This window comes from Ruditapes philippinarum, unplaced genomic scaffold (assembly GCF_026571515.1).
Source record: "Ruditapes philippinarum isolate M1 unplaced genomic scaffold, ASM2657151v2 ctg2197_1_1_1_1, whole genome shotgun sequence".
In the NCBI taxonomy this organism is placed as follows: domain Eukaryota; kingdom Metazoa; phylum Mollusca; class Bivalvia; order Venerida; family Veneridae; genus Ruditapes; species Ruditapes philippinarum.
Genome location: NW_026860196.1, coordinates 40,882 through 103,050, shown reverse-complemented (window position 1 = coordinate 103,050; position 62,169 = coordinate 40,882). Strand labels below are relative to the sequence as shown.

General features: G+C 32.6%; 2 protein-coding genes and 1 long non-coding RNA gene across 3 annotated transcripts; all 3 read left to right on the top strand.

Moving 5' to 3' along the window:
* Positions 1-1,569: 1,569 nt before the first annotated feature.
* On the top strand, positions 1,570-31,097 carry LOC132759198 (endoribonuclease LACTB2-like). The gene is made up of 9 exons (XM_060750922.1): positions 1,570-1,736; positions 7,089-7,252; positions 10,139-10,200; positions 11,611-11,615; positions 24,056-24,158; positions 25,093-25,168; positions 26,597-26,745; positions 27,952-28,033; positions 29,988-31,097. The coding sequence occupies exons 1-9, from the start codon at positions 1,597-1,599 to the stop codon at positions 30,047-30,049; spliced, it is 843 nt and encodes a 280-aa protein (XP_060606905.1). The 5' UTR covers positions 1,570-1,596; the 3' UTR covers positions 30,050-31,097.
* Positions 21,026-23,541, top strand: LOC132759197 (uncharacterized). The gene is made up of 2 exons (XR_009629678.1): positions 21,026-21,920; positions 22,535-23,541. It is a non-coding gene; the product is annotated as an uncharacterized LOC132759197 (long non-coding RNA).
* Positions 31,098-34,933: 3,836 nt separating the features above from the next.
* Positions 34,934-56,337, top strand: LOC132759196 (tumor susceptibility gene 101 protein-like). Its single transcript, XM_060750921.1, has 11 exons — positions 34,934-35,074; positions 36,643-36,727; positions 37,394-37,459; positions 39,030-39,190; positions 39,743-39,836; positions 40,657-40,694; positions 50,589-50,673; positions 52,362-52,427; positions 53,179-53,345; positions 53,591-53,714; positions 54,270-56,337. The coding sequence occupies exons 1-11, from the start codon at positions 35,036-35,038 to the stop codon at positions 54,443-54,445; spliced, it is 1,101 nt and encodes a 366-aa protein (XP_060606904.1). The 5' UTR covers positions 34,934-35,035; the 3' UTR covers positions 54,446-56,337.
* Positions 56,338-62,169: the final 5,832 nt, after the last annotated feature.

Sequence of the window (62,169 nt, the reverse complement as noted above, 5' to 3'; positions counted from 1 at the left end):
TTAACTTTTATTTTATGACTAGGGTTTTGTCACTCTGATTTTAATTTAGTTGTTAACAAATCAATTATAGCAAGTTGAATAGCTAGTCTGAAGGGCCTGCTTGCAAAGAGAGCTTTATGGTAATGCGAGTACCAGCTAGATAGTGATGGTTTTGAAAACTTTCGTCACAAGTGGAAAATTGACACATATCAACTTTTCAAATTACAACTGATAATGACAAAAGCTGAGGAATTCTGATTGAAAACGGATGCGTAGACTGGTCTCCTGCACACTTCTATGGGAATCATAATAAAAAATAAATGGAAGCAGTGTATAAAATAGCGAATGAGAGTTTTAATCTAAAACGGAAAACCAAATGTAAAATAAAAATGAACAATTATTTTATACTATTTCACAGTAAAAGTAAATCAAGCTCGCTTTGAGGCTTTGCCTTTTTCATATTATTTACTGTCTTCAGACTTGGATAGATCAGATACATAGATCCAATCGCACACTATGTCTTTTAAATTAATAGTCTTGTATAACTTTTATTCTTTTAACTTTGCATGTAAATAATTTCTTTTATTAACAGTTTCCTGATAATGTGCCTGCTAGTCAAAATCAGAATTGATTGTTAAGCAGATATCATAAAGTATATAGATCTAGACTATAAGAGTTTGAAAGTTAAAATGTGAGGTAAATAAATTTTGTCCTTAACAAGGAAAATGCTTCGCATTTTGCTAGCCTAAAGCTACAGTACCACGCAGTACGGCAAGCAATCTCCTAATCTTATTGTATAAAAGTTCTACACCATACTGCTTTAAAATCGTTTACGATCACTCTAAGCAGGTATACATTGTATACATTTTTAAGAGACAGTTATGAGATACAAGGGAATCCGGGAACCAGCCCCTAGCTCTTATTGAATAGACCCCTTGGTTCTTTTACATGCCCAGTGTATAGCACTGATACATGCGAGGATTACCTGGATTTCTTACCAGTACACCTCTAGTTAGGTGGGAAACACTGAAAGTGTCTCTGAAAAATCCCAAGGTTATAACCCAGGATCGAACCCGGGACCTCAGGAGTGATAATCAGTGGTCTAACCAACTGAGCTATCGCGCCACCTTAAAATACATAAATTAATCTGTTGATCAAAATGTTAACATGAAAAAGAATCAAGACCCCAAGACGTGACGTTCTGAAAGAATGAAGATTTGTCAAGAAAGTTTTTTCTATTGATGTAATAATCAAGGGAAAATATACCTTTGATTTGACATAATTTTGACTTTTGTTCTTCATTTATTAAACAGAATAAGAAGCTTAAGTGCAGCAGAAACACTAAGAAATCAAACGGTAATTTTTCTTTATTTCTTCATTTCTCTTCTCTAAACAACCGGAAATGTATTTTATATAAATCTCAAATACAAAATGTAAAATTACAACTGAAGTAATTGTCTGCTTTTATTCTTATTTTCTAATTTAGATAGCTTAAACAAATATTGAGTTAGGAAAAATTTCATGTATAAAGAAATATCTCATTATTAGATTATTAAGATAATAAAGCCTCTAATCCCAAAACTCAAAAATCACGTGACTGTCACGTGATCAAACAAAATGGCTTCAAGCGTACAGAAATTGACTCCGTTAGCAGCTGTTGAAAAACTGTCAGAGCGAATAATACGAATATTAGGATGCAATCCAGGGCTTCACACTCTGCAAGGGACTAATACATATCTTATTGGAAGCGGCAAACGGTATGACAATATTAAGATATGTTATGTTTTATTAGTAAATATTGGGGGGCAAAAAGTAGGTCTCACGTACCTATTTAAATAGACGAATGTCAGACGTTTCACTCCCAAGACGTTTCACTCCCAAGACGGTTCACTCCTAGACGTTTCACTCCCATTTTGTCAATTGTATGGACGTTTCACTCCCAATTTTTAGAGATGTTTACAAGGAAAGTTAACAAATTTTAATTTCATTAATATCAAACGGTATAAAAATAAATTCATTTTAATGTTTCATTTTATTGATTTCAATGGTATTGTTTATACAAATTATTAGAAGATTACTCATTTAATTATGAGTTTAGTGATAAGAGGTGTATATGAAAGACAAATTTCTGAAATATCACTTTTATTAGAAGTGTAACAACATATATGAGAAAATTTTATTTATAGTAAATTAAAAAAAATAACATAGAAAGAACAACAAAGACATAAGTATCAATTTAAATATTGAAATCACTACCAGTACAGTAAAGTAATTAATATTATTCAAATAATAAAAAAAATATCAATATATTAAATTTATTGACTATATAATGATTACTTTTTGTAAGTCTTAAACAATGAAATGTGAAATATGTGTATAAAATAAATTATTTTTTAAAATTATTTTCTTTATCAATTTATTAAACAGTAGCAATTAAACAAACTTAAGTAACTGTGGTGTTATCTCATCGCCTAATTAGTTGTATAAACACTGAGACAATCAACTAACAGTTTAACACCACCATTAAATCAGTTGTATAAACACTGCACTTAAGCATTACAGTTTACTAATCAATTGTTTATTGGACCATTAAAATATTTTTTGACAACAGCCAATTTAAACACAGAAACTTCTCCATAAGTTTTGTTTATATAATAATGAATTTTAGTTAAAAAAAATGATTATACATGACAAATATTGAAAAAGTCCAAATGCTTCTAATTTAATTTAAAGATATTTCTGATTTCAATGGCCATTAAAATTTTTGACATATATCCCAAAAACACTATACTAGCATTAAATAATTTAACAATTTTTTTATCCCATTGTTAAAATTAACAAAAAAAACACGTAATTCAAAGTAAATTGTTGTCACAAGATTGATATGCTTTAATAAATTAAAATTGCCAATTGAGTCCAGGTTTACAAAAGATTAAATAAGTAGTTATATGAAAGTGTTATTTTAATCAAAAATATTTTTTTCTTTAAGTGAAATAATGTGATAATTGCACATATTGATTAAAGAATAGTAAAACACCCTAATTCAAAACAACAATAAAGAAGATAAGATAACTGAAATGATAGAACTTAAAGTACTGAGTTTTAAGTCATTGACAAAAATGTGAATTCCCCCTTTTTAATTTATTTTTATTAAATTTAAGGTCTATTTTAGTTCAATTCAATATTTTAGGTCTATTTTAGTATATCATAAGTATCAAAATAATTTTGGTATAATAAGGTCCAAAAAAGTATTTAACCTAGAGTCATGAAACTTAAGAGGAATGTTGTCAGCATGTGTAGTTGTGCACATGGGATCTTGCTTGTGGATTTATCAAGTATTTTTAAGAGTTATTGCCCTTGACTTAGTAAAAACTGTTCCATTGTGTTGTGTTATGTGTCTATGAGTGCTTGAGTTAGAATAAACCAACTTTACAGGAATAATGATCAACGTCACTGCGAAGCTATGCATCTAAGGTTTTGCATGTGGATTTTTTCAGTTTTGTTGAGTTATTGCCCTTGACTTAGTATAAATTTTCAATTTTCAACTTGTCATGCATAGCGCAAAAAACTATTTGACCTGTAGCAGAATGTTGGTCAGCACATGTACTTATGCACCTTGGGGTTTGCTTGTGGATTAAATTTATTTAGTATTTGTAAAGTTCTTGCCCTTTACTTAGTAAAAGATTTTTAGTTTTCAACTTGGGGCACATTTAGCCAAAAAAATATTTGACTTAGAGTCATAAGATTGACAAAACAGTGGAGTGTGGGGGCATCTGTGTCCTATGGACACATTTCATAAGTTCTTATGGGAATGTTTTAAAAAAAAAAATCTTTATGATTAAGACAGATGCCCCACTTTAAAGGTTTTTATTGACTGTTTACAAGGGCATTTCAAGCTAGGAATAGGGTCTACCCCCATTGTCTGTTTGCTGATAGTGAACTTTAACATACATGTGAACTTTTTTGATGATCAAGTGGGAGATATTTCTTCAAAAAGAGGGAGATTTTAGAATTTTCAATAAACAAAGAAGAAAGTTTTGACATTAAAAAGAGGGAGAGTTTTTTAAATAGGAAAATACCCAATTATTTTAAGGAAAATCTTTGAAAGTATGGCCCAAGAAAGTGGGATCTCCCGCTTAAAGTGGGAGTGTTCACATGTACAGCTTTTGTGACCCCTCTCTGCCTGTCAACCGTTGTTTGGCGCCCGTCAATAGTTTATATACAACATCTCTGATACCATTCACAGGAACGATTCATGTTTGTCTCCTATCAAAGTCTGTAATCTTTGATGTGTGGTATATAAAATCATCTAGAGAATCCTACTAAAGTGGTTCAAATTAGTTTTTGTTTTAAGGTTTAATTTGACTTCCTATAAGGTATATAATATATAGTAAAAATAACCTTAAGTCTTAAAGACCAAAAGACAATAGCTTAGATATTTGGCATGAAACATCATTGACATTAAGTGGACAAAATCCTACAGGGTAGCTGAAATTGTGACCCTGGGGTCAACATTGTCCCTCTCTCAGTTAGGTCATGGGTTTTCCATAAAGATATGTTTATAGTAAAAACTAGGGCCGTCATCGGAAATCGCGATATCGATGTATCATCGATTCTCAAGGGTTGATTTGATATCGATGCAAAATTTTGAATATCCATTCAATCATTCAGATAAAAGTGTCAAATAGCAATGAAGAAAATATACAAACATTTCAAATTTAAATCCTTACAAGTTTTTCATTTGCAACTGAAATTTTAATCTTCGACCTAAAGCAAAACAGCAGCCATTAATGTTTACATTGTTAGCGTGTGCGAGAATCTAATGACATCAGGTCAAAAATTACCAAATCTAGAAATTGAAAATTCTGGCAATAAACACTTAATTCGTGGTGCGGTATGTTTACATTTGTATCTTCCGAAATTTAGTTTGCTTTAATCTGTAGACAACAATGGTAATAAATAATTAGCAGGCTTTATAATTTGCACAGCAACATGGTGGATACACCAGAAATTGCCAAGTTCGTTTCAAAAAGGTTAAAATAAAAAGAAGAGCAATGTATGGGAATAATTTTGAGTCGAAAGTAGTTTGTAAAGTTTACCATATTATTATGCCATACAGAGGCAATACCACAAATAAATTATAAGGTCACAAATTGACCGAAAGTATTGATCCGTGTCTGTGGTGAGTTCAGTTCCCGTGAGTTATAAATAATTCTTCATCATAAATTTTTTTTCAGGATTAAAAATAACAAGAGAACTCAGTTTCATCTGGTTTTGTTGTATATTTTATTTAAATATTGAGTTATAACAAAATTTTAATAAAAAGAGACATTTTGAATCATTTATTCAAGTGTGTTTGGACTGTTTGCATATCTAAAATAAAGTTTCGATATATCAATGTATCGTCGATATTAACCCTTCGATACATCGATACAAAAATTTCTATCAATGACAGCTCTAGTAAAAACTTGCGAAATTATTGTTTCTGGAACCCTATGTGCTAGAGCTGAGATATTCAGCATGAAACAAAATTAATGGATCTCAACCAAACATTTAAAATTATAATCTTGGGCTCAAAATTGGCTCTGCCCCAGGAGTCATGGGATTTACTTTATATGTATAATTTACATGTAGTAAACCTTGGAAATTGTTCTTCTCTGAAAGCCAAAAGGCTAGAGCCTAAATATTTGGCATGATTATCATCTAAAAAAACTTCCTAAAAATATGTTAAAATTATGGCCATGGGGTCAACATTAGCCTGCTCTGGGGCCATTGTTTTTCTGTAACTTTATAATTAAAGTTAAAACTTCAAAAACCTTAATATTTTCTTTTCTTGAACCCCAATTTTTATAGCTTGGATATTTAAGTATGGAACATCCAGTGAAATTTCACCAAAATAATTGTAGAACTTAAGGTGGGATGCCAGTTAAAATTCCATTGGTATTCCAGAATCTGATGACCATATTTTTATGAATTATGAATATGCAACAAAATGATTTGATAGACGGTGAAAATAGAAAATTAACACACTGGGACTGGTATTTACTATTAAATGCATTTTACTAATGATTGTTTGTAGCTGAAACAAATGAACTATTTATTTGGATATACAGCTTGTAACATCTTGATTTATGGCTAATATTATATCTGGCTAATACATATGTAATAGAAAGAGCATCGAAACATGAGGCTATCTGATTTGTACAGGTATTAATCAGATTGCCGAGTGTTTTGATGTTCTTTCTTTTTTGTATCATAGTCAAACATAAAAACATGTTCCTTGTTGTCTCAATATGATACCGCAGAAAAAAGTAACCAATGAACGAGCATCTGAATATAATATTTCTGTCGCTTTCCCTTTCTCTGCCGTCACAATAAGTAAACCCCAGCAAAAGTGAGCCAATCAATGGGCATGCTCTGGATCGGGGTAACTAAATACCTGCACTCCAGTTAATGCACTGTGGATGTATATGTATATGTATACGATTTAACTCTGACACATTTTCAACAGAAAGGTCCACAACTATGATACAGTTGTCCATTTAAGATTTGATGTGATTTTGTTGTTGGTAAGGTATTGAGATAGTGTTACATAATTTTAATATATTAAGAAAAGGATTTAAATAATTACATATTATATCACCTTCATCCTTGATGGAAATTAAACATGCACTGTGTATTATGAACAAAAATAAAACAAGCAGATCTGTATGCATCTGAACAGAAATTAAACAGGCACTTTTTACATGGACAGAAAATTTATAAAGCATGCACATTGAACTTGCACATTACAATGTGTTTTTCTAAATGTCAATTTCAAACTTTCCCAGAATAAATTTCAAACTTTCCCAGAATCATTGACACCAAGTACTCTATTTAACATTATCACCATTTTATGTATTTTTTTTCTTCAGAATTATGGCCCTTGTTGTTTTCGATATTTGTAATATTGTCAGGCAAACCTGGTTTTGTGTCGATTTTCAGTCTTCTATTTGTTTTTAAAATAACTACCGGGTAGTTAAACATGAATAATCAATTATCAATATTGTCTTATATCAAATTTGAGCATAGTATATCTTTAAAAAAATTTATTTTATTTTATATTACAGGAGAATTCTTGTAGACACAGGGAGTCCTGGTAATTCTGAGTATATTAAAGGATTACAGAAAGCTCTCACAGACAGTAGCTCTTCAATACAGGAGATAGTTTTAACACACTGGCATCACGACCATATCGGAGGTGTCAAACAAATCTTCTCCGATGTACTCAATGGTATAAACTTGTATCATTCTTTTATGTTAACATTCTGTGAAGAAAATGTGATAAACCTATGTTAACATTATGTTAGAATTATGTTAGAATTATGTGAAAAGTGCAATAAGCTTATGTTAAAATATTAAGTTAATAAAGTATTCAGATTATGCTCATTTAGTGAGTAACACATACATAAAATGTTTTAGGAAAAACATACCGTTAATCAGAATTTTTTAAAAGGAATGTGAAACCACATATTTGAACAAACAGATATCACAGGATTGGATTTCACTGTACACAGCGTTTTTAACCAGGTTTTCAGCGAAAACCGGGTTATTGTAATGCCCAAGTCGGCGGCGGGCGGGCGGGCGTCAACTTTTGGTTTCCGCTCAATAACTTTAGTTTGCTTTGGCCTATTGACACCAAACTTGGTGTGTAGGTAGCTTATATCAAGAGGCAGCTTGGGATTGCTACCCAGGTGTCTGTGATCAAGGTCAAGGTCACTGTTACTAAAAATAGAAATTCAGTTTCCGCTCAATAACTTAAGTTTGCTTTGGCCTATTGACACCAAACTTTCGTGTATGTATAGCTTATATCAAGAGGCAGCTTGGGATTGCTACCCAGGTGTCTGTAATCAAGGTCAAGGTCACTGTTACTAAAAATAGAAATTCAGTTTCTGCTCAATAACTTGAGTTGGCTTTGACCTATTGACACCAAACTTGGTGTATGGATAGCTTATATCAAGATGCAGCTTGGGATTGCTACCCAGGTGTCTGTGATCAAGGTCAAGGTCACTGTTACTAAAAATAGAAATTCAGTTTCTGCGCTCAATAACTTGAGTTGGCTTTGACCTATTGACACCAAACTTGGTGTATGGATAGCTTATATCAAGATGCAGCTTGGGATTGCTACCCAGGTGTCTGTGATTAAGGTCAAGGTCACTGTTACTAAAAATAGAAATTCAGTTTCTGCTCAATAACTTAAGTTTGCTTTGGCCTATTGACACCAAACTTGGTGTATGGATAGCTTATATCAAGAGGCAGCTTGGGATTGCTACCCAGGTGACTGTTGATCAAGGTCAAGGTCACTGTTACTAAAAATAGAAATTCAGTTTACGCTCAATAACTTGAGTTTGCTTTGACCTATTGACACAAACTTGGTGTATGGATAGCTTATATCAAGAGGCAGCTTGGGATTGCTACCCATATGTCTGTGATCAAGGTCACTGTTACTAAAAATAGAAATTCAGTTTACGCTGAATAACTTGAGTTTGCTTTGGCCTATTGACACCAAACTTGGTGTATGGATAGCTTATATCAAAGAGGCAGCTTGGGTTTGCTACCAAGGTGTCTGTGATCAAGGTCAAGGTCCACTGTTTACTAAAATATAGAAATTCAGTTGCTGCTCTATAACTTAAGTTTTGCTTTGGCTTATTGACACCAAACTTGGTGTATGGATAGCTTATATCAAGAGGCAGCTTGGGGATTGCTATCCAGGTGTCCCTGTTATCAAGGTCAAGGTCACTGTTACTAAAATAGAAATTCAGTTTCCCGCTCAATAACTTGAGTTTGCTTTGGCCTATTGACATCCTAACTTGGTGTAATGGATAGCTTTATCAAGAGGCAGCTTGGGATTGCTACCCAGGTGTCTGTTATCAAGGTCACAGGTCACTGTTTCTGCTCCGTAACTTGAGTTTGCTTTGGCCTATTGACACCAAACTTGGTGAATTGGATAGGTTATATCAAGAGGCAGCTTGGGATTGCTATCCCAGGTGTCTGTGATCAAGGTCAAGGTCACTGTTACTAAAATAGAAAATTCAGTTTACGCTCAATAAACTTGAGTTTGCTTTGGCCTAATGACACCAAACTTGATGAATGGGTAGCTTATATCAAGATGCAGCTTGGGATTGCTACCAGGTGTCTGTGATCAAGGTTAATGTACATGTATTTAGTTTTTCATGTTATCACTTCAGTTTGCTTTGAACCTTTTGACACACAAACTTGCCGAGTGGCAGCTTTGGATTGCCACCAGATATCTGGGAGCAAGTTCAAGGTCATTTGCTTATAATAGAATTTTCAGTTTCTACTCAATAACTTCAGTGCTTTTTGACCTATTGATTGCTGTCACATCAAAACTTTGTCGTTGAAAACCTGGTTTTCGTCGCATTGTGACGCATCTTGTTTTTTTTCTGGTTTGGGAATGGTGCCTGTACCAGACTGATAAGGGGAAAAATGCGTTATTTTGACTTGAATTGGGAATTTTATTATACATTTTTTCAGGTACAATTAAGATTAGCCATCATACATAAAGACAGCTTACAGCTTCCACTGTCCAGTGATAACTATTGAGTGGTGATTTAAATGAATTTGTTGGATTTAAATGATTTCAGAGCTCTTGGCTTTGCATGAATTTTGAACAGCCATTTTGGGAATTTAAACATTGGAAATTGGGAATTTTAATGTCTTTTTTCTATTTGGAACAGTGCTTTTTTAGGGTAGTAGTTATATAAAAAACAAACATTTGGTACAAAACAAAATATTTTTCCCCCTAGGAATCATTCTATGTAAGTAATAAATTGTGTTCCTCACTACTATTATTATTAGTGGGCTCTACATTTTATCCCATAAAAATAAATGAAATATTTAAAAAGTTATGGCAGAAAACAAAATCTTGACCATCTTTTGTATTATTATTTTTTTGCCCCATGCCGATCACAAAAAGTCACATTGTGTAGGCACCATTATTACACATTTAAATGTTTTTCTTTATTTTTGGATATGGCATAATAGTTGTGCTACTTCTTAACAGAGCAAACACAGGGGATATACATGATTTACAATTAAACGCAAAATGTACATGTCATTACTAATTTTGTAAAAAACATTTTTTTTAACAATACCACAGATGAAGTTGATGTGTTCCAAAGTTCAAGAGACCTATCTCAACCTGACGAGGATATAAGTCCAGCAAAAATATAACCGTTTGTTGAAGATAAACATGTGTTCAAACGGAGGGTGCTAACCCTAAGGTAACTTGGTCTATATTAGTAACATTTTTTACCTAGGTGTAACCATTTATTACCTTAATGTAGTTTTTGGTAATAAATTTATATTGCTTTATTTAACTGTTCCCATCCAATAATGCCCAGGTGAATACAATTTTTTTTTAAAAATTCAAAAACCTGGGTTATTGCTGTAAACAAAACCTACCCTGTGTGGTGGAACTTTGTTGGGACATGTCAGACGCAGTAATCTTTAGAGGGGGTTGATGTCTGTGTGGGTTCAAAACCCTGTCAGGGGCAATACACTCATTTGGTTTTGGCATTGACTGGATCACAGGAATTGATTTAAAGTTTTTATTGTATTCGCTGCCGTTAGCAGTGAATACAGTTCTAAACACAATTTGCGTTTTATTTCAATATAAGGGAACGGGTACCTAACAACGCAAAGTAGTTTCTACACAGATTTTCTTTGTCACACACAAGTGATAAGATTTTGGAATTGTCCAGTAGTTCAATTTTTGATTGTGTTATTTCTATCGTATATTATTTGCATGTTTTCAGGATATAATCAGTAAAAAATATCATTAGTAATTCATTCGCAGTTAAATTTGAGTAAGGAAGTAGTTCGTACCAAAACAAAAGTTTTCGACGCTATTTTTTGTATGTGAAAGCTGATCTCATCATTTTCTAAAAGTAGGTACAGAAAACTTACCATATTATTTGAACTTAAATGTAATCTGTTTTGGAATTCTTATTTGGATTTCATGATGTGTAACAGTGTTGATAATTCAGGTGTCCTTGATATATTTTTTGTTGTTTGAGTTGTTTCCCTTGGTTTTCCCGCAATATTGATCAGTAGTTTTGCCCTATGTTTAAGCGGCTTTTGTTTTTGTAAAAAGTTTCGAAGTGTTCCTAATTTATTGGAAATATGGATTATTGATAGTTGGTCAGTATTATTTTGAGTTGCATTTGTTTTAGAGAGTGTATGTCATAGATGATTTTTTAATTAAGTAATGAGTGTGGTCTGATTTGAAATGTCATCAGTTTTCGTGATTTGGAACCTTTGAGAATGTTTTCAGAAAATCCGTTAATCTATAAGCTCTCTGTTTACTTAATCTCACATTTTATTCATATCACTTTGGCACACTGTGTTTATTATATTTTGCAGAAGTTACAGCAGAGAGAGAGAGTTTGACAGTAATGCGTGTTTTGAAGAAGATAATGCTATTATTGGTACAATTCAATTTCCACGAACTGGTGAGTTTAGAATTTATTTATGATTATGATGTATTTATAATAACTTCATTTAATGAACTTATGATTGTGGCGGCCAATAGAAAGCATATAGCTATATTATATGTTAATATACCTACAGGTTAAGTAAGCTGTTCAGTGTGTTGTAAATATTTAATACACCGATAAACACTTTCAGAACTAGCAGACGAGAGGCTTTTCTTAATCAGTAGTTTTAGGAATAAAGATAACTGGTTGTTTTCTCACTGTATAAATCGTAATGTAAAATGGTCTGACATGTGGTAGGTTTAACTGTTCATTTGAATACTTTGTGGAGTCAAAAGATGTGTTGAAGAATATACTGTGACAAAGCTAAGATCCAACGTTTGCTAATTGGTGTAATACATTTTAAAAATTGGACATTTAATCAGAACAAACTAGCAGTTTTGTTTATAAGCATAAGAGATATCAATTTTACTCAAAGATAAGGGAAGCAACTCGTATTTTTTTCACTTTGAATATACCTCTGTTATTTACGTAGATCATATAGAAGTGTTAATGGGTTAATTGTAATTGACCATAAATTTGGAGGTTTTTTTATTTAAATGATAATTATGCATTTTCAGACATAGGAAATTGATTTAAAATCTAATTTTTATGTTGATGTAATTTGTTTAATTTCAAGAGTGTTTGAGATTTCCTCGATTTCATTGACTCGATGATTCATTCTCTGAATTGATGATTGTTGATTGAATGTTCTAATGATCATCAACTTATTGATTTTTACTGATTGATTGGACATGTCCATGGAGCTTATATAGATGGAGAAGTAACTTAGACGTCATACAGTTAAATTCAGTATTATTGGGGTTGTTCTAACGCAAGTTTTCATGTGTTTTCGGGATTTTCCAAAGATTTGATGCATCCTGGGTAATAGTAGCCAAAATACCGCCATATTTGAATTCCAAGAGGAACATTGACAAAAAAAGACGAAGCATTTTTTCTACTTACATAAGAAGCAAAGTTATTTTAATATGTTAAAACGTACCATACACACTTTTCCACACAGATATTTCTCAAAAAAAAAAATAAAGCAATGTCGGCAGTAGTTCATGGATATAGCCGAAGTTTAAACGAGAGTGCGAGAATCGGGGGACTAGTGGGAAAACCCTCTTATGCACCGAAACGCACTGTGGATCTGAATCTGACTATCAACTACTTTCTGAGCTTCCTAACTCCATTGTATATATATCTGTGGACATGTAAGACCGAATATATGTGAACTGTAAGATGTTGAAAATGTGGCAAAGTTGTTTTGTTTAGAAGAGAAATACACAAGTTTTTTTTTTAATTTTTGGAGAAACTTTTTGTTTGAATGATCAAGGTATAAAACACTTTTTGTAAATGAACATCAAGGCTAACCATTTTCATAGTAATGGCAGGGCTTCCATTAATGGAAGTTTTGGGAGTCATTTCACTCCTTGAATTTGGCTTATGACTTCCAAAAATGTAATGCTTTTTTTCTTCTTTACCAATATTTTTGTGACTTCCAATGTCAAGACATTTTGCAGTCTTTGACTTCCAAATTTTTTTGGATCTTAATGGAAGCCCCTGAATGCCAATGGACCTACATGTTTTCACCTAAATTGTATTGGAAATATGTGAAAAACTTCCTTTTAAAAAGTTTCTAGCTGAAGTTAAGCAGAAGAAACAGAATATTGCTATGTTGTTAAAAAATTTCCAAGCCTTATGGTCACATATTCATGGAAAAATTCGAAGAAAAGGAAAATAGATTGTCCGGGTGTATAGATTTCCAGTCTGCTTATCATTTACTATACAATCTGGAAAACTTCAGTAGTGTAACTGGGGGTCAAAATTAATCCTGTCTAATGGTAATGTTGTAAAAAGTTTAATGTAATATATGTATTATAATAGAAATTAGATATATGTATGGATATTTTGTGTTAAACCAACACGTGAAACCCTGGGAACATCATTGCTAAAGCAATATTTGTTAGGTTACAATACCATACATTTAAATAGGCAAGAAAGTAAGGTAAAAATATCATTTACTATAGATTTAGAATGCAAGAAAAGATAAAATAACATTCCTCGCTTCTTAGTACAAAAAGTGCCATATCACTTTTTTATATTTATATTAATGTTTACTGCATAAAAACACTTTCTTATTTTTGTGTCGCCTTGAAAAAAGGTGACATTATAGGGGTTACTTTTTGTCGGCGGCGTCTGTGTCGGCGGGCGTCCGTTGTCGGCGTCCCCCTAAAGCTTGTCCGGAGCAATAACTCAGTCACTATAAGTCTGATTGACTTCAAACTTGGTATGCATGCTTCTTTCAATAACCCGAAGTGCCCAGTGCACAAGGACCCGGTAACTCCTGCAGTTCTTATTTTTAGCTCGACTATTCGATAAGAATAAGTAGAGCTATTGGGCAGTCACCCGAGGCGTCGGCGTGGGGCGTCGGCGTAACCACTTATGTTAAAGTTTTTGTAATAGTTTCAAAATATTTTTCAAAGTCCATTGACATATGGCTTTGAAACTTTGGCACACTTGTTCACCATCATGACCCCAACCTGTAGAACAGGAGGAGGTAACTCTATCAAGCATTTTGACAAAATTATGCCCCTTTTTTCGAACTTAAAATTTACGTTAAAGTTTTTTGTAATAGTTTCAAATATTTTCAAAGTCCATTGACATATGGTTTTGAAACTTTGCACACTTGTTCACCATCAGCATAACCCCAACCTGTAGACAGGAGGAGGTAACTCTATCAAGTATTTTGACAGAATTATGCCCCTTTTTCGACTTAGAATTTTACGTTAAAGTTTTTTTTGTAATAGTTCAAATATTTTCAAAAAAGTCCATTGACATATGGGGGGCTTTGAAAAAACTTTGCACACCTTGTTCCACATCATGACCCCAACCTGTAGACAGGAGGAAGGTAACTCTATCAAGCATTTTGACAGAATTATGCCCTTTTTTTCGACTTAGAATTTACGTTAAAGTTTTTGTAATAGTTCAAATATTTTCAAAGTCCATAGACATATGGCTTTGAAAAACTTTGCACACTTGTTCAACATCATGACCTCAACCTGTAGACAGCAGGAGGTAACTCTATTAAGCATTTTGACAGAATTATGCCCCTTTTTTCGACTTAGAATTTACGTTAAAGTTTTTGTAATAGTTCAAATATTTTCAAAGTCCATTGACATATGGCTTTGAAACTTTGCACACTTGTTCAACATCATGACCCCAACCTGTAAACAGGAGGAGGTAACTCTATCAAGCATTTTGACAGAATTATGCCCCTTTTTCGACTTAGAATTTACGTTAAAGTTTTTGTAATAGTTCAAATATTTTCAAAGTCCATTGACATATGGCTTTTGAAACTTTGCACACTTGTTCACCATCATGACCCCAAACCTGTAAACAGGAGGAGGTAACTGTATCAGGCATTTTTTTACTATCAAGCACTTAAGAATAGTCCGAGCATGCTGTCCTACCGACAGCTCTTGTTTGAGTTATTGCCCTTTGTTAATTTTCATACTTTAATTTTGTCCGGGCCATTTCTCTTCAACTAAAAAAGCTATGGACTTGAAACTTCATAGGATGATAGATCTCATTAAGAAGAAGTGCAGTGCACAAGAACCGGTACTCTGCAACTTACCTCATTTTTGAGTTATTGCCCTTTGTTAATTTTCATACTTTATTTTTGTCCGGGCCATTTCTCCTAATGTATCAAAGCCATGGACTTGAAACTTCATAGGATGATAGGTCTCATTAAGAAAAAGTGCAGTGCATAAGAACTGATACTCTGCATTTCTTATTTCTTGAGTTATTGCCCTTTGTTTATTTTCATACTCTAATTTTGTCCGGGTCATTTCTCTTTAAGTATAAAAGCTATGGACTTGAAACTTCATAGGATGATAGATCTCATTAAGAAGAAGTGCAGTGCATAAGAATCGGTACTCTGCATTTCTTAATTTTTGAGTTATGGCCCTTTGTTAATTTTCATACTTAATTTTTGTCCAGGCCATTTCTCCGAAAGTATAAAAGTTATGGACTTGAAACTTCATAGGATGATAGATCTCATTAAGAAAAAGTGCAGTGCATAAGAACTGATACTCTGCATTTCTTATTTTTTGAGTTATTGCCCTTTGTTGACTTTCTTACTTTATTTTTGTCCTGGTCATTTCTCCTCAAGTATGAAAGCTATGGACTTGAAACATCATAGAATGATAGATCTTATTGATAAGAAGTGCAGTGCACAGAAACTGCTGCTCTGCACTTATTATTTTTTCAGTTATTGCCCTTTGTTATTTTTCATATTTCATTTTTTGTCCTGGCCATTTCTCCTAAACTACATTGTTCACAAGGCGACACATCCGACTCGCGGAGTTCTAGTTCATTTTTAGCTAGACTATACAAAGTATATGGAGAGCCGTCCTTCTTGCCCCGGCGTCCGCGTCCTTATTTAGATTAAAGTTTTGGTTTTCCATATCATCAACCACATCTTATGTGACAAGGTTCATAACTCTAGCACCACTATTTTCAGATTTATCTCCCCCTTGAACTTAGAATTTTCCTTAAAAAATATTATTTTCTATCATTACTTCCATATTTCTTAAGGGATCAACTTCATACTTCAAATATATGTTCCTTATCATCAACCACATCTTATGTGACAAGGTTCATTACTCTAGCACCAATATTTTTCAAGTTTATCTCCTCTTGAAGATAGAATTTTCCTAAAAAAAGTTATTTTTAGCTCGACTATTCGATAAATAAGTAGAGCTATTGTAGTCACCAGTGCGTCAGTGTTGGTGTCGCGCGTCTGTGTCAGTGTAGGTGTAATAACTTATGTAAAAGTTTTTGTAATATCTCGAATATCAAAGTCCATTGACATATGGCTTTGAAACTTTGCACACTTGTTCACCATCATTACCCCCAACATGTAGACAGGAGGAGATAACTGGATCAAGCATTTTGACAGAATTATGCCCTTTTTCAACTTAGAATTTACGTTAAGTTTTTGTAATACCTCAAATATTTTTAGACTTAGATTTTATGTTATTTAATTAAAGTTTGCATACCACCTCAGATATTTTCATATACTATTGACATCTGGCTAGGAACAAGTTGAAATTTATATACTCTTCTTTGAGAGCATAATAGGACTCTCTTCAAGGCCTATAACAGTAACATGGATTGAAAGGAAAATTTGGCCCTATAACAGTAACATGGATTTAAAGGAAAATGTGGCCCTTTTGTTAACATTTTACATTATCAAGGCTCTTTTTCTATCAAGCACTTAGAATGGTAGAGCGTTGCTGTCCTACCGACAGCTATTATTTACTGTTACTTTATTTATTTCTTAAGGGATCAACTTCATATTTCAAATATATTATCCTTATCATTAACCAAATGTTATGTGACAAGGTTGTTTAGTTTTACGCTAGCACCAATATTGCAAGAATTACCTCCCCATGAACTTAGATTTTTTTTACTTGAAAAATATTATTTTTTACTATGACTTCTTTAGTTTCAAAGGCATCTACCTCTTGCTTCTTCAGTTACATCTTATGTGACTAGGTTCATAACTCTTAAAGCAATATTTTCAGGTTAATATCCATTTGAACTTAGGATTTTTTTAAAGAAATATTATAAGTAATTTAATTTACTTTTTAGCTCACCTGAGCAATGCTCAGGGTGAGCTATTGTGATGGCCCTGTGTCCGTCGTCCGTCGTGCGTCGTCAACTTTTAACATTTTTAACATAAACAACATCTCCTCTGAAACCAATAACTGCACATCAACCAAACTTTACAGAAATGATCCTTGGGTGGTCCCTTTCAAAGTTGTTCAAATGGTTCCGGTCTGTTGCATATGTAGGTCATAGGGCCAGAAAAAGGATTTCAAAAAACACAAAATCAAAAAATCTACTTGTCTGAAAGTACATGGGCCAGAGCTTTGATTTTTGGTATATGGTATCATCTATGGGTCCTCTACCAAAGTGGTTCAAATTTTGTCCCTAGTGTCAAAATTGGCCCCGCCCCGGGGGTCATAGGTTTTTCTTTATATGTATATAGTAAAATCTAAAAAAAATCTTCTTCTCTGATTTGGCAAAGGCTACAGAGTAGATATTTGGCATGAAACATTGTGTAGTAGACCTCTATCAAGATTGTTCAAATAATGGCCCTAGGGTCAAAATTGGCCCCACCCCGGGGGGTCATTGATTTTCATTACATACATATAGTGAAAACTTGAAAAATCTTCTGGTCTGAAAGTAAATGGCCTAGAGCTTTGATATTTGGTCTATGGTATCATCTGAAGGTCCAATACCAAATGTGCACAAATTTTGTCCTTAGTGTCAAAATTGGCCCGGCCCGGGGGTCATAGGTTTTTCTAATATGTATATAGTAAAAATAAAAAAATTTCTTCTCTGAATTGGCAAAGGCTACAGGTAAGATATTTGCCATGAAACATTGTATGGTAGACCTCTACCAAGATTGAGCTTTGATATTTGGTCTATGGTATCATCTATAGGTCCAAAACCAAACTTGTTCAAATTTTGTTCCTAGAATTAAAATCGGCCCCGCCCTGGGGGGTCATTGATTTTCCCTATATGTATATAGTTAAAACTTAAAAAATCTTTTAAAGAACCCAAAGAGCTAGAGTTAAGATATTTAGCATGAAACATCTTCTAATGGGTGTCTACCAAGTTTATTCAAATAAAAGCCCTGGGGTCAAAATTGGCCCCGCCCCAGGGGGTCATTGATTTTCCCTATATGCATATAGTAAAAACTTTAAAAAAAATTCTTTTAAAAAATGCAAAGAGCTAGAGCTAAGATAATTAGCATGAAACATGTTCTAATGGATGTCTACCAAGTTCGTTCAAATAAGAGCCCTGGGGTCAAAATTGGCCCCGCCCCGGGGGGCATTCATTTTCCTTATATGCATATAACAAAAACTTAAAAGATCTTTTTAGAAAAAAAAACAAACAAATAGCTAGAGTTAAGATACTAAGCATGAAACATCTTCTAGTGAGTGTCTTCCAAGTTTGTTCAAATAAAAGCCCTGGGGTCAAAATTGGCCCCGCCCCAGGGGTCATTCATTTTCCTTATATGTGTATAGCAAAAAACTTAAAAATCTTCTTCGAAAAAACCTGAATAGCTAGAGTTCAGATATTAAAGCATGAAACATTGTCTAGTAAGTGTCTACAAAGATTGTTCAAATAAAAGCCCTGGGATCAAAACTGGTCCTGCCCCAGGTGTGTCATTGTTTTTAACTACATGTATATGTGTAAAGAAAAAAAACTTGGAAAAATCTTCTTTTAAAAAACCCAACAAGCTAGACCTTAGATGTTTAGCATGAAACATCTTCTAATGGGTGTTAACCAAGTTTGTTCAAATAAAAGCCCTGGGGTTTAAACTGGCTCCGCTCTTGGGGGGGGGGGGGGGGGGGCTAAATACAGGTGAGCGACTTTGGGCCATCATGGCCCTCTTGTTTATATTTCTTATCATTACACATATGTTGTGTGACAAGCATGACTATTTCCAGAATTACTCCCCCCCCCCCCCCCCCTTAAACTTATTTATGGAATTTATGTAAACAAATGTTCATAGTTTCATAGTTTTGTCTTCCATACCAACTTATCTCAGCCCCTTGATATTTGGTATACAGTATTGACGTGGTCCCATACCGTCGGATTTGATTTCAGGTCTGTCGCTCACCACGCCCTGTTTACCGTTAAATTTTCAACATCAATGGTCAATGGTGTGAAATTTTTGTAACAGTTTTTTTTAGCAACTACTTATCACAGGCTCTTGATATTTGACATGGTCTCATACTGTGGGATTCGATTTCAAGTCTTTCACTCATCCACTTCCTGTTAACTGACTTAGTTAAATTTTCCACATTAATGGTCAGTGGTTAATTTTTTTCAAAACATTACAGCATCATGATATTTGGTATAGAAATGCAACCCGGCCTTTTCTGTCTTTGACCCATTTTTTTTTTTTTTTTTTTTTTAAATTTTGAAATCATTCATTTACTATTGTTGAAATCTACTTATAATACCTTTAAATTACCATGTTCCCCAGTACTTTTTATTTACATGCTTAAGATGTTCTTAACATACGCAAAACAAACTTGTACATTCCTTTATTAGAAATTCTCTTTTTTTATATAACCAGGCACAAGTGACAAGATAATATTTATTTATATGCTATTATCATTGTGGACACAAACTGTAAACAAAGGTATCATTTTTGATTCTAGTCAAAGTAAAAACAAACAGTGATTGCACTAGAGTTATATCAGAAAGTTTGTTCGAGCTTTACATGCTCATAATATTTCTATCTTTGTCAGAGAAATATTTGATTTCTGAGAACTATTTTGACTTCAATTTCTAAAGAAACATGAAACTACACCCCAAATTTAAATGCATAATAACTATACATTTGTTTGACTTAACTGTTTCTTATGGTCAATAGTGTAACATGTATATAATTTTTTATGTTCATTTACATTTGCTTGTCTTTCTATCATTTCAATCCATAATGTCTTAATCATTTATATAACTTGATTATCCTTAATTATGTAGCATTGTTTTTAGATTTACATTGTATTTGCAATTTTGTGAACATTTATCAGTAAGTAATATTCTTAATAAAAGAAATATCACAATTGATATGAAGTACCAAGCCATTTATAGAGTGTGTTTCCGATTTATGAAAATGTTTTTAACAAATGACTTAAAATTGAGCAATCACCATACTTTCCTAGCATAAGAAAACTTAAAATAAAATTTACTTAAAATTGCAAGCAAGTTGCAATTTTATTCATGAGATAAACTAATCGTGACCCAAATTGTTAGCAAGTTCTTGTTTAATATGCCTTTAAATTAGAAAAAGAACACCTGATTATGTATGAAAGTAACTGAAAATATTGAAAGCTTTATAATAGAATGTTTGTCATGCAAGCATTAAATTGTGTAAGAAATTCAGACTATTAGATAAGGCGATTTTCTTATTAAGCTGCTGTTATAAAATTACATTATTATTATTGCGAGTAAAAAGGTTCTGGGGATATTTCTTCTATCATGTTTTTAACCAGGGGTATAGATAATTTACATTGTTTACTTTTTTTATATGCCCGAAAAGGGCATATTATGTTATACCCCTGGCGTCTGTCCGTCCGTCCGTCCGTCTGTTAGCAATTTGGTTCCGGAGCATAACTTTAGTTCATTTGACCCACAATGTTCAAACTTCATAGGATGATTGTCCATATTGGGTAGAAGACCCTTTTTGATTTTGGAGTCAAAAGGTCAAAGGTCACTTTTACCTTGATACTGAAAACAGTTTCTGTCCGTTAGCAATTTGTCCGTTAGCAATTTGGTTTCCGGAGCATAACTTAAGTTCCATTTGGCCCACAATGTTCGAAACTTCATAGGAAGATTGTCCATATTGGGTAGAAGACCCTCATATTATTTTGGGGTCCAAAAGGTCAAAGGTCAAGGTCACTATTACCTTAAAAACTGAAAACATTTTCGGAGCATAACTTAAGTTTCATTTAACCCACAATGTTCAAACTTCATAGGATGATTGTCCATATTGGGTAGAAGACCCCTATTGATTTTGGGTCAAAAGGTCAAAGGTCAAGGTCACTATTTCCTTAATACTTAAAACAGTTTCCGTCCGTTAGCAATTTGTCCATTAGCAATTTGGTTTCCGGAGCATAACTTAAGTTCCATTTGGTCCTAAATGTTCAAACTTCATAGGATGATTGTCCATATTGGGTAGAAGACCGCTATTGATTTTGGGGTCAAAAGGTCAAAGGTCACTATTACCTTGATACTGCAAACAGTTTCCGTCCGTTAGCAATTTGTCCGTTAACAATTTGGTTTCCGGATAACTTAAGTTCCATTTGGCCCACAATGTTCAAACTTCATAGGATGATTGTACATTTTGGGTAGAAGACCCCTATTGATTTTTTGGTCAAAACGTCAAAGGTCAAGGTCACTATTACCTTAAAACTAAAAACAGTTTCCGAAACATAACTTAAGTTCCATTTGACCCACAATGTTCAAACTTCATAGGATGATTGTCCATATTGGGTAGAAGACCCCTATTGATTTTGGGGTCAAAAGTTCAAAGGTCAAGGGCACTATTACCTTGATACTGAAAACAGTTTCCGTCCGTAAGCAATTTGTCCGTTAGCAATTTGGTTTCCGGAGCATAACTTAAGTTCCATTTGGCCCACAATGTTCAAACTTCATAGGAAGATTGTCCATATTGGGTAGAAGATCCCTATTGATTTTGGGGTCCAAAGGTCAAGGTCACTATTACTTAAAACTGAAAACATTTTCGGAGCATAACTTAAGTTTCATTTAACCCACAATGTTCAAACTTCATAGGATGATTGTCCATATTGGGTAGAAGACCCCTATTGATTTTGGAGTCAAAAGGTCAAAGGTCAAGGTCACTATTTCCTTAATACTTAAAACAGTTTCCGTCCGTTAGCAATTTGTCCATTAGCAATTTGGTTTCCGGAGCATAACTTAAGTTCCATTTGGTCCTAAATGTTCAAACTTCATAGGATGATTGTCCATATTGGGTAGAAGACCGCTATTGATTTTGGGGTCAAAAGGTCAAAGGTCACTATTACCTTGATACTGCAAACAGTTTCCGTCCGTTAGCAATTTGTCCGTTAACCATTTGGTTTCAGGAGCATAACTTAAGTTCCATTTGGCCTACAAAACATAGGATGATTGTACATTTTGGGTAGAAGACCCCTATGTCAAAGGTCAATGTCACTTTTACCTTGATACTGAAAACAGTTTCCGGAGCATAACTTAAGTTCCATTTGGCCCACAATATTCAAACTTCAGAGGATGGTTGTCCATATTGGGTAGAAGACCCCTATTAATTTTGGGGTCAAAGGTCAAGGTCACTTTTACCTTAAAATTTAAAACAGTTTCCGGAGCATAACTAAAGTTCCATTTGGCCCACAATATTCAAACTCCTTAGGATAATTGTCCATAATAAGGTAGAAGACCCCTATTGATTTTAGGGTCACAAGGTCAAAGGTTAAGGTCATTATTAATAACTTAAGTATTAATCAACGTACATCTGTAAAATTTTATAGGATGAACAGCTAATTCCCATGTCTTACAAATGCTTCATCCTTACTAAAAAAAAAAACACTTTCGGGCATATAATGCTCCGGCTAGCGATGCTCTTGTTTATCAATATGGCAATTGGTTTTAAAGATTTGTTTTCTTAAATATGGATATTATTGAATCATCCTTGACATCAGTATTCTCATTTTTTTAGCTCACATTAGCAAAAGGTCAGCTATTACAGACAGTCAAAGATTCCTGGTCTGTCCGTCATCCATATTTCAATAATGTCATATTAAACTACTCAGTTTTGAAAACGTCAAAAATTCTCATTTACTGTGTGCAAGAACGCTTTAAATTGATTTGGTCTTTTGCATGATAAGGTCACAGTAGGTAACAAAAGATTAGATATTACAACCATCCTTTTCTCTTATTGTCCCATTTGCTTGTTTTGCATTATTAAAGCCATTTCCTCATGCTCCCATTGCATTTGTAATGTTTCTTTGCAAAAAAGTAAATAACAGAATTTGAAAAATTTATTTTTGACTGTTACAGGCTTATTAAAAATATAATACGCAAACTATTAAAAGTACTTTATTTTGTATTTTTTTAATCTCAGAAATTTTTTAAATTAAAGTATTTTACAAAAATACCTATATTTTCTTCTTAAATTTCATGAAATAAACATGTTCCAAGTTTCACTTTTCATCATGTGAAAAACTGAAATGCTTTAGCTAGGTAATCTGTCTGTCATTACATTTGAAGCTTATGTAGCAATATAGTATTCTAGGTATTGTTACTGTATGTATATTCATTATCACATAATTCTCTCATCATGTTAAGGATCTAGTCATGAATGTACTGCATGCATTCATATTTTGGATGTATATTTTATTGTACCACTTAGATAATGTAATAAAGTTGTTCTCATTTAGTTTATTCTTACTTCTTTCCCTCTTTCAATGTAATATTCAACAACCAGTGTTAATGTCTCTATCAGATTAATAATCTGTAATTCCGTGGCCGATATTCCGTTATTCTTTACAATTGCAACGTTTTAGTGAGACACATAATTATGCATTTATAATGCGCAGCGAATACATCAGTGCTTTCAGCGCTTTGATTAATCTAAATATAGACATAAAATAAATTAGCTTCCTACACAATTAAACTAAGATAAATTCTGTATAAACTGAAACAAAAATATCACTTGCATAATTATAGAAAGCTTTAAACCCAGACAGTAACTTGCTGGAACAGTGAATTTTTTGTGCCATTAGTTGGATTGCCTTTACACCCATGTAGCCTGACAAGGCACTTACTATCCTGTTGGCATCTTTATTTTAGGATTCTGATGCTCATTCGTTTTGTGGGCCTATTATCACCTTTCGGCCCAAGTCTGGTGCTGTGTATTAATCACTATATATTTTATTGGTGTTATAATTTAGAGCTATACATACCCCTGGTCACACGGAAGAACATATGATACTATATTTAGAAGAGGAGAATGCTGTGTTAGCTGGGGATACCATACTGGGAGAGTCTACGGCAGTATGTCATACACTTACTCTTTCTTAAATTAACATTTCCATTATAGTTTGAAATATTCAGAGTAAGACCTATTTATTACATGCTTTTCGGTGGTTTATAGAAAAATATAAGTGAAATATAAAACTGATATTTCACTGTTTGAAACTGAAATTATCAATTTGATATTTTTCACTGTTTTGGATTTAAGCCTGTAACGTTGTTTCAGTGAAATTCCAGCGTGCATAATACTGGAAGGATTTAACTCAATACAGGATTGGAGAAGTACCTAGACACTTGCAGAAATCATGATCACAAAATAGACAAATATCGTTTTTTTTCCGCAGATTTTTACATTTTTCATTCATTATCATACATAAATCGGTATGAAAAGATGAATTAGACCTGTTAAAGTTCATTCCGCTGGGTAAAAAGGCAAGATTTTAGCATTTTATCATTCAAGCGCCTTGTACGGTATGTACTGGAATACGGTATTTAGCGTTGTTAATGATATGACGTCGTAAATGACGTCGCATTGTATTATTATTTGGCGCGATTTTCATTTAGTATTAGGATAAAATGTCTTTTTAATAAAATGTTTCTATGCATAATTATAAGGAAAAGAAAACTTGTTTATTTGAGTGTAAGATCAAAATACATTTCACCTCTTGAACACCAAAAGTTCATATTTACCTTTTGGTTTTTACTTGGTGAAATATATTCCGATCTTACACTGAACTAACTATATCTCACACTTAAGCATAGTTGAAAGGAAGGGCAATTGGTGTTATACAGTTGTATCTCATATGGCATAAAAAAAAGAGTTACAACTGTTTGTACATTGTTTCAGTATTGAAATGTCAACTTTTGATAATTATGTCAATGATGAAGTACTTTTATGTTAAACACATTTTTTTTCAGAATTATTAAACTTTGATCATCTTTTGTTTTTTTACAGGTATTTGAAGACCTTCATTCGTATATGCAGTCATTACAGAAGATATTAGACTTAAAGCCAAGTATTCTGTATCCAGGTAATATTATAACTAACTCATATCTCAGGTCTCAAGAGGTGCGCTAATATCCATTTTCAGTTTAATAATTAGTTCATTTCTTTATTATAATTTACAAATATTTCTGTTTTAAGTGCCCTTAAGTTGATTAATATAAATTTTTATTTTTATAGACTTTTTTTTTACATCCAGAGAGTTCTTTTAATTAACATCAGATAAAATTTTTCCACACTTCTAGCATTTTCTGACATGATGTAAATTATCTCTTGTTAAAATCTTTTTTGAAATTGGTGTTATATAATATTTTTGTTTACATACATAAAACAACTACTCCCCCATCAGAATGTCTGATTACTTTGCTCATTTCAATATTTTTTATCAATGATATATATTTTGAATAATGACACCTTCAAAATGGAGGTCGTTGACTACAAACCACTTGCCCCTCACCGCTGTGGGTTCGAATCCCGACAGGGACTTTTGATTCTTTCATGTGAGGAGGCTATCCAGCTAGCTTATGGAACGTCGGTGGTTCTACTCAGGTGTCCGTTTGTACCTGAAATATTGAATAGAAGGGCATCAGAGTACTTCCTCCACCAGTAAAGCTGGAACGTCACCGTATGATCAATACAGTGTCAGTGTGTCATAAAACCCTAACAAACCTTCAAAATGGCTGCCACATTTGTGAAGGGAGATAAATATTGTCAACATTTGGAACTATCTATACTGCTGGCAGATTAAATTGAAAAGCTCTACTTTATTATCCCCAAAACTTCTAAAATATAGTAGCTCAGCCTCAGAAAATCTGTTTTAACAATTCAGCAGAAAAATGGACAAGTGTGCATGTTATAATATACAACAAAAACCCTGTGATATGTAATGAAGTAAGTCAGTGCACAGGAACTTGAAATTCTATCAAATAACCAATATTAATGATAATATCCAAATATACCCCCTATATACTATAAATTATTTATAGTATATAGGGGGTATATTTGGATATTATCATTAATATTGGTCATTTGATAGAATTTCAAGTTCCTGTGGTCAGTGGGTGCTTGCTTGTGCCTGAAATATTGCACTGAGGAGCACCTGATTTCTTTCTCCCCCAGTAAAGTTGCCATTTGATCTTTACAATTTTGATGTAGCTTAAACAACAACAAGGAAAATAATATTAATAATTTATCATTGATATACACTTAAAACATAAATTATATATAATAAAAATCATATATTAGTTACAGAGACAATATTGGATGGTGCCCTTAGGTTCTATGGTACTGAATAAATCGGTTAATTCCATTTTAGTGGAATTAACTGTTGCATAATTACTTTTTAATGATATTTTTGATGTATTTTTATTGTACATGTATAAATAATGTGTATTTTTATTGTATAAATAATGTATCTTGAGAAATTCATTATAACATGTGTTTTGTTTTATGTCAGGGCATGGTATTGTAATAAAGAACCCTTTAGAACATGTAACATATTATATTAACCATAGAAACGAAAGAGAAAATCAGATATTAGATGTCCTACAGAAGCAGGCGGGAACCAATCTCTCCACTCTAGATATTGTCAAAGTTGTTTATAAGGTAATGTACTCCCATTCTTATGTAATTTTTTATAGTTAAAGCTGCATGCCTCCAGATGAGCCAAAGTACTAGAAGAAAATCAAACTAGAGAACATAAAAGTTAAAAGGTTCAAGTAATAATTTACATGTTATAATAATTATGTTATTGATGACTGATTTTTCAAAATTTCTCACAATATTTCTACTGCAATACTAGAGCAGTAAGGGCTTTTTTGCATATTTTTACTTTTTTTTGTAATTTATGTGGATTGTAAGTGTTGTTTGCAATGTTTAAATTACTTTATTTGTTCACTTCACAATATTGAACTTGTCAAAATGTTTATGAAAATGAGCATGAGTCTGGAGGCATGCTGCTTTAAAGTCTGATTGGCTGAAGGGCTTCTGTGGCTGAGTTGTTAAAGTGGCTGACCTCTAATCACTTGCCTCTTACTACTGTAGGTTCAAATTCAAATCCTTGCAGCGATTTGGATTCTTTCGTCATGACTATGTGAGAAAACTATTCAGCTTATATATAGGTTAGTGTTTCTACTTGGGTGTCCCCTTGCTCAATAAGTATTGCAGGAAAGAGATTTCCATCGTCTTCCACCAGGAAAGCTGTGAAATGACCTTTAATCACCCCCCCCCCCCCCCACACACACACACACACATCCCTTAAAAGAAAAAAAATGTAGAAATCTTTGAAGTTTTTGAGCTATCACTGGACCAAGCAAGGACTTAGTGATTTCATGGCATCGTAAATGATATCATTTTGTAAGTAGGGCTAAGATCAATATTCATCCTAGTAGTTTACACTGGTTTATCATATTTATCCTAGTAGTTTACACTGGTTTATCATATTTATCCTAGTAGTTTATCAACATAATAATTTATTATTTCTATATAATATGAGTAAAAATCAAGAAAGTAATGTCAGTGAATTGTTTTTAATTGTGAATAGCCTTTTACCAATTAAAACCTTGTTCTACTAGATATTTGTACAAAGGGCCTATCTTAGCCAATGGTTGGTAAAGCAGCCCTTTGTCATCTGGAAGAAAATAAAAATCAAATAATATCATAATAGAAACAGTGTTGTAACTTTGTGAGGGGTAAAAAGATTATGACTTGGAACTATTTTGATGATTTTAACTCAACTGTATTACATTTTCTTTATTGCCAATATTTCCATTGGTTGTGCTAATGTATTATCATGAATGTCATTTATTTCAGGGCTTAAATCCGAGTCTAATCCCGTCAGCTTGTGGAAATGCTCGACATCACCTGAAAAAACTTGTAAAAGATGATAAAGTTGGTAAGAAATTCATGTTTTATGTCCTGTTTGGTTTTTGAATTTAGGCAATAGATATCAATTTTGAGTGCATTGTTGCACAGTTTGAGTTAAAATGCACAGGCATGAGTAATTAATTACAAAGCATTTGAGCAATAAAACATGAATTATTATGCTATAGTGCAAGAAAAATTAATATACATTTCCATTCTTACATGTTAAGATAAAAAAAAAAAAGAATTGATAAAAAAATATGTTGAACTACATTGAGTGTAGAAGTAATTTTGTTGACATCATTTAGTTTATTGACATCATATATGACATATGTTAGCATTTGTTTTGTATGCTGTATGCTTATTGGTAATAATGCACTTGATCTCTCTATCTGTTTGATAAGGGAATAATGTGAAGCATGTTAGAATGTATAAGTTAAACTTTGGTGTTCTAACAATTCCTTCTTTTAATGCTGCCTAATAAAATAATGGAAGTTTTGTAGTTATTTACACCTTGGTTTTGGCCTGTGACTTCCAAAATGTAATGCTTTTCCTTCTTTACCTATATAATGTGACTTCCAGTGTGAGACATTTTGAAGTCTCTGACTTCCAAATTTTGGATCTAAATGGAAGCCCTGATCCATGGAGCATTATATGTACTTGCTTCTTTATCCTTCTTTAGTTCTGTGTACTGTCACCTTTCCTCATGATAATGTCAACTAGCAACTTCATTAATTGAAAAGTATCTTCCATATCTTAGGACGTAGGTAAATTTGATGACCCTCTAAATTTTGGAAGAGTATGGGGTCACTGAGGTCAAGGTCATCAATGCTGAAAATAGATTTTCACACTTTCCTCTTACAGTCATCATTCTTTTACTCAGTTGCCTTTTATATTTGGTAAGTATAAACTTTAGGTGGGGCTTTAACTTTTGGTGAGTGAGGTTTCACTTGGCTCAAAACGTAACTTCAGCTTTATGTCCTGTATTGTCATGTTTGACTCATTTTTAAATCCATTACATATTAAATGCTGTCCTGTACTTCCTATCCACAGTATATAAGCCCCATAATAGCCACACAGTAAACTGATTAACTGACTTAGATAAGTAACAGTAAACCAAATACCAAATAATACTTAGTATTTTATGAGTAACAGCCCTTGGTACAATGTATGAAAAAAGGTCAATGTTACCATGTGAGCTTCCTTAATTCATCAGTTTACTTATGAGTAACAGCCCTTTGTACAATGTATGAAAAAAGGTCAATGTTACCTTGTGAGCTTCCTTAATTCATCAGTTTACTTAGTTCTGGTAGAGTTATTGCTCTTGTTTTTTTATACAAATCGTTGGGGTAGAAATCAATATCACATTTCTTTACTATAATAATGTTTCTCAAACAAATGTCTTGAGAGACAATGGAAGATGGCATTGCAGAGTTATGATACTTTGAACAACTGTGATGATTAGCAGTAATCATTTTAGTTTAATTTTTTAGAGTTATTGCCCTTGATTCATAATAAAGTTGATGTAATAGCCAATATTATTATAGTATGCCTATGGAGATGTTTAGAATATTAGAATATTTTTAATCATAGCTTCTACAAGAAAAGAGGATGCCTTGTAGTTAAGGTGTCTGCTTCTGTAGCTAGCTTATGGAAGGATAGTGCTACCTGCTTGTGCCTGGATTAATGCACATACAGGTACCTTGAAGTCCAGTAAAGCTCGAAGAACACAATCATTATGGGAGTCGGTGACCTTAACAGTACTGGTGTTATTTGGTAAAACTAATCCTCTCTCTTAGTAGGTCTAGCAAAAAACAAACAAAAACAATAAAAAAAAACAATAAATTTAAATTTCTGAATTGTATTTATGGAGTGGAAATGTGCAGAGTTGGAAATTATAATTGCATTTGTATATGTCATTTGTATGCATTGTGTAAACATTTTATTTATATCGTTAAGAATGAGATTAATTATGTGTATTTCAGAACATATAGTTGAAGAAGATGAAGAAAGATGGTGTATTGTGACATCAAAGTCTAATATATGACAAATTGAACAAGTAGAACATCTAATTGGATTTTAATTGCCAATGGGTGGGATATTTTGCCGTGTGGTTGGGATCTCTTGTCAAATATGCAGGATCTCTTAACTGTGAGAGAATTTTTATCCTATTGTTATTTTTTTATCCAACTAAATAAGCAGGGCTTTCATTTTGATAGGCAGGTTTTGTTGTAAATTTGTGATAAAGAACAAAGTCATATAGATAGTTATTGTTTTTATCAATTCATCAATCTGAAAGATTTCTCATATATTGACCATGCTGTTAATGAATCTAATACTATTAAATTACTATACAGTGTTGAGTACAATTTTGAATTCTAATGGATGTGTACACAGCTGTTTCACCAATTAAGGTTCAATAGAAGTATGGTTCTCAGAAATTGTTTGTAGAATATTTATGATGAAAGATTGTTGAATTTGGAATTGTTATAATAATTTTTTATCTACATTTCATTCAGAGATGAGCTTGATAAACTTTTATTATACATGTCACTCATACTATGCATTACATTGTATTATATAAATCAGATATGAATATCTATGTAAAGTATTGCTATCAAACAAACTAATGTAACTTTTATATATCTGGAGCTTTAATTGTGTCGAAGTTAGATAATATATTATATTTGTATTTTATACATAAAATGTGTGTGCTATTATTAACTAGTAGATAAAAGTGAGAGTCAGTTGAAAAATGTTAATTATTTATCACAGTATATAAATGAAATCACTGTACCCTGTCTTGCGAGCCTATAAAATTGAATGTGTACCCTGTCCTTAGATTACAAGCACATGTTACTTCCGATTACTGTTACTTACTTTGGGATATATATATTTTAACTTGTACCTTTCTTGGGATAACAGGAAGTAGACTTGTTTATATACTGTGTTTATACTTATTAGGAGTTAAATAGAATTTTACACATGTTGTATTTTGTTATAGTTTACAAAAAAAAAAAATTAACACTTAAGTACCAAGGTATTTACTTGTATACAAGTACATTATCAATGTTTTTAAATTGTTCATGTTTGTGATTTACTTGTATTCAAGTACATTATCAATGTTTTTAAATTGTTCATGTTTGTGATTTACTTGTATACAAGTACATTATCAATGTTTTTAAATTGTTCATGTTTGTGATTTACTTGTATACAAGTACATTATCAATGTTTTTAAATTGTTCATGTTTGTGATTTACTTGTATTCAAGTACATTATCAATGTTCTTAAATTGTTCATGTTTGTGAATTTTTGTTACTTTTTTCTCTTGAAAATACGTGCATGTAAAAAAAAAGATTATACATTGTTGTTCATGCATATACATGTATATTTATACATATTTAATTGTATTTGTTAAACATTTTACATTTAATGTATTTGTAATTTTACACATATTTGTAATTTGTTTAACTTTAACAGACATATCTCTATTGAAAATAAAGCAAAGTAAAGTATTTATTCTAGTCAGAATTTTGAAAATATGAATAATGTCATTGTTTTATGTTAATGCAGCATGTCATTGGATGATTGCAATGAAACATGTAATTGGTTGATTGTAATGAAACATGTAATTGGTGAATTGTATTGAAAAAAATCATTGGTTGGTTGATTGTATTGTATTGAAACATTTTAAAGATTTTTAGCTCAACTTTTTCAAAGAAAAAAAATCTATTGCACCAGTCATGTCATCCGTTCCCACCTTACGGACAATGTCTTTAAGAAGATAAAACTCAATTTGACCTTCAGTCATAATAACCTTGACCTTGAAGGTCAAATTATTGTGTACTTGGAAGAACACTTATTATAAAACTGACATGTTAAGTAATTCCAGTATGACCTTTACATTGAAATAACCTTGACAATCAAGGTCAAATAGATGCTTTTCACACTGCAATTATTATTTCCCCTGGTCACCATTTTGGGGTCATTTCCAATATATCATATCCTTAATGTTAATCTTTTACATATTGGTGCTATGATAAAACATTGCTGATTTAATTTATGCTTGAACAAAACAATCCTTATGGCAAAACCTGTATGTTGAATTATTCAAATGTAACCTTGACCTTTGTTAACTTTAAATATTTGAAATTTGCTTAGATTGTCATAACTCTGTTATTTATTTACTGGTTTGATTTATACTTGGACAAAAACACATATGAAGAAAACCAATATGTTGAATTATTCTGATAAGGCGTTGACCTTTAATTGACCTTGACCTTCAAGGTCAAACTATTGAAATTTGCTTAAATTGTCATAACTTTGTTATTTATGTATTGATTTGATTCATTCTGGACACTAACAACAAAATTGACATTGTAAATAATTCAAATGTGATATTTACCTTTGAATGACCTTGACTGTCAATGTCAATTATGAAATTTGTGTCATATTTTGTACAAAGAAAATAACTTTTTTCTAGGAATATTCTTTATTACATTATTCTTCCTCAGCTGACATGTTTGACATAAGAAATACTAGTAGTTGAGCATGGCCTCCACTAAGCGGTGTCTCTTGTTATAGTTTTGTTATAGAACATGTATACATGTATAAGTAAATCAGAATCTACTGAAAATGTTATAAATGAAATACTAAATAAAATATTATGTGAAAAAAATTCATGATGTTTCTTTTCTTATTAAAGTGTATTTGCAGTATAGGATTTCTTTAATGTAAATGAGAAGACAACTGCCATCTTAAAAACAACAACAGAAACAACATTAACAACAACAAAAAACAGTAACTTAAGATAATTTCACTGTGTATTGAGATTATATCAGAATGGCTTCTTTTCGTTTGTTACACAGATGAAAGCCTTCACTGTATTTTATACACAAAATGGAATTTAAGTCATGTCCGTGATAAGACATGTTGTCCGAATGGTTGAGGTTGATTTTTGGGTACCTAACTCTTTTGAGATGTAGATAGGGGTGTAAAGTCATTGCTGTCAAAAGTTACTTTAGAAACGTTAAAAACTCGGTCAACTGTAAATCACATTGTTTCTGTGTCAGACCTAGAGAAACTATACGAAGACTGTCCCGCACAGTCGTGTACAATCGATATAAAACAAAAAATTAATGTCCGAGCCTAAAATAACTTTGTACAAGAGTATACGGCCCACGTCAAAAATCGTCATTCACATTATCTTCAAAACAGGGTAAATGGTCCAGAGCATAATGTTATGGCGATGATATTTAATTCTTTGGCTGCTTACATGTTTTAATTAGATTGTATACCACACTTAAGTGAAATTATATATATGTATATAATTATGCTTATAAAATAATTTTCAAACATTGGAGAATATGTAAAATATGTACTGCAAATATTTGTACATACTAAATGTAATCATTGAAACATATGCATTCATTTCTTATTGAAAATTTAGACTTAGACTTTATAGAAAATAATTTTTATATTACCTCCCTTTATTTACATGAAATGTTAAATTCGGTAATATCTTTGTAAAAAATGCTTTTTGGAACTTACAATATTGATAAATCTTAATTTGAGCATCATATTTATGATACAAAACCATAAACCATAAAAAATTTGTGTTACAGGATCTTTAAAGTCCTTGATCTGAAGCTATATGACATAATTTGAAGACAATCGCAAAGACACATATATTTAAAGTACTTCTTTCTATAGAAAGCCATGGCTGTCTTATATTGTTCTTTTTCAATTAATTTAACCATGTGGATAATATATAAGTTCACATCGACAATACATGAATTGAAAACACCTTGTTAAACCGGAAACCATTATATAAATCCAAATTACAATTTATGAAACCATACCGTCGGTGTATGAAACCAAGGTAGCTATATATATTCTATGATATGTAACATCAACTTATATACTGCTACTTTGGTTCCATACATTAATAAAATGGTTTCATATATTGTAAAAATGAAATAATATATTGATAATTCGGTTTCATATAAGGGCATCTGGTTCCATATATGGCTATTTTGGTACCATATATTGAAGAACCGGTATAATATAAAGTGATAACCAAGTCATATATTGCTACTTTGGTTCCATACATTGATAAATTTGTTTCATAAATTGTAAAAATCAATTAATATATTGATAATTCGGTTTCATATCAGGACATCTGGTTCTATATATGGCTATTTTGGTACCATATATTGAAAAATTGGTATAATATAAAGTGATAATCAACTTATATATATTTCTAATTTTATTTCATAAATTGATAAATTGGTTTCATATATTGAAAAATGAATTAATTTATTGATGATTCGGTTTCATATAAGGATAAAAATTATCTGATTCCATATATTATCTGGTACCATATATTGAAGAACTGGAATCATATATATATTTACAAAATCAACTTATATATTACCACCTCGGTTTCATACACTGACGGTATGGTTTCATATATTGTGACTGTGGGTTACGGTTAAATAAGAAGGTGTTTTCAATTCATATATTGTCGAAGTGAACTTATGTATTATCCATATGGTTAAATTAATTGAAAAAGAACAATATAAGATAGCCATGGCATTCCATATCAGACCGTCAATTATGTTTTATACCGACATGTATATACTAGTACGGCTGTTGACGCGTTGAACGGTTGTGTACCCATGCATTTAATTTGTGCGGTGTGCAATTGGGATAACCCTCGTATACTTAATTAAAAATTAAAAAAAAAGAGTTGAAAATGTAAATAAGATACAGTCAGTTTCATTATGATGATAAGTAGCGATTCAAAAACTTTGTTGAAGGTTAGTATAAATGCCTACCATTAGTATAGCATGTTCTATTATATATATTATACATGACTGAATATTCTAATAATAGAACACTCTATACTTAGCCGCTTATATATATTTAATGTAACAGCAAACTTCCGGCGTTTTTTCTATTAAAACCGAAACTACGTAATAGTAATAGTATTTTCTCTAGTGCTTGTAAATCCATAAAAGTTAGAGAAAAAATGAGCTATGATATATTTTTAAATACATCGTTGGCAAAGGTAAGCTCTACATTTTATTTATATTTACTATGTATACTCGTATGTATTGAATAAGATTAACATTATATCTATGTAATAATTATATATTTATAAACCAGTAAACCAAACCGAAAGTATAATTTACAAAATATTATTATAATTAAAAACTCTTTAAGTTCCAAAACGTACAAAAAACTAAGGTATGATAAAATTATTTTGGTTTCTCAAGGTAACTGGTTGTTGTTTGCATTTGTTTAATTTTATTAGATTTTACTCTAAACCATGAACCGCGAAACACTTTTAACAATAACCAGTAAATATAGATTTCTTCTTTCAAAATATATTTTATATTGAGTTTGAAAGCTCTAAAGCTTGACGGAAAGAACCGAGTAGATGCGCTTGACGTCTTTAATAAGAAAATTCAATTCAATATTTTATCACGCAAAAACAGCCAATATGATATATATACAGTGGCGGTAGAAATAAAGCATGAAGTCATATAATGTTTTATGTATTATGTGTTTTGTATTTATGACTATGTACAAATATGTCTGTTTGTCTGTCTGTCTGTCCATCCGTCCATCCATCCATCCATCCATCCATCTATCTATTAGCGCAAAGGCCTAATGAACACCGAAAATAATTGTACACCTTTGAAAAAACCCCGAAAATATCACATTAACTTTATCTAAGTCATTGTTTGATCAGTGAACAGCATACAGCCAATAACAATGTGATAAAAGCAAACAAAATGAAAACAAATATAATAATGTGTTTTTTTATTCAATGATTTAATTATGCTTCTGACACGCTCTTAGAGATCTTTGTTTCAAACACTGTCTTACAAATAGTACATGTACATTGAATCAATCATTTTACAAATACATGTATTGTACAAATAACATACTTTTACATATACATGATGTACTCCTATATGCTAGTATATAAATGCCACACTGAGGTTTCCGTGATAATCACTGTATGAGCACATATGTGGATGTGTGTTTTTTACCTATTCCATATGTTAATGTTGAGTTTTCTTTAGGCCGGTGATAGGGAGCTTACATTTTACAACTACCGCCCATAAACAGACTGAATCAAACGGTGCAATATTAATGCCGTGTTGGCAAATCGTTAAAGTGTATAAAGCTATATATCTGATGGAAAAATATTGTATGGATTTTAAAAAAAGAATACTTTCAAAATGTGTGTATGAAATTAAAATGGCAATCAATTGCCTTAAGGCGAATGGTGCATGCACAAAGTCATTGCTTAACGGATAAAATCCTACTTAAAATAGCAAATCATCTTTTGTTCCGAAACATTTTATTATGCTAACGTACATTTTCAAGTGTATTAAATATCAGAGATATTCTATGTTACAACTTTATCGGGAATCAGCCATATAATAATGGAACCAATATAATTTTACTGCTGATACATTTTATAGAAATATTTCATATGATATAGATTTATACCCTTTTAGGAATACATGCTTTCTATTTTATTGACACGTCTGCGCCGCGTGGTGGCTGTAAAATATCTCCTTGTGCATTTTGAATATGTTTTCCATGTTGTTCTTTTTCTAGTATCAGAATCCAGGAAGTACCAAAACTGAAGTTAAAGAGGTGATGTCAGTATTTCAAGACTTGAGGCCAAAGTTAGAAGAAACTAGTAAGCTACCCCCACCCCCACCCAAAAAAAGAAAATAATAATAAAAAAATAAAGAAGAAAAACAAACAAACAAAAAAAATCACGAAATTCTATCTGTACTTAATTCATTATGACATTATTCATGTTCTTAAATATAGATATACATTGATCACTCCCTAAACAAGTATCATTTATTTTGTTATTTTGTTTGGAATAACTCGGTCATATGATTACATCAATTGATATAAAAATGACAGGACTTTCCAAAAATTGTGAAATGATTCCGACGGATTTTTTCCCAATTTCATTGAAACACTTATATCCCACGCTTTCATCTCAAATGGATTTTCAATTTGCGTTGAATTTTCAGTTCAAGAAGCTTCCGGAATATAAAATATTCCATATTTCTGCCCAACATTAGTAAACTAAGAACATGCATATAAAATAACAAAATTTAGAAACTATATTTTCAGATATAAACAAACTTACCAATTTAAACATACTATGCTGATCGCCATTAAAGTTAAATATATACATGTATCAATCTTCTTCGAATACTGAACAGACAAAATGATAATGAAATTCATCACCGATATCGTTACATGATGTACATTTTCGTTCTTGAGCAGTGTGAAACAATAAGTAAGATAATTTCACAAAATAATTAATCTATGTATTTTCATACAGAAAATTCACGTGGTGAAACAATATTCATTCTTGTGTTGGATGGAACCATTCCCGTACTGTACAAAGGTAAAATAAGTATTGGAATATACTTCATGTACTTGATGAAATTAGAATATTTTATTTTAATTGACAAATTAAAAGTTGTTCTGGAATGAACATGTCAGAAAGATAGTTAATGGAACAAAAGGACAACATTAATAATGGTAGTAAAATGACGAAGTAAACAACTTATTTTAGCTAGATGAACCAAGAACCAAGACATATACTAAGTTTATAATATTTCTGGCATGAATACTACCATAGAAAACTAGAAATGGGGAGATCCCTCATGAGGTATCTGAAAAACCAAAAATATTATATGAAAACTGCAGACACAGTTTGATTTTGTTTTAGAGAGATATTGTAAAAATGCAAACTCCTTAACGCCCCCCCACTTTGAGCAGTATGTATAGGTTAGTGTTTAATAATACCAATAAACAAAAATAGGCAGGCGGCCAATTACTTTTGTTAATGCGTATTATTAAACATTAACCTATTTAATGATCAACATTATTTTCTTCAACCAAAAACAAGGCATTTCTCTAAATCACCATAGCTCCGCCCTTTTGATAAGCTAAATAAATGGCCCTTTCCTTTCAACATACAATCAGGCACATTTTTTACTGAAATGACCTTTATCTACAGTAAAAATAGCGTGTTTCTATAAAATATGTGAAAAAAAAACAGCGAGGAAAATGATGCAATAAGGTAAAAGCAATGGAGTTAATGAAATGTGTACATCCTTTTAAAATAAATGGAAAATGTGAGAAAAATACATAAGAGATTATTAATTAATACAAATTCGTTTTAAGCTTCAAGTTATTCACTTACATTTAAAATCCCTATTGATTTGCTCATTTGGAAAACAGTTCACTTTTGTTTTATTTTTCTGCGTGTCAATTTAGGTTTACGGCTGAAGGGGGTCCATATACAATGAGTTTTCCAGCCAAAAAATATAACCATTGTATTCTTAATATCAAGGATTGTTAATGCAGTTCATTCCTATCAACTGAAAGAAAATAATGTTTTGGTTACTTTTTCTAGAAAATAAAAGTTTAAAACAGTCAGCAATTTATAACAGACATTTTTCTTAGAGATAAAAGGATATGAAAAGGTTACTATGTAATCATTTGTCTCTGCGTGCCCCACGTAATAAATTTGATTGTATCATCACAATTAGAAACACATGACCTCGTCTATTTTTTTTACGTAGCCAAAGTTCCGCCTAACCATTCAGAGTGCCAACCACACCTCTAACTCCTCCCTGATAAAATGCATAGACTGGTTAGACGACGCGTTTAGTTAGTACACATTAACTAAAGTTAGACTTAACAGAAATTTGAAAAATACGACAATGTGATTGAACAAAAAATAATGTTGATCATTAAACAATCATCAACGCTATCGAAGTTCTTGAAGTTGATTTGTCCATGTTGATAGGTTATAGGCGTTGTTGTACCAAAGCCTAATAAAACTAATTCAAGAGATTCATGTCTTTTTCTGCAACCATTAAATATGCTGAATAGTCACAGTGACCTACACTGTTAATTGCGATAGAAATTTTCAATATACACGTTTAAATTGTAATTTTATCTAGATGAAACGTATAATACACCTATAGCTGTATGGATATCAGACAAACATCCTAACACGGCGCCGACGGTGTACGTCAAACCTTCCACGTCAATGTACATTCGCCAGATCGGGTATGTGGATGATGAAGGAAGAGTCTATACCAAATATATGAAACAGTGGAACGTAAGTTTTCTATTTCAAGTTACCGACAACCTCGTTAAAACACAATCTCTGCCAACTGGGCCATAGAGTCAGATCAGACTATCATTTTAATATTACATAGACCAGATGGTAAAGAATGGCCACTATTGAGTGTTCCTTGAGTTTTTTAGGAAATGAAATTGGAATCACATACAGGGCGATATATCTTACGAAGTCATATTTTCATAAATCTATATTGATTGTTAGTTAAATATAAAACATGAACTAAGTTTATATTATCCAATTACTCGTTTATTTTTCAGGAAATGTATTTATAAATAATCTGTTGAAATATTAAGATATTGTTTTTTTATTTTAGATATATATGTTTCGTTATTATATGTCACACGGTGAGAAAAATGTGCAGCCTGACCGGAACCCGTTAAAAGTGAACAGTTCTGAACTGTGGCATACATATTTATTTATTTATTTATACCATCGGATATAAACCCTTTGTCATCTTAAAATAACTCATATAATTATGCTGCCTAATTTTTATCTTTCTGACGTTAACTGATGTCAAATTGTTTTCAGCGAAACTCTACATTACTGGGACTAATTATTGATTTGGTAGAAGTGTTCGGCCAAAACCCACCATTAAGTTCATTCGCAAAAGCTGGTTCGGATGGTAAGTATCCCTGCGTGTGTTTGAAGGAAGATCGGTGGTTCTACTCGGGTACCACTCGTGCCAGAAATAATTTATATAGTGGCACCTGGGTTCTTCCTCCACCGGAAAAGCGGGAAGGTCGCTGTATGAATTTAACGGTGTTGGTATGACCTATAATCCAGCAAATACACACACACACGCACGCGCCCGTTCACACACACGCACGCACGCACGGGCACGCGCTCACACACACACAGACATACATACATACATACATACATACATACATACATACATACATAAACGGAATTATATTGTTACATTCGGATTTTTCTCTAAATTCGTTTAACATTCAAAGACCTATGATTTGTTAGATTAAATCGGTATATATTGAATTTTCTACCAATGCTACTTTAGCATTTTTCCAAAAAATTATTATTTTTGACCTATAATGTCAATTTATATCATTTTCTAGTCATTAATAACTTCATTTTGACATGTCCTGTGTACATTTTTCATTTTGGCGGCCATCTTGGATTTCGGCGGCCATCTTGGATTTTTAAAAAGTGGATCCCAGGCTGAAATAACTTGAAATACCATTCCTTGACTCCATGCCAAGTTTCATGCTTTTCACAGAAGGTGCACAATTTTTTCACAAATTTCTTGTATTGCAAGACAATGAAGAATATTACAGATGCTGAATATATTTTTATGTTTACCTAAATAATAATTCGCACTATTTTGTTTCTAACCTTTATAACTACATCAATTCATAACTTGAGACAAGAACATAATATTGCAAAAAATAAATGATGCTTAAAGGTTAGTCTATTAATTTCAGATCGATCGGTATTCATAGGGAAGCTTCAACTTTCTAACGTAAGTATCAAACAACGTGAAGTCAGAAGTCGTATTTATTTCCATGTACATGTATTTGGTAGTTTTAAGAAGTTTGTTATTTTGATGTCGACCATACAATATAATGAAGTAATGTTGTTGAACTCTGTACAACTGTTCATCTGTTCCCTGTTCTTAAGTAAAGACTAAGTTTGATCTATTTATGACGTTATATACGTTAGTTATATAAATATTCTTGACGACAGGTTGTATGGCCCTTTATTAAACGGTTATATAGCAAATATCTGTTTATATAGGATCATATAACCTGTCAAGAATCTTTATATTTTCCATTATTTGAGAAAGAAATGAAATTCTATTTCTTAAATTGACAGCAGCCGTGTATAGATCTACTGTATTATTTTATATTTATAAACGTCACGATTTTTCCAATGAAAAGGGACGTAACAAACGTTCAGTACTATTATTTTAAATGTATGATTTTATCATATTATTATTTATAATACTGTATGTTATCATCATAAGTTCTTGCATTATATCAGACAGGATTATGTGCCATTTACACCATGGAAGACAGTCGCGTGCTTTAAATGACGTCATTGTCGCCCGCCTTTTATGAATGTTCAAATTGCATTCTTAGGATGACGTCATTTTACCGTTAAGAATGAAGTTGTAAGTTCATGGCTATAAGAACAGATTAGTACAGTTCCCTGGGGACCTTTTGTGTGCAAAAAAGGTCCATGGATAAATGATATACCAATGTAAAGCTAAATGTTTGAAGTTTACAAAAAATTTGGGTAGACATGTCAAATCATGGTACGTTTTGAGAAATCCAAGATGGCCGCCAAGATGGCCGCCAAATTATTGAAAAATGGCTAATACGCAATTTATATGATAAAATTAGTTCTTTTTTGTATTTATTTTGGTACAGGTGATGTTAAAACTTCACATACTATTGGAACAATATGAAAAAGGGTCCTTTTCCTTTTTCTTATGCATATACTCTTGTTTTCATAGAGAAATTTTGCTAAAAAAGCATGAAAAAGTAACAAAAATCGACATGGGGCTGGCATTTTTTCCTATCAGTCGAGACATAGTGGTGAAAACTAATATTTTTACCATATTATACAAAGACCTGATCAACAACTTACTAATTGTACCCTTATTTTAATTTTTATTGTGTAAGAATGTGAATTCTGACATTCCTAAAGTGGGTGGGGTACACGAAAATTGAGTCCCAATTTCTAGTGAACTGATATATAACGATTATTAAGACTAAGAATAACCAACAAGATTACATTTTAAAATGTTCTTAAGTCTTTAATTTTCTAAAAGGTAGATTTTTATTCTACCAACAACATTAATTGGTTCTGTTGCCATGGCAACAAAGTGGTTAAATGAGAGAAACCCGGAAACGTATGAGGCTTTCGGTTTTATCATTTCAAGCATGTTGTAGAAGTTAATGTCATGATTATGCATTACAGAATTCAGAGTTGGATACATTTGAAACATAAAAAAAATCATTTCAAATTTCACTACATTTACTTTCCATGAAAAAACACAAATTTGAATTAAAACATCGGTAACATTTTGCTGAACCGTTACTGTAACAATAAAAACGCTTAAAGTTTTAGAGGCAAAAGATAATAATGAAATCTACTCAGAGTTATATTGAAAAATAAAATTTATGCTTGATGTTTGGCCCGATTTGAGAAAAAAACTTTTCAACATTCTTCATTTATTGGTCATTAAATAATAATAATAAATAACAAATAAAGCAAAAAAAATCCCACAGATCAAATGTGATAAGAAGGAATAGACAATATGTCAATATGTTGTGATGAAGAACGTCTTCAAGATAATGTGCCATAGATGCATCTGGAAAACCTAAATGATTGTGTTCTCATCTCAATGCAATACAAGCCCAGCTGAAATATTTTAACAGTTGGAGAAACATGGATAAAATCACCATTTTGTGTTAGAAATTTGACACTTTCTTCTATTCTAAAAAAATATAGAGCAGCATAAATTATAAATCCTGTATAGATGTCTTGTTACGCAAAACAAATAGGCCATATTCCACCGTTGCCTCAAAATTCTTTATAAATTATTTTGTGACCTACAGGTCAAACCACCTAATGCTTTGTTATACGGTCAGTATGTCTTAAATGATCATCAACAAACTCCGGACTGTTCATCAAATGGCATCTTGTCTTATTACCAAAAACAACCCTCCATTTAAACACATTAAAATAGAGAAAAACAGAATCCCTGAAACGTTGTATAGAATCTCAATTGTTTTACCTATTGAAAATCGGATACAGTAGGGACGAACTCCAGTATACATTAAGAACAAGCTACAGAAGAATGTACACAAAACTAAAACTTAAAAGTCTCAAATTAATTATACAATATAAGTAATTCCGATATGTAAATAATATGAGTTTTGTTACCGCAGTCTCACTTCGTTCTTTAGAAATATGTGACTATTTAAGAAGATGGCGGTCTCTTTCATAATATTATTATAAATCACGTTGAAAAGAATTTAAGATTATGTTTATATGCAAATAGTTTTACATAGCCATATCTAGATTTGTATAATTGTTGAAATTTCATTTTTATGTCGAGTATTCTTTTTTAAAGTTTATAACTATGATATAAATTTGTTGATTTTAACGCATTTGAACATGTTATATATATCAGAAAGGCACTAAATAAATTTGGTGTAATGATAGATTTTGCTTTTGTTTTCGACTGTTTTTTACCAGTTATAAGAAAAATATGTGTTTGTAAAACTTTAGGAGCGATTTTTGTTCCACTCACACAAAGAAGTATGTAAATTGTCGTCACGTAGTAATAAGCTATAACTATATACAGGTAAGCATTCAAATAAAATCTCAAAGACATTGGTAATCATATCAACTGTTACAGTTTCGTTATTTTCTCATCAATAAATATCAATAAATCATGTGGAATAACCCGCGGCTGAACGTATCCAAAATTCATATAAGCTTTCTGTTTTAAATAAGTCATTATAAAAGTGCAGTCTTAAAACCATAGTTTCAATGTAATTGGAGATGAGGAAAAACAGCATTTCTCAAATTGTCCGGTTGCATGTAATGCACATGAACACTAGTGTGTTCCAAATTAAGATTAAGTTCAGGACGTATTTGAATTTGGAATCAGGATGAACATATGACTTTGATTTCTTTATTTTACAAACAATTTTACTGTTTTCTTTATTTGAATAAGCCAAATTTCACTTTCTTACATACTTTGTAATTCTGATTTGCCTTAAAAGATGACCAGAAGGTGTCAATATTATGAAATAATGCACGGAGGGAAACATATTAGGCTTTCCTCAGTAAAGCAGGAAAGTCGCCACAAAGCCTTTTAAAGTGTTGATGTGACGTAAAAATAGGCTATATTTGATAAAATTTGACAGAAATTTTGTTTTGTTGTTGTTTTTTGCACAAATCGGATTATTGTATATCTTAGTCACAGAAGTTAAAAATAGAACTGACAATGTGTAATGTTTTCAAATATTCCCAGAAATAAATAAAAAGATCTTGAGCTTTTATATGTATGGCTTTTTAAGATGGGACTAAACCAACATTGTTAATCGCCTTCCGCGTAGCGGTAATGGGATTATAGGAATGGACTCCGTCTGTCTGTCCGTCCGTCCATAACACTTTCGTGTCCGCTCCATAACTTTTTAACCCCTGAAATTTTTTTGAAATAACTTGGCACAAGTGATCACCATAATGAGACAATATGCAGAGCGCAATAATTGGGTTGCTATCCCCAAGTTCAAGGTCACTTTTTAAGGTCAAATGTTAAAAGTCTTCATTTAATAATAAAAAGTCTACATTTCGTGTCCGCTCCATAATTTTTTTAAAGCTGTAAAGTTTTGAAATAACTTGGCACAACGGATCACCATTATGACACGACGTGCAGTGCGCAATAATTGGGTTGCTTCACAAAAGGTCAAGGTCACACTTTAAGGTCAAATGTTAAAAAGTCTACATTTCGTGTCCGCTCCAACATTTTAACCGCTGAAATTTAAAAAAAACCATCTTGGCACGATTGATAACCAGTATAAGACCATGTGCAGAATGCAAACATTGGGTTGCTACACCAAAGGTCAAGGTCAAATGTATAAAAATCTACATTTCGTGTCCCCTCCTATGAAATTTTTTTAAATAGCTTGGCACAATTGATCACCTTTAAAGTAAAGGTAAGTAAACTTTCTTTACACAATGTAAATATAGAAAAAACATGAAAATATTATTACATTTGCTTAAATCACGACCTTGTGGTCAAATTCATTTATATTACATATAAGAAAAGCTAAAAAGATAACTTCTCCCAAACCGATGCCTATAGCTTATTATTTCTGTTGTAGCCTTGTATAGACCAGTAAAAAATTTATTCAAATGAAAATTTAACCCACCCCTAGGGTCAACTTATTTCATATGGAGACACATAGGAAAACTTTTTAAAATCATATTTTTTCCAAAACCAAATGCCCAGATCAGATTAGATTTTGGGTTAAAAGCATTGTCAAAAAAACCTTAATTTATTTTTCAAATCTTGACAATCTTGTCAAAGTTGCCCTAACCCCAGAAGTCATTTTACTTTGTGTTATAAAGAAAAGGCTTTGAAAACTTTCTTCTCCATAAATAAAATGCTTTGATATTTAAGTGTGAAGCATTCATTCTATGACCATATCAATTTATGTCACGATATAAATCATATAATAGAAATAATACACAACTTCTAAGCTTGGTAAAGTCATGATCCGTTTGATTATAATTACCTTTCCCAAGGGTCAATTGATTTACATAGTCTAACTTATATATAAAATCCTTTATAAAATCATCCCTTTAACCCCATTGTTTAGAGCATGTGAAACAATTTCTAGAAGACTTTTACCATGTTTCTTCAAATCATGAAAGGGCCGGGTCTGGGTTATACGCCAATTTCAACACTTCTTTGTTGATAGCTTGAAGGTTGGTTAAACTATCTCACTTTCATGGATAAATAACCAGAAGAGTAATGACCAATTTCTACTTAGCTACGGTACTAACTTTTTTGACAGACAAATGACCGTAAAACTCAATGTCCGAGATCAATTGTTGTCTGTGGAACAAGAGACGCCTGGATTTCACATCCGACACTCTCAGTAAAGTGCTAAGTTTGCAGGCATCAAATAATGATCATGAGTCTGGATTAAAACAAGAGCCGGTTGAACCAGGTGATGCTCCTCGACTAGGTTTTGGACACACGCCCGGCGACTATATGCTCCCCCATAATTTTTCGGGGAGCATAAAAATGGCCCTGCCCAGATGTCGATTTTTATATAAAAAACTCTTTGTCAGAAACCACAATGGAAGGCCATTTGGTTGGAAGAATTGTCTTTGTTCAAATCATGGCCCCACTGGTATAAGGTGACCTAGAATTTAAGACCTCGTGACTTACTTTCTTGCTTTGAAGCTAAAGAAATTTGGATAACAGACACAATATGACATGCCAGCTGACCTTAATCTGTTCTAGTGACCTCTTTGTATTTTGATTGTAAAATTTCAGATGCAGAATTATACACTGAGATCAGTTGACCTAGAATTTTATCTAGTGCAAGTTAGAATTACATAATACAAGCTACAACCAAAAAGTTTGAACTCAACAATAAATTCGATTGTCATTAAAATATGATATTGGTTGACCTAGAATTTGAACCAGTGACCTATTTATTTCTCGTTTTAGATGCAAAGTCTTAAATGTTTACCCTATGTACAGTTTCAAACATTTGATAATGTTTATATACATTTCTACCTTAAGACTGCCTTTTACTTATTATTATCACCATTAATTTTACTTATTATTATCACCATTAATTATCCTTTCCAAACATAACAACATTCACATCTGACATGATCTTTTCCTATGTATAGCAGTTTGAAAAAAGCAAATGCATGATGCAAAGTCTTGAAATAAATTTATTCATCTAATTTCAAAATATCGGCTGTTATCTGTGTTGATAATTTGCTAGAATTAAATGTGACTTCTTTTAATGTTACATTTTTTTTCAATTTGTTACCATGGCATTGTGCACAGATTATTTATCTATAAGTTTGTGTCATTCTTAACAACATGCTTAAAATGCTAAAAGTTGAAAGTGTCATACGTTTCAGGTGTGTCTTTCATTTTACTGATAAACAAAATATCAGTCTAAGTTTCTTAATTATTTATAACTTTAGGTACATGCCAAAGTGCAATACATGTTGACTATTCATAGTTTTAATTATCACAACAAACCAGTTAACAAAATACTGAGACTTAGTTTTCGTTACACCACCCACTTTAAGAATATCAGAATCTACATTCTTTTACAATAAAGATAGAAAATAAGGGTGATATTATTATGATCTTGTTCAAGTCTTTGTAGTATATGGTAAAAATATTCATTTACACCGCTATGCCTTAGCTGGTAGGAAAAAATGTCAGCCCCATATCAATTTTTGATAATTTTTTCATGCATTTTTTAGCAAATTTATCTATGAAATTCAGAAAATATGAAAAAAATAATGGAAATGCCTCCATTTTTATATTGTTCCAATAGAATGTGAAGTTTTAACATCACCTGTGCCAAAATAAATACAAAAAAGAACTAATTTTATCATATAAATTGCGTATAAGAATAATTAATTTTTTCAATAATTTGGCGGCCATCTTGGCGGCCATCTTGATTTTCTCAAAACGTACCATGATTTGACATGTCTACCCAATTTTTTTGTAAACTTCAAACATTTAGCTTTACATTGGTATATCATTTATTCATGGACCTTTTTTGCACACAAAAGGTCCCCAGGGACTGTACTAGATTGCGTAATGAGAATATCAGTTTTCATAATTTCTGTTTCGAATATAATTAAGATGTTATATGCAAGAAAAAGAATGAAACACCGGCTGTCTGTACAGAGCCTCGTTACCGCCGTCACAGGTACCCTCGAGCTAGATAAACAGCCAGTGTAAGATTCTTATACGGTGTAACGTTATGTCCGCCCACTTAGCTCAATAGGGAGAGCATCAGTTCAAGAAATTCATTTCTGTACGGAATACCGTTAGGGCCATCGTTATAAGACTTTCTAGTCCAGAGGACGACAATGCGACAGTGCGATGACGACAATACGACAGTGCGATGGTGACAGTGCGAAAACACTATCGCTCTGTCGTCATCGTACTTTCGTGTTATCGCATTGTCGCCATCGCACTGTCGCATTGTCGTCATCGCACTGTCGTATTGTCGTCATCGCACTGTCGCATTGTCGCCCTCTGTATTTAAACGTATAACCACGATGGCCCTAACGGTATTCCGTAGTTCTGTGACAATTGATCTCAGTATTATTTGTCTCTCATCGCTGATTCACCTGTGAAGAAATTGGTAAGTAATAGAAAGAGCATCGAAACACAAGGCTATCTGATTTGTACGAGGGGGCTTAAACCCCAGCAAAAATGAGCCTTTCAATGCGCATGCACTGGAGTGCAGGTAACTAATAGGCCTACCTGCACTCCAGTTAACGCACTGTGCGTGTATATGTATACGATTTAACTCCGACACATTTTCAACAAAAAGGTCCCAAACTACTATGATACAATTGATGGTTATTTATCCAGGAAAACTGTTGAAGTGGGTCGATATAAAAAAAAAAATGTTAAAATCGGAAAAAAAAGAAAAAGAAAAGAAAAAATAAATACAAATATAGGAGTCTCGTAGGTCTATTAAAGAATTATTGTAATCATCATCGTCATCATCATCATCATCACAACCATCATTATTATTATAACCATCAATGTTACCATATCATCATCACCACCATCATCATCACCACCATCATCATCACCATCATCATCACCACCACCACATCATCATCATCATCATCATCATCATCATCATCATCATCATGATCAGTATCACCATTATCGTCACGAATCATTTTTCAATGACGCGCCTACAGTATAGATAAAAATTAGCCTTGACCTTGAGGCTCAAATACTTGTATTTTGGCTTTTTTATATATGAATGGGTATAACCTTTAAAACTTAAAAAAATGATTTTGCCTCTAACCACGGAATTCCAGATGATGTGTAAAACTTGCTTAAGGAAAAAGGAAAATGTCAAATGTGGTCATGGAACCAGCTTCATGTAGCTATTTTTAAATATTGTATTAAGTATGTACCCCACCCACCATATCTTACAATCGTCTTGAAGTCGCCCGAGGTGTTCCGATTGCATATCTTACGGAAGACAAAAATATCTTAAAACCAAACAAAATGTTTTGAAATGGACAATAAGTGCATTTAAACACATAAAAATAAAATGGAAAAACAAATCAATAACATTTATCTTCTTGTGCAGTTTTTTTTTTTTTTTAGATTTCGGTGCATTTACCCCACACACTTTAAGCATAAATGAAACCTATATATTATGTGTTTTCTTACATTTTTGATAATAAATATGTATAATACACTGTAGGTTTAATAAAATTAAAGATAATATAAGAATTTCAGTAACTTTTTAGAATATCCTTTGTAAGATTTGGCACACAATATTAAACAAATATGTAAAAAATGGGCATTTTTATTTGATGTACCCCACCCATACACAGTGTATTGAAATAGTGAATATATGTATTCAAACCCATAAAAATAAAACAGAAAAACAAATAAATAAAATAAATGTACTTATACAATTTTTCCCCCGAGTTTTTAGTGCATTTACACCACCACAGGTATATATTATGAGCTTTCTTACATTTTCTACAATAAATATGTATAATACACTTAAATTTTATAAAATAAAAAATGATATAAGGATTTTAGTAACTTTTTAGAATATCTTTTGTTAGATTTGGAACACAATATCAAAAAAATATGCTAAAAATGGGCATTTTTCTTTGATTTTTTGAAAATCGTAAGACAAAAACCATTAAAAGTTATTTTTTTAGCGTTATTAACATATAAATAAATTACTTCAGAGATGTTTAAACAAACTTTGATCGAAAGCGGCATAATTTTAGCCACAAAATCTACCAAAATAAGATATATATCAGTTTTGCTTAAAATCGGCGGCCATATTGGACACCATCTTGGATTGTGAAGGGTTGTGAAAGCCAAATTTTGTAAGATTTGAATTTTTGTAAAGGAGAGACTATATACTTGCTCTGGTGTAAGTTTCAGATTTGGACAAAAATTTTGATTAAATGGCCCTTGGCTCTTAGGCTAAGTGGAACACTAACATTTAGCGCGTCTTTACACTATGTTTGTATAGCGCAAATGACCTCACGTCTAAATATATGCACGACCTTGCAATACTGTTTTTACGAGTCGCAAAATCGGCACAGGTGTGTGATAAAGTAATAAGAGCATCGAAACACGAGGCTATCTGATTCGTACGGGGGGGGGGGGCGTATCATTTTAAATAGAAAGATCCCCAATTTATGATACAAGTAATAGGAAGAGGGTATCTGATTTGTACATAGCCCCCAAGTATTAATCAGATTGTCGATTGTTTTGATGTTCTTTCTCTTTTGTATCATAGTCAAACATAACAACACGTTCCTTGTTGTCACAATATGAAAACCCCAGAAAAAAGGAACTAATGAATGAGCATCTGAATATGATATTCTGTCGCTTTCCCTTTTTCTGCTGTCACAACCCAGCAAAAAAAAAAAGCCTATGCATGGGCATGCTCTGGGGTGCAGGTAACTAATACTTGCAATCCAGTTAACGCACTGTGCATGTATATGTATACGATTTAACTGCGACACATTTTCAACAGAAATGTCTCCCAATTATGATAAAACATGAATTAACTTATTCTATTGCTATGGTATTATAATACCTTTATTACAGTATATGGACCCAGTTAAAACCAAGCGAGATGCTATTACAATTATTGAAGTCTTTACAGATATGAGGGGATCATTTGAAGAACAAGGTGAGTGATATGATGCGCTATGAGGCGTTATGACTTGCTATGAGGCGATATGACGCGCTATGACCTGCTATAACGAGCAATGATTTGCTAAAACTCTATGACATACTATGATGCGCTAGGATGTGATATCCTTTCGACGGCCATAGCGTAATAAAACGTACCGAATATCGACTTCTCAAAAGCCGGGCGCTATAGTCATAGAAGACTATAACGTAATCAACCGGTATAAGATTCTGGCTTCCTGAAAGCCACTACTGTTTTGTCGTAGGAAGGCCACCAAAATTTAGTTTTAAATGACTAAATTTTTAAAGTTTACCTTTCATTTATTTCATTTTGTTAAATGTTGTTCAAATAAAAACACCAAATATGTTAATTGTATAGTGCCCTTTATTGACAGATATAGTAAATGTTTAGATATACAGTACACTTTTTAATAAATGTGGTAATCAAATCGATTTCAAAATTAATTGAAGAAAATCTTCTAAATGGTATGGTATTTTAAAATGCATTGCTTGATACATCAAACGGAGTTTCTGTAAGCAGTTCTCTTATTTGTAAAAAAATGAGTTGAACTTAAAAAATTCACATTGAAAAGCATAATATCAATCACCCTTCCCGAGAAAAATTGATTTTCATTGATTTTCAGTAATTACGTTTTAAAACGTTGTGGACGTTTTACTCAATAGGGTATTCTTATGGGCTTTATCGGTAAATAACTTTAAAACGTTCAGAACTTGTTTTACAAAACAAGGATTGCGAGTCTGTTTATTGCAGATGAACGTAATATTAACATTGTTATACGGTATGGCTTTGTTGTTTATCGAATGCTGTTGAACAGCCATAGCGTAATATTTTGATTTTTCATAAACACATTAAAAAACCAGATTGTGCGAAAACGAGGGTTTTACGGTTTTGCATACACAAAATTCAAGTTTTACGCTGATTTACGCTACGGATTCTAGAAAGGTATATTTTTGATACGTTTTACTACGCTATGGACGTCAGGTCGTAAAATAAGACTGGCTTTCAGAAATGTAAAAATTCGATACGTTTTCTTACGCTTTGGCCGTCCTACGGGTATAGCGGATGACCGTCGAAAGGATGACGCGCTACGACGTAATATGGCGTGCTTTGACATACTATGCTGCGCTTTGACGTGCTGTGACGCGTTATGACGCGCTATGACGTGCTACGATTATTTAAGTACCAAAACAATAGCAATTATCGTGTGTAAGATATAAGTAACAAATTCTTTTATTTTGCGCCAGATGTAAACTTAATCTAAATGGAAAAAAAGAAAGACACAACAAGTTTTACACTCTTAACTGTTTTGAAAAATACAGTTATAATCTTTGTTGAGAATCGCAAATTTGGCTTTATTGAATCTGTGCGAGAGAATAATACGTGAGAATAATAATTATTAAGTGTAACATATTCAATAACACCGGCAAAACCGTTATCAATACTTCAACGCTCTGACTGGATTTAAGATCAGCAAATTTGTAAAAAGAATTGTTTGCATTACGAAAAGCGTTCATAAAAGAGGTAACCTGTCTATATTTTAAAGGATAAAATGTATCTAATCGGACACAACTAAATGGAATTGTCTCTTTTTCATCATGAGCTGTGTTTTTAACCATTGACATTGACTGCTTAACTTACTACTGATACTTTTCCTGGCATTTCAGCTTTTGCAGACGGGACAGTTAAGCCAATTCTTTCTTTAAGTGGAACAATACCCGTCATAATTCAGGGTAAGACATCCATTATTTACATGCATTAGGCAGACATTAGGGTTGTCACGCTAAAAGCCGTTTAGAAAAATTCAATAACTGGTAATCGAGGTTGACAAAGAGGTGAAACATTTTTAAATTGATTCTAAATTTTACCTTAGTTTTTTACAATACAATATGACAATTTGTAATTTAGTTGTACTCAACAATGTTTTTTTCCGATCTGATCGAGTACGGTAAGATCCTAATGGAAGAAAGTTACTTATATGATTTTATATCTAAATATGTATTTGAATGCAACAAAATACGGACACAATTGCCATATATTGTGTTAAAGAATTGAAATTCTAAGAATGCTATTAGTACGGCTGGTTAACGTTTAACACAGTTACAAGGTCGCCATTTAAATAGTTATCATTTTTGTCTAACCGTGACACCCTATGTTAAATATTCATCGCGTGAGTGAGTTTTAATAATTGTTACTTTCTTAAGAGCTATCCAAGTACTGTTGTATTTCCAAGAGCCAAGAGGACATTTTCCTTCGTTTATCTACTTGAAAATCATGAATAAATAACATTAAATGTACTTTTTTTGTAATACAATGTTACGAGAAAATATTAAAGCATATCGTTTCTGTTCATAGAAATCGTTTTGGTAGTAAATGAATATAAGACACTTTAGTAATACCTTTACTACCTAGAATAATATTTATACTTTTATTTCCAAACGGTACATTATTGTTTTTGTGAAACCAGTTATTTTATGTTCCTAGATTCTATATACAATACCCCTTTGTGTATATATTTGATGGACCAACACCCTTACCAGGCACCTATTGTTTTTGTAAAACCAGCTTCCAATATGGCGGTAAATGAAAATTGTTATTATGTTGATAAGACGGGGCTAATAAAAACTCCCTTCCTTACAGAATGGAATCATGTAAGAAATTTTTTTTATCACTTTCTTTCCTATCTTGTAAATACCGACATCGGTTTCTAATTCTCGACAGACCTATATTTTATTTTACTTAAAACCCTTAATGAATTACAATGTCCGAAGATTTTGTGACTTATTGAAAGTTCTATACAGTATTTGATTGGTGAAATATAACTTTAACAATAATGTTGTGAATCTGGAGATGTGATAATTGTTATGTTGTATATAACTTTATAAAACAATTTCAGCCAAATTCTGACCTTGTGGGATTATTGCAAGACTTAACGGTAAAGTTCGGGAAAATGCCACCGCTGTGGAATACATCGGTAACAAAACCACACAACCTAAATACCTTACATCAAACTGTTCCAGGTAACAATACTCGTACTTATCAATTCATATTGAGAAGTGTCATCGAACAGTTATAGTCTGTTTAAAAGATAATATGTTTTGTTCTGTTCTGTAGTGATTTCACGAATAACAAGTTATTAGACAGGAAATATTTCCAATTTAGAATAGTGTATGTCAGGATAATTCTAGCTTTAATCTGAATTTACATTAGGATAGGGTATTAAACTTAACAAGCTGAAATTTGTGTTTGAAGCACAGTAGTACCGCTATCGCAGCATAATTACATTGCAATATGCGCTAATGGGTGTCAAAATAAATAGAAACGAACATTTCTTTTTTTAAAATAAATAGCAAACTGTAAAAGTACTCGTTGCAAAAATAATGCTAAAAAGGCATTTTTTTACGGTGAAAACATACGTCTGAATAAAGCAACTTCATAGTACAAATGTCGGGGACGTCACATTGCCTTATCTAATTTTGTTCTGCTTTTTAAGACGTAGTTCTTGTATGAATAATATTAAAAAATATCACACAGTGATGTCAAGTAAAGCAATTTATCTGGTGCTTTTTTCAAAGGGGCATACGGTTCTGCATCGAGTAATAGCTATCCTGACAACGGTAGCGTTCCGGGAAGACAACTACAAGAAGCAAATAGCAACAACGGTAGCGTTCCGGGAAGACCACCACTAGAAAGAAATAGCAACAACTCAACGCTTGATGACGCTGGGCAAGTAGCTGGTCGCCGTAGATAGAGATAAAGTACGCTGTAGAATCTGTCAAAGATGACGATTGGTGTATAATCAAGTACTTTATAACGTCTGGGAGAGATTTCTTGCAGAATGGAAGAGGAACTTTTATAGATAAATTACCATAGTGAAACTCCTACAAACCCAAAAGAAGAATGATTTTATAAAACAAAATTGATATTTAGAAATGAAGACATTGAAGAGACTCCACTGAGTTTTTTTTTTGACATGACGGGACTAGGAATAATTTTATTAGATTAATATTCCCTTGATGTAGACTGAGCAGAATTTTTATTCATTGCCTCACTCTGTTTTTCATTTTTCATAAAAATTATTCTAATTGTGAAAAAAATTACCCACGAATTGAAATACGTTGCAACCAACGTTTTGCTGAGAAAAGCATAAAATCTTTCTGTCTTAAGTGTCCCAGCCGATCTCTGTAAGAAATCTAGATGTTATTCTTTTTAAGCTTTTGGACCTCACTGGAGTTGAACAAGGTCTAAGTATTCAATATTGTGCCTAATCATGAGTAATTGTGATTGTAGACACATACATTTTATCTACCTTTATCAACTACGTCTAAAGAACAATTGACATAGAAAGACAAGAACAATGCTCCAAGTAATGTGTAATTCTACTGTAGTATTTGACCTTTTTCAACTTAATTACACGATAGCGCTGTAAAATTTAGATTTTCACTACTATGTATTAGTTATAGAATATATACATGACTTTACCGGCTGGTATCATCGCATGGGGTAACAACAAGGGTCAATTATAGGAAATTAATCGAGACGGAACGTCGAAATTAATTCCCATGATTGACCATTTTGTCGCCCCATGTACTTTAATTTGTAAGTAAACATCGAGATGCACTCTGTAGGAAGAGTGCTTACAATTGAAAATACCTTCATATTAATAAATGATACAGATTCAAATGGAATATAGAATAAAGATGTAATATTACTTCATGTAAGCACAAATAATATATCTGATGCAAATTCCAGCCAGTACATAGTTGATGAGCTTAAGGATACCATACACACTATAAAAACCATCAACTCAAAATGTAAAATACATGAAATGTAATCATTTCTTCAATCCTACCTAGAAGAAATGACAAGCTTGTCAAAACCATCATCTCTGAAACCAACAACCGACAGATGGTGGTCACCACTATATCAACCATGGCTCTGACTTTATCCTGCATGGTACTCCAGACAAATCGCTGCATAAAGACTATTTACATCTAAATAGAAAGGGTGGAAAACTGTTTGGAACAAACACGAGGAAAGCTATAAACTATGTCCTAGGAATATCTACGATGCCATCTGATGACCATAACAGTAACACAATGGTCAACAAGTCTCATTTTAAGAAAGGGAGGTTTACAGGGAGGAGAGACAAGAACATGGTCTACATGCCATTACCAACATCATGGCTGAGGAATCAGAATTCTTGGGATCGCCGTCGTTAAATATTTGTGAAAGTAATTCATTTCCATATGGACAAAACATTGTTAATTTGACTAATGAAATTGTAAATGACAAAACTATGACTCAAATAAAAATAGTAAATCTTGGTACACTAAAAAAGGGTTGAACATACTGCATCTTAACATTCACTATTTACACTCAAAATTAGACGACGAACTCAAAATTATAATTTCAAAACAAAAGATTGATATACTCTGTTTATGTGAAACATTCCTATTTAATTTTCTAGACATTGAACTAGTTGGACAATTTTACACTTTTTCGCAAGGACAGGCCTTCCAATGGAGGCGGTTTAGTTATTTATGTTAGAGACTGTTTATCTTTTTACACTGTTCTGATTTAGAATGTATTTTTATTGAATCCATTTGGCTTGAACTTAAACATCCTATATGTAAATCGTTATTATTGTGTTATGTATACTGACCACCATCTTCTAAAGTTGAGTGGCTTGATAATTTTGCTATATCCTTGGAAAAACCATATTAAGAGGACAAAGAATGTATTGTTATTGGAGATTTTAACTATGGTGTTTTGAAGCATGATAATTATTCTAAATCATGGTTAGATCTAATGCAGTCTGTGAATTTTATCTCAGCTTGTTGAATCTCCTACCAGAGTAACTTCAAGCTCTGCTTCATTGATAGATCATGTATTTTCAAACATGCCTCAAAATATAGTCGGTGTAATTGTACCTTCCTGATCCATTAGCGACCATTTTCCCATTTATCTACACGCAAACTTTCAAACATCAGTGTTAAAGGTCCCATGCATAAGACAATAACTTTCCGGTCTCTCAAACACTTTGATGAAAATCAATTTTTAACCGAATTGTCAGAGCAACCCTGGTCAAAAGTAGTATCTGTAGAAACTGATACATTTTTGTCTCTCCTTGAAAAACATGCACCAAACAGATGAATCAAGTAAAGAATGTCACCCAACCAAACTGGATTAATAAAAACATCCTCGAATCCCTAAAGAAACCCCAACACGGCAAAATTGAAAATGTTGCAGACTCGGTTTGATTGAGCCTGTTCATGGTGCAAACTACCGTCCACACACGCTATCACCGGCTTAAGCAGAATTTAACATTTGAAATGAACTGGTACAATTTTGAATTTTGAAACATCCGCAGATGTGTTCATATGGCGGTTATTATGGAACCTTCAATGTGACACAGTAGTGCCATTCCATGAAAAGCGGCATATGGTCCCCAAGTAAAAACAAATGCGTGTGCCCTAAACGAGAAAACAATGGGCGGAACTAAATAAAATGGACTTTTGAAAGGGGATCAGAGGTTATGGAGCCTACATATCACAGATAAGACGTCAAAAGACAAATTTAAAAAGCAGGCAAACAGAAACTGATATCTTTGCTGATGACACCACCCTTTCAACCGTTGATGTACCACTTAACAGAGTAGTTGAATCTCTTACTCATGATATTTTTAATGCCAACAAATGGTGTGAAATAAATCACATGTCTATCAATGCTAACAAAACTAAGGTCATGTATATTTCCTCAAAATACAAGCAAAATGTTATTTATGAATGTAATCCTTGTATTTCATGTAAAACAGAGCAAATTGTTTGTAGCTCTGAAGAAAAAATATTGGGTATTACAATTAATAAAACCTTAACTAATTAATCAATCAATTAATTAATTAAGTCTTGGCAAAGCCATATTGATAATGTTCTTAATTGTCCTAGTTGATATGTTTTCTTCATTCCCATTGTTTATATCTACTGAATGATTTGAAAAGCGAAGGCGGTGCTTAGGAATAACTGACCTGACGTCACCCGAATTTACACACTTGATTTACACACTCATTGATTGCTTCTTCTTTGAAAATAGTTGCCCCCAGAATTCGGTGTTTCTTTCGAAGATCACAGTTTACTAGGTCCCTCCTGACGAATCTTGCCCCACAGGCCACTGGACATGTGTACCTAGTTGTCATTGGTACATGGACACTGTCCCAGTGTCTCCTAAGGAAATAAAACTTAGGTACACATGTCCTGTGGCATGTGGAGGAAGCACTTTCAATAAGAATCCGTCATGCTGACAAGAAGCTTATGTTTTAAATTGAATGAAATAGAAAATGGACGCGCCCCCAAAATGTAACAGTTTTACTTAGTTAAACACGTCTATATAAATACTGTTTTATGACGGCCGGTGTAAGGAAAAACAATGCCATATGTGATTAAATGGTCAGTGAATGACCTTATTTATTTTAAACATAATGAATTATATACAACATATATCATTAACCCTTTCCCCCATGAGCATATTGTGAAAAATGGCCGTTTTCACTGAAAAGCCTCCTGTTACAAGTTCAAACTGCTATGAAACTATGAAAAATACTTCAATACTAGTCAAACTTGGCACAAATGTTGACTGGACCATTGTCTTTGTAACGACATGCTCAGTCTTAAATTTCCTGTTACCATGGCAACGAGGGGACATCTCAAAATTGCCAAAAATCACTATTTTGCCTCGATTTTTTCCATCAAAATTTATTTCAAAGTGCTGCAACTGCTCAAGGGATTGAGATAGAGTCAAAGGCTTTTCAGCGTTGGTTAAACGTTACATTATGATCGACCTGGGGTCATTTTTAGGCCTCTCACAAGTCAAAATTTTCTTGGCGATGAGGGGGACTCCGCCCCTTCAAACCCCCCCTAAACAGAAGGGGGCACATCCCCCTTCTGGCAACCCCCTGATGTATCTTTTGGATGGGGGCGGCGCCGAAAAAGTGCTCAATTTTTTAGGCAACATTTCTCAAACGAAAACTTATGTTTGGGCCCAAATAGGACATTTTTTCACTATTTGAGGTCTAAAAAAAAGGGGGGGGGGGGTCGAAAAGTGCGTTGTTTCGCGTATATATGTGGTAAAGGGTTAACAAAAAATGATGAAAAACTTTGGAATCACCTAAAAACTAGTTTTTCCATGTTAACATGTCGTATTTCACCTAATTTTGGTGAAAAATTGTTGTTTTGTAACATTTATAATTTTTTTAGTTAACCCTTTCCCCCATGAGCATATTGTGAAAAATGGCCGTTTTCACTGAAAAGCCTCCTGTTACAAGTTCAAACTGCTATGAAACTATGAAAAATACTTCAATACTAATCAAACTTGGCACAAATGTTGACTGGACCATTGTCTTTGTAACGACATGCTCAGCCTTAAATTTCCTGTTGCCATGGCAACGAGGGGACATCTCAAAATTGCCAAAAATCACTATTTTGCCTCGATTTTTTCCATCAAATTTATTTCAAAGTGCTGCAACTGCTCAAGGGATTGAGATAGAGTCAAAGGCTTTTCAGCGTTGGTTAAACGTTACATTATGATCGACCTGGGGTCATTTTTTAGCCTCTCTCACAAGTCCAAAAATTTTCTTGGCGATGAGGGGGACTCCGCCCCTTCAAACCCCCTAACAGAAGGGGGCACATCCCCCTTCTGGCAACCCCCTGATGTATCTTTTGGATGGGGGGCGGCGCCGAAAAAGTGCTCAATTTTTTAAGCAACATTTCTCAAACGAAAACTTATGTTTGGGACCCAAATAGGACATTTTTTCACTATTTGAGGTCTAAAAAAGGGGGGGGGGGGGATCGAAAGTGCGTTGTTTCGCGTATATATGTGGTAAAGGGTTAACACACATACAGAATTTTAAACATAGATAACTAAATACATGTACATCAAACATATTTCGTGTAAGTTTGATATATAAACAATTTTTGTGAATATCGTAAAAACGATGTTTCCTTTAACATAAACAAATAAAATGTGGAGGTTTTCTTTTGAAAATGGCCATTAATATAACAAGATAAAGACTTAGAAAATGACACCATAAATTGGATGTAAACAAACCCTGAAGCTATATACAAACTAAGTTTGAGTATAAATTCCATAGTAAAATATTTTGAAGCATAGGCATACTTAAAGGTATCAGATTATGTTTGTAAATTTTTATAAAGTGTGGAGTTGGGGATGGTGGTGGGTTTAAAATGCAAAATTTTCTTTGTTTAGAGTGTCCGGCCGCAATCGTAACTGGTTTAAACCGGTTTCTCGGAGCGGCGTGCTGATAAGGGTTAACGATTTTCATTGGCTGAAATTCTTTAAGGGATATTAACGATTTTCATTGGCCGACAGTCTTTAATGGTCTAGCACCCGTTATCCGTTCCTTTCACCTGCTTACATAAAAATCGCTATGCAAAACATAGCTTAGATTTATGACGGCCGGTGTAAGGAAAAACAATGCCATATGTGATTAAATGGTCAGTGAATGACCTTATTTATTTTAAACATAATGAATTATATACAACATATATCATTAACACACATACAGAATTTTAAACATAGATAACTAAATACATGTACATCAAACATATTCGTGTAAGTTGATATATAAACAATTTTGTGAATATCGTAAAAATGATGTTCCTTTAACATAAACAAATAAAAATGTGGAGGTTTTCTTTTGAAAATGGCCAAAAGATAGGGCTTACAGAGACCTATCTCCGCCACAGGCCCGCATTGTTTGAGCCTATTCATGGTCAAAGTGGTAGTTCAAAGCAGAATTCAACATAGAGATGAAAATGGTGAAATTTGAGTTCATACGGTGGTAAAAATAGAACCTTCAATTTGACACATATATATGGCATTCCATGAAAAGCGACGAATTCTTGCAAATAATGCATGTGCGTTTAACAAGAAGACAATGGGCGGACCTTAATAAAATAGAATTTTGAAAAGGGATCAGTGGTTATGAAGCCTGCATTTCACAGCCAAGACTCAAATGACACATTTAAAAAGCAGATAATATACAGCACAAATAGATCAAATTAAAGGAACTTATATATACCACAACACAACAATAATGCCGATCTTCGAGGATCGAAATTATAATATCTTTGACTGATTACACGGGGCGACATTTTACGGCCTCCACACAGTAAAAACAATACTGATATGCAATAAAATGGAGAAAATCGCAGTACCTAAAGTGTACCTAAACCTATCAAAAACATCATGCGATATCATTAGTACAAATATGCACCCAGCACTTAGTAAGTTTTTCATTTTCTCACGTTAATTATTTTTGAAATATTTGTTTCGCGTGTTACAAAGTCTGCAATGTAATACGTTTGTGTGTAATATGTAAGTTTGCCCAACTCGTTGCCTTTCTGACTTAGATGGGGCGGGGCGGCTTTCAGTAAACGTCTCCCATTCTTTCCCCGTCTTACTCGTATATCGTCATATCATTTCGGGAAATGGATATAAAGTTATTCAAATATTAATTCAGTTTCTGATAGAGGCTCTTTTTTGCCAGTTAATTGAAGTACTGCCATAAGATTCCAAAATTTATGCAGACGAAGAAATCCATGATAAACTCGTATATTTATACCAGCAAATCTTGTAACTTTGAATGAGCTTCGAGCTATACGCTGCTTCCATTGACTATCAAATGGCATTTGACTCTGTTTCTAGAAGTGGAATAAGCTAATAAAACATGGAATCGATGGCAAACTGTCAAAAGTGTTATGATCAATGTACGCAAATGTAAAATCGTTTGTGAAGCAAATAGACAAAGTATCCGACTTCTTCAGTTGTGGTACACAATGTGTAGGCGTATTTCAAGTAGTAATAACGTCAAGCATATTATTAGACCTCGGGTGCACGCGGCGTCTTACTATACATTCGCCTATTCAGCAATGGGGAAAATTTTAGACTTGTTTTTGTGCATTTTCTTTTTGTTTTAACAACATCACACTGTTTTCAAATGTTCTAATAGATTAGCTTTTATGATGTACAACATACCACCGAGCTCTCAGGCATTAAAATAAGCGTTTAACTGAAGTGATAGTGTCATGTTTGAATATCATATTCTTTTTATGATCATCTAATTTTTTTACCTTATAAATAACGTGTCAATGAGCCAGTCTATCGTTCTAAACCCTAACCATTGAGAGAGGTAACGACTAAGACAGTGCCACTCTCTTCAATAGCATAAAAATTATTTTGAAAGTAGCATCCAATATTTAACGTTAGTGAACAATTTTTTCATTACACACCTATGTTTTCTTTTGTTAATCATCTTATGATATTTTTAAAGGCCCATTATGCCTCAGAAATTCTCTCAAAACTTCAATTCTTGGTATCTTGTAACAGTTCTGAACTATTTTTTTTGCAAAGGGTATAATCATAGTGCATTATCATTTTAATACTACATTGTTTACAATT

Coding starts and splice junctions, on each gene's coding strand:
- LOC132759198 (XM_060750922.1), top strand. CDS start 1,597: ATGGCTTCAAGCGTACAGAAATTGACTCCGTTAGCAGCTGTTGAAAAA. Junction 7,253..10,138: donor CTTCTCCGATGTACTCAATG/GTATAAACTTGT, acceptor ACAATACCACAG/ATGAAGTTGATGTGTTCCAA. Junction 24,159..25,092: donor TACTGGGAGAGTCTACGGCA/GTATGTCATACA, acceptor GTTTTTTTACAG/GTATTTGAAGACCTTCATTC.
- LOC132759196 (XM_060750921.1), top strand. CDS start 35,036: ATGAGCTATGATATATTTTTAAATACATCGTTGGCAAAG. Junction 36,728..37,393: donor GCCAAAGTTAGAAGAAACTA/GTAAGCTACCCC, acceptor ATTTTCATACAG/AAAATTCACGTGGTGAAACA. Junction 37,460..39,029: donor CATTCCCGTACTGTACAAAG/GTAAAATAAGTA, acceptor AATTTTATCTAG/ATGAAACGTATAATACACCT.